The sequence below is a fragment of the Cyprinodon tularosa genome, unplaced genomic scaffold, assembly GCF_016077235.1.
Source record: "Cyprinodon tularosa strain WSP-4 unplaced genomic scaffold, ASM1607723v1 ctg1283, whole genome shotgun sequence".
Lineage (NCBI taxonomy): Eukaryota > Metazoa > Chordata > Actinopteri > Cyprinodontiformes > Cyprinodontidae > Cyprinodon > Cyprinodon tularosa.
Window position 1 is genome coordinate 16723 of NW_024038096.1, and position 69999 is coordinate 86721.

The 69999-nt window shown below is 44.4% G+C and overlaps 4 protein-coding genes and 1 long non-coding RNA gene across 5 annotated transcripts in view; 2 read left to right on the plus strand and 3 right to left on the minus strand.

The window, feature by feature from the left end:
• LOC119777859 (C-1-tetrahydrofolate synthase, cytoplasmic-like) overlaps positions 1-4302 on the plus strand; it is a gene marked incomplete at its 5' end in the record, with an annotated part of 12613 nt that extends 8311 nt beyond the window's left edge. Inside the window, 5 exons of the mRNA XM_038276867.1 lie at positions 519-655; positions 738-849; positions 928-1055; positions 3833-3897; positions 4054-4302. Coding sequence (XP_038132795.1) covers positions 519-655; positions 738-849; positions 928-1055; positions 3833-3886 — 431 coding nt within the window. The remainder of the gene's footprint in view (positions 1-518; positions 656-737; positions 850-927; positions 1056-3832; positions 3898-4053) is intronic.
• Positions 4303-11769: 7467 nt separating this feature from the next.
• On the minus strand, positions 11770-38049 carry zbtb25 (zinc finger and BTB domain containing 25). Its single transcript, XM_038276869.1, has 3 exons — positions 37981-38049; positions 27883-28062; positions 11770-14109 (listed from the first exon to the last, which is right to left on the minus strand). The coding sequence occupies exons 2-3, from the start codon at positions 28053-28055 to the stop codon at positions 12954-12956; spliced, it is 1329 nt and encodes a 442-aa protein (XP_038132797.1). The 5' UTR covers positions 28056-28062; positions 37981-38049; the 3' UTR covers positions 11770-12953.
• An 807-nt stretch (positions 38050-38856) lies between these two features.
• Positions 38857-57695, plus strand: zbtb1 (zinc finger and BTB domain containing 1). Its single transcript, XM_038276868.1, is given in 3 exon segments — positions 38857-39043; positions 54375-55206; positions 55208-57695. Coding segments are annotated over 2 exon segments (1971 nt in total). The 5' UTR covers positions 38857-39043; positions 54375-54378; the 3' UTR covers positions 56351-57695.
• On the minus strand, positions 49046-49462 carry LOC119777863. Its single transcript, XR_005279983.1, has 2 exons — positions 49249-49462; positions 49046-49142 (listed from the first exon to the last, which is right to left on the minus strand). It is a non-coding gene; the product is annotated as an uncharacterized LOC119777863 (long non-coding RNA).
• A 10888-nt stretch (positions 57696-68583) lies between the features above and the next one.
• On the minus strand, positions 68584-69586 carry LOC119777864 (putative transmembrane protein INAFM1). The gene has a single exon (XM_038276870.1). It carries the CDS (start codon positions 69509-69511, stop codon positions 69026-69028), a length of 486 nt encoding a protein of 161 aa, XP_038132798.1. The 5' UTR covers positions 69512-69586; the 3' UTR covers positions 68584-69025.
• Between the last annotated feature and the right edge of the window lie 413 nt (positions 69587-69999).

The following is a 69999-nucleotide window of genomic DNA, read 5'->3' on the forward strand; positions in this document are numbered from 1 at the left end:
AGATTCAGGTCAGAAACAGGCAGACAGACTTTCAGAAATAGTGGATTACACTCACCAATGGCTCTCACTAATCTGGCACTAGTGACTGGTCTTAGAGCAGGTTTTATATTCAGAAGTGCAGGTCGATCGGATGGAGGCTGACAATAACAGGAAGCAGGTGTGTCGAATGGTCAATCAGACCAACACTAGAGCCAAAATCATGACATTTGAATGATGCAGAACTTTAAAAAAAGAGAAAACCACAAGGAATCAATAGCAAAGCTTCATTTGACATATGACTTACAGGAAGTCATGTTCAACCCATCCTGTTTTACTTCCCCACTGGCCATAAATCTAAGGTTAGAGCCAATAAACAGAAGAAGCTTTTAGGAGATTTTTATATTTAGTCATTAACACACCTCAGACATTCTTTGTTGTATCTGTTGACCTCACAATGACCGCTAAGAGTTAGTATGCTTAGTTATCAGTCATTTCTCTCTCACAATGACATCACACCTTGACTTTTGGATTCTGTGCAGGTGTGTCAGTGGCAGGCAAACACGCTGTGGTCATCGGTCGCAGTAAAATCGTCGGAGCTCCCATGCATGACCTGCTGCTTTGGAACCATGCCACAGTGACCACCTGTCACTCAAAGACCCCAGACCTACCTGAGCAGGTGAGCTTACAGAGTCACATTTGGATCACAGAATGCCACGCGCCACTTGTTTATTAGTGGATGTTATGTCCCCCGTGTTCAGGTGGGGCGGGCCGACATCCTGGTGGTGGGAGCAGGCAGAGCAGAGATGGTGAGGGGGGAGTGGGTGAAGGAAGGAGCTTTGGTCATCGACTGTGGAATCAATCATGTTCCAGGTTGAGTGGATCCATCCAACAACTACTCAGTCAGCTCCCTGTGGGATGGATAGCAGCCTGACCTTTGAACTTTTCCAGATGAGAGCAAAGCCAGCGGCAAACGGGTGGTTGGTGACGTTCACTATGATTCAGCCAATCAGAGAGCAGGATTCATAACTCCAGTTCCTGGAGGGGTGGGGCCGATGACAGTGGCTATGTTAATGGAGGTAATTAAATCTTATCATCTTACTAGTTTATCAAATTTTATTTAGTAATTAAATAATAGAAATAAATTATTCATTTATTTAGTCTTTAAGTATTTTTGGCATACAGATAAACATACAAATCAAGAAAGTTACAGATAAACATCAGTTTCTATCCCTTTTGAATATATCAAGAAAACAACAACATAGAAACCAAAGTAAAAAGGAAACAAAAAACAAGAAAAAAGAAAAACAAAACCAAACTAAAGACAAACAAAGTGCCTATGGAGCATGGAGTGGAACAGGAATATCACATACAACATTTATCTGAAAGTACTGAAAGTTACCCTCTAATATGAGGTCATTTTACTCATCAGCTCCGTCCATCCTGATTTCCTTAGACTTAGACAAACTTTATTGCCATTTTCTATACAGAGTTTATACAAAACGAAAATTTGTTTGTACCGCTTTCACAAAATTTCCATTCCATAAAGTTCAGCAGGGATCAAATGTAAACAATGTGGAAGAAAAAAAAACATGGTGCCAAAAAACACATATGGGAAGTTCAGAGCATTAATATACATGGAGCCAATATGCTGTGTTTTGGTTTGGTGTTATCCGTGTGACGCAGAGTCAGAGGCGCTGCAGCCTCCACAGCACACAGTGAGACAGCTGCTCAGAACGCTCTCTATGGTGCTTCTGGAGAAGGTGGGGGGGAGGGAGGGGGGGCTGGGATGAAATGTCTTTAATGGAGGGAAGAGGAGCCCCCATGATCCTCTCTGCTTTTCTCAACTTCTTCCAGTCTGAGGCGCTGCAGCCTCCACAGCACACAGTGAGACAGCTGCTCAGAACGCTCTCTATGGTGCTGCTGGAGAAGGTGGGGAGGATGGGGGGGGGGCAGGTGGTTTCTCCTCATCCTCCGCAGGAAGTCCAAGCGTTTCTGGGCCCTTTGGACCAGTGAGGTGTTTTTTTCCAGTCCAGGTGAGGGTGTCTGTGATGAATGTGGTGCTGCTGACCACCTCTACAGCTGAGCTGTTGATGAGCAGTGGAGCGTGGTTAGGCCGCTTCTTCCTGGAGTCCACCATGATCTCCTTGGTCTTCTCCACCTTCAGGATCAGGCTGTTATCTCTGCTCCACCAGCTGCTCCACCTCCTCTCTGTAGTCCAGGTCGTTGTCGTCTCTGATGAGGCCCACCACCGTGGTGTCGTCTGCAAACTTCACCATGTGATCGGTGGTGAACCTGGGGACGCAGTCGTGCGTCATCAGGGTGAACAGCAGGGAGCTCAGGACGCAGCCCTGAGGGGAGGGGCTTAGACTGATGACATCAGAGGTCCGACCCAGACTGACTGATGGCTGTTGGTGAGGAAGTCTAGCAGCCAATAGCAGAGAGGGGTTTGCCCATCAGATGCTGTGGGATGATGGTGCTGAAAGCTGAACTGAAGTCCAGGAACAGCATCCATCGTGGGTGTTCTTCTCCTCCAGGTGTGCCAGGCAGAGAGCAGCAGAGATGGCGTCCTCGGTGGAGCGGTTCCGTCGGTAGGCGAACTGGAACGGGTGGAATGTTGGCGGCAGACTGGAGACGATGTGTTCTTTAACCAGCGTTTCTAAGCACTTCATCATGATGAGATCCTGGATCTTCTGGCTGTGGTTCTGCTTCGCTGGTCTGATGGAATTGTTCCAGTTGGCTCTCACTGTCTTCAGAGCCTCTCTGTCGCCACACTTGAAAGCTGAGTTTTGTGCTTTTAGTGATTTCTGAACTTCTCCATTTATCCAGGGTGGTTGGTTGGCCCGGGTTTGTGATGCTGATTTCCTCAATGCATTTGTTTATGAAGGCTGACACAGTCACTGCATACTCTATTTATCTTATAGTCAGAGCATTATCTTATAGTGGAGTTTCTCCATGGCCCACTTAGATGTCACTCTGACCTGCTTTGCTGTAAGTTGCTGATCAGCTGGGACCTGTATGCAGGAATTAGCATAACAAATGATTTGGTCAGGATGAAGGCGCAGCAGTTACCAAACTCCCTCTCTGAAGAGAGTTCGAGTTTTAGATTTTTTTGTTGTCCACTGAATGGATGTTGAAGAGCAGCATTGAGGGGATTGGCGGTTCATAAGGGTTCACTTTTAGCTTTGCTGTTAGCCCACCTCTGCTGCCGCGCTTTGACCACGGCTCGCGCTGCCCTTGCTTGTTCCTCCTGCAGTGGGTGATACTGGGCGACTCCACTGGATTGTGGACCTGTGGGCCATGTGCTCAAAGCGCTGCGGATCTACTTAAATTATTGACAGTATTTGTATTTACAAGTCGAGAAAAACTACTTGATGACTGTTGCTCCAGCAGGCGCTGTTAGTCATAAACTAACCTACTGGATCGATGCATAAGGATGCAGCTGCTGTTATCACAGTGCCCCCATCTTGTCCTCTTATGCCATATATATCATGTACTCATCATCCAAAAACGGCTCTCGGGGCAGCAGCTTCAGCAGAGACTCCCAGACTTCCCTCCATCCAGACTCCTCCTCCAACAGAAAGACATAGTCCCTCTATGGGGTCCGTGTCGTCCTCCTAGTGGTGTGTTCCTGGAACGCCTCACAGGAGGATATAGAGGTCTACAGATTCAGTTAAATACTCTTTAATCCACTCCAGTCAGTTGTCTAATCAAAAAGCAGAAATTGATGGTGCTGCAGTAAAAACATTTATTCAAACAACATAAACTTGTCCAGATTTACAGCCTTTAAATGATAATCATTTCTTCGCCTGTTAATATTTGATCCTGTTTTTCTGTATAACTGTGAACTTTTCAGAACACGGTGCAGAGCGCTCAGCGGTTCCTTCTCAGGAGTCAGTCTCACAGATGAAAGTCTGACAGGTAAATATGTTGACCTGACTTCATCTTCCAGAAAGCCTAAAAAATATTTACTTCACAAATTCTCTTTATTTTCATCAAACATTGATGAAAAGCAAAGATCCCCACAGATCAGCTTTGTTTGATATCAGTCACACCAGTCATGCTGTTCTTCTCCAGCCTAGACAGTGAAGTGAGGCTCCACCTTCAGACACTGTGGCTGATCCTCTGCACATCTTCAGCTGCTGGTTGAATCCAGTGTTTAGTACCTTCATCCTTTTTATCATCATCATCAGCTGACTGAAGCATTTCTATCTAAAAAGATTGAACTGATGGAACCAGGAAGTAAAGCAGAACATGTATGAGCTTCATATGAACTTATAATCAACATTTTAACTGCGAATAAAACGAACAACCCCTCTGAACTGAGATCCATGTGTCCCTCATTCTATCAGAGTATAACTGTGCAGATATTAATAGTCAGAATGTAACCTGCAATTAGTAAAGGTTTTACTTTCTGAACATTATACCTAAAATTGTCAGAACTTTGGACCCAGAAACGAGTGGATTCCAGCCGGATTATTTCCCACAGTTCCCACAGTTCCCACTGTCCAGACAGGTCCAGGAACCAAAGCCCAGGCTGCTGAACTGGCTGACAAGAAGAAGCAAGTGGACAAAATTAAGCAGGAGTTTCCAGAAGGTGAAGCCAAAGCCGGTGTCGATGAGGTACAAAGGAGTCACCGAAGGAAAATCCAAGTTGGGGTCAGGAGAGAGATCCGGGGTCGTAAACCGGCAGAATCCAGGTCCCAGTTCTTTGGGACCGGAATGATGGAGGCAGACTTAAAGCATGCTGGCACACTTGATCGGTCCTGCCAGGTGTTTCAAAGTCAGGTCAGCAGTTCCTTGAACACCCACCCCGGTATGTTATTGGTCCCTGGGGCCCACCGGGTTCACTCCCCTTAGAGATTTCCACATGAAGGGCCAGGCTGTATAAGGGCCAGAGCCGCCTCCCTCCCCCTCCAGAGGAGGCTGAGCTCCTCTGGAGTTATCGGGCCACTGATTCAAACCTTCTCTGACTCTGTGGAGGCATCAGCCCTCCTCTACGCTGTCGTCTGCTGGGCCCCTGGCAGCGCAGAGCGGGACACAAAGAGACTGAACTAACTGGCTGTTTCTGTCTCAGGCTCCAGTCTGGACTCAGTGGACTCAGTGGCTGAGAGGAGGGTGCTGTCCAAGCTTCCATCCATCATGGACAACACCTTCCAATTCAGGAATGAATGAATAGGAATTGATTTCAGACAACTTGACAAACAATAAATTAATCAACCAAATACACACAAAGAGACTAGTTAACATCAACCAAACCAAACGCCAATTTCCAAACTAACTTATTCAATCTGGACATAAATAGAAACAAAATTCTCCATCAGATAAACCATTCGGTATAAACAGGTAAATGATATTGATTAATGGTCTTAAAAGGTGAATGAGGAAGTAAAACTCATATCATTTATACCCCTCTCCCTCTCCCTCTAGTTCCACTTAAATTTACTTAAAGTAGAGTAACCTTCCTGTTAAACTTGTTTTTGTTTTCCGATATTCAGAAAAATATATATATATACATGTATACACAATTATATACATATATACACATGTATGTATGTAGATGTTATATATAAATATATACATCTACATACAAACATCTAAACAAACACATACATACCTAGACAAACACATCAGGCCAAACCCCACATTTACACCCTAGTACAGTGGTTCCCAAAGATTTTCTTCTGGGCCCCCCTTTGGATTACAATAAAATTTCCACGCCCCAACCCCCAAAAAAAATCAACTGGGCAGACACATCGTTCAACCAGATATAATAAATCTATACACATATTTTGTTTTCAAACTCCACTGAAGTTTATTTCACACTTCAGGTTGCAACAAAACAAACTATACACCATCTTTACAGCGGAACACTTTTGTGTAACTGTATTTTTTTCATAGTTCTATACTGTAGATCAGAAGCGGATTCTTTGCTGTCTGTGTTATTTTAAACATATTTCTTTTTTTTATTTGTAACAATATTTAACTTTGCTATCATCAATACATTAAAAAAGCCTCTTTGCCAAATGGAGTGAAAACATTGAACAGCTCCCTGAGAGTTTTTTATTTGTACTTTAATCCTCCCATCTTTTCAGTGGCTGTAGTGAGCCTGCTTGTTGCTGTAGATCTTCTCAAATCTGTGTTGCAGTGTCACAACTGTCCATTATGCTCAGTCAAGCAAGCGCTGTTTTTTTTGTTTTTGTTTTTTCTTCATTTATCCCTACCGCTTCCCGCACCCCCCCCTGCAATGGCATTGCGCCCCCTAAGGGGGCGCGCCCCACACTTTGGGAACCACTGCCCTAGTACATCAGCACTCATGATGCCCAAATAAACCCCAAGAGCGAAGACACAAAGGAGGGGCCAGCCTAAGAAATCCGACCCCCACCAAGGGAGGAGGAGAGACGGCCTCGAGGAAGTCCCCCAACCACCGCAATGCTGGAGCCCCTGGCAGCCGCGGGGACGAGACCGCAGGCTCCGCCGGCAGCCAGCCACCGGCAGCCAGCCACCCTGAAGTGAATCCAGCCATGGGCCCCAGGGATCCAAGGCCCCAGTGGCAACCCATTCCCCAGCAGGAGCCCCAGTCAGAACCGATGGTTGTTCCCGGGATTATTGGATGACCCAATTAGTGAACCTAAAATCCGGATAGTGGGAGGGGAGCGGTGACACCGCCACACCAACCCATCTCGTTCTTGCTTCAGGCCCGGCCCCCCACCCCGCACCCAGACTAGACCACCCCCAGCAAGAGCCCACATGCCTTGCACAGGCCACCTGACCAGGCCCCCCCACCCCCCTAACTAATTCACCCAGCTACTTCCTCCCCTCCATTTGCTACGCACCCTCGGTGCCCTTGACCCCCACCGCCCCGAACAATGCCCTACGTAGATGCGTGTTGTGAAAATGTTGTGGATGGAAGTGTCGTCTAAAATGCTAAATAAAATTGGGGTGGGGGACGTCATCAGAAGGTTGGACGGCAGTGTGATGGAGCAGGCAGAGGGAGGAATCCAGGGATGGGGAGCAAAGGACTGGGGTGCTTACTGCACTCCCAGGGAGCCAGCTCCCCCGCTGACTCCACTAGGCAGTCCCCCCCCCCGCTATCTTAGACACTATTGGCTTTGTTCAAAATGTGAGTAGTCCCACACATTCTCTTCTTCATACTTTGGATCTTGTGCTGACATACGGCATAGAATGAGAAGAAATAACAGTATTTCCTCAAAGCTCGCTCCTTGCTAGGAAACTGGAGAGAAAATATCGCTCCACAGGCCTGCGGAAATCCTACCTAGTCTGGAAAAATAGTTTACTGCTGTATAAGAGGACCCTTTGTAAAGCAAGAGCAGCATATTTCTCCTCATTAATAGAGGAGAATAAGAATAATCCTAGATTTCTTTTTAATACAGTTGCACAACTCACCCAGAGCCATAGCTTAGTCCATCCCACCTGCTCTTAGAAGTAATGATTTTAAGGGATTCTTTATAGATAAGATCATAAGCACTCGTCTATCTGTGACCGGTTTGTCTCTGGAGGGGGGGCAGCATCTGAGGTAGTCATGGAATCTGAACCGGGTTTAGACTGCTTTGATCCAGTTGAACTTTCAGAGTTAGCAAAACTATTGTCTTCATCTAAGCCTTCAACTTGTATGTTAGATCCAGTTCCAACCAGGTTATTTAAGGAGGTATTCCCTTTGATCTCCTCCTCCATTCTAGATGTGATTAATCTATCTCTGTTACGGGGATATGTACCTAAAGCTTTTAAGGTTGCTGGAATTAAACCTCTGCTTGTCATGATGGGTTCAGAAAAGCCCAATATGCAGAACACAAGGGAGTCTGATGAAAAGTTTAACAGAGTTTATTGAAGCACAAGCACATGAAATATAACACTGGGACTGGTTCAGGCCGGGAGGCAGGTTCACTGGAGTCTGTAACGATGACAGTTCAGTTAGCTCTGGGACTGAAGAGTTTGAGAGTTTCAGAAGAATACCTTGATGAGTCCAGGTTTAACTTTCAGAGAGGAACTGTTGGGTCCAGAGACTTTTAGTTCAGCAGAGTCCAATAACCGCTTCAGCGTCTTACTTCTGACTTGAGGGCAGACCTTGGTTTGAGATTCCAGCTCTTAGCCAAGAGCTGCAGGGGAATCCAGACAAGAGTCTTCAGGTTTGGCTCAGAGGGCAGGCTCGGCAGGTTAAGCTCATCCAGAGCTTCCAAGGGAAACAGGATTCTAAACTGGATCAACACTGCGGCGTTGAGGCAAGGTCTGAAGGCAGGTTATATACAGGAGGATCCTCTGATGACGAGATGCGCCTCAGGTGTGTTGGAGGCTCAGCTCAGGAGGATCCACGGCGCACTCTGCTGGAGACAGGTGGTACAGCTCCAGATCCCAACACTGCTTAAGAAACCGTCTCTTGACCCAGATGACTTGGTTAATTATAGACCTATATCCAATCTTCCTTTCTGATCTAAAATTCTTGAGAAAGTAGTTGCCAAACAAGTGTGCAATCACTTCCACCATAATGAACTTTTTGAAGAGTTTCAGTCTGGCTTTAGAGCTCATCATAGCACTGAAACAGCTCTGGTGAAAGTCACTAATGATATTCTCATGGCCTCAGATAATGGACTTGTATCTGTGCTCGTCCTGTTGGATCTCAGTGCTGCATTTGATCCAGTTGATCAGAATATTCTTTTAGAAAGACTTGAATATTTTGTTGGAGTTAAAGGAACAGCACCAAACTGGTTTAAATCTTATCTCTCTGATCAAATTCAGTTTGTTCATGTTAATGATAGATCTTCCTCATGCTCAAAGGTTACCTGTGGAGTACCACAGGGATCAGTGCTAGGACCAATTCTCTTTACTTTATACATGCTCCCAATCGGTAGAGTTATTAGACAGCATGGGATTAATTTCCACTGTTATGCTGATGATACCCAGCTATATCTGTCTATAATCCAGATGAAGCTAACCCATTACATAGATTACAGGCATGTCTGAAGACATAAAAACCTGGATGACTCTTAACTTTCTGCTTCTGAATGCAGACAAAACAGAAGTTATAGTCTTTTGACCAGAGTCTCTGAAAAAGAAGCTGATTAGTCAGTCACTTCATTTGGATGGGATTAAACTGATTTCAGATAATAAAGTAAAAAATCTTGGTGTTGTTTTTGATCAGGACCTGTCATTTAAATCCCAGATCAAAGAGGTTTCTAGAATTTCCTTCTTTCATCTGAGGAATATTGCAAAAATGAGCAATCTCCTGTCCAGGGGTGATGCTGAGAAACTATTCCATGCATTTGTTACTTCAAAGCTGGACTATTGTATTTCTTTACTATCAGGAAGTCCACAAACTGTAGTTAAAAGCCTTCAGCTGATCCAAAATGCTGCAGCCAGAGTTCTGATGAAAATGAAAAAGAGAGATCACATCTCTCCTATACTGGCTTCCAGAGGCGTGCACAGACATTTTGAGAGGCAGGTGCTCAGGAGGGGGGAGGGGAGGGCACTTTTTAGTGCATGTGGAACACTTAATTACAAAAAAATACACACGCATGTTGAATGAAATTTGACTTTTATTTGTAACATTCTCTAAACGTGAGTTTTTCAATTGAAAAAAGTCACACCACCAACAGAACAGACTAAAGCGTACTACTTTAAAGTAGTACGCTTGCTCTTTCTTCTTCTTTCTTCTGGTTCATCTCCTTGTTTTCCCTTACCCATCTGCTCTCCCTCATGCTGGTGGTCTCCCTCATCCTGGTCTTTTTCTGTCTCTGTGTCTTCCCTGAACTCTTCCTCATCTCCTGTCCTGGTATATGTTGATGGTATAGAGCTTCCCTGCTGTGACTGGCTACAATATAATAATAAAAACCATCATGAGAATAATAATAATAATAATAATAATAATAATAATAATAGCTTTAACAAATATGCCACATTAGTTTAAATAATGGGCTTTTAGGGCAACATGACTGGAAGTCTTGTCACATGGACATGACTTATGGTAGCCTTCAAAATAATAGCTATTTTAATACCTGCTGATTTTGTACAAACCACTTAAAAATAAAATGTGAACAGCTTTTAAGATTTTTCAATACGATTAACCCAAAGGAGCAGATCAATAGCATATAACTATTGCTCACAACAGTTAGTGATTCTGACCTTGACTCTGACCTGTCATCGTTTGGCTTTGCTGTCATCCAGGAGAGCAAAGAGCTGCTTCCCTGTGCTGCCTGCTGTAGCTCCTTTATTCGTTCTCTTTTCAGCCTCTCCTTTCTTGGCATTGTGCTGCAATTACTAAATCAATATACATTTAAGACAATAAAGAGACCAAAATGTGTTAATTCATGTTGCCTAACAAAACCTATACAACAGAAAACGTTTGTCTTAACACATAGATTTGCAATTGCAAACTACCGAAATTATTTGTAGCCTATGTGGTCTTCCTCACGTTATCTGTCATTGACTTGGACTACAGTGTAAAACTTTATCTAGCTTTATCTAGCAGACTAGCTTTATCTAGCCTAACTAGTTTATAAGGTGACCAGTCGGCAAAAATGTTTGTTTGGTGCTGCTGAATGAGACATTTTAATGCACAACAAACTGATTTTGCTTGATCTGTATATTACCTGGCTAATGGGGCACGGGAGAAGCAGCCTGTCAGCGACCGTTCCTGCTATCTGAAGACGCTTACTGAACTGCTATGAAGCTGCGCATCTGGCATGCCCTGCGGGCGACCGCGCGAGGTCATGTAACCAGCCTATCATATATACAAAGGATGAGAGATAGGCTGGTCGGGTGTGAGCAAGGAGGTGGCTCATTTCGGGGCATTCTTTCAGTCGTTTTTAATGGCTCAGGTTTTCAAAAGATCATTTCAAAACCAACCTCAGTAAAATCTTAATAATATTAATAATAAAAAAAAAAAGAGTTTCAAAAGGGCATTTTCGTTGATAAAGGGCAAACTTCCTAGTGCTTTAGCACCATCTAGTGTCTAAGTATGCACGCCCCTGCTGGCTTCTCTTCATTGACTTCCTGTTAAATCCAGAATAGAATTTAAAATCCTCCTTCTCACATATAAAGCCTTAAATGGCCAAGCTCCATCTGATATCAGAGATCTGATTGTTCCTTATGTTCCTAACAGAGCACTTCGCTCTCAATCTGCAGGTTTACTAGTGGTTCCTAGAATTTCTAAAAGTAGAATGGGAGGCAGATCTTTTAGTTCTCAGGCTCCTCTCCTGTGGAACCAACTACCAGTTTTAGTCCGTGAGGCAGACACCCTGTCTACTTTTAAGGCTAGGCTTAAAACTTTCCTTTTTGATAAAGCTTCTAGTTAGAGTGGCTCAGGTTATCCTGAGCTATCTCTATAGTTCTGCTGCTATAGGCTTAGACTGCTGGAGGACATAGGGACCGCTTTTTCATCATTCTGCTTCATTCTATCTCTATAGTTCTGCTGCTATAGGCTTAGAATGCTGGAGGACATAGGGACCCCTTTTTCATCATTCTGCTTCATTCTATCTCTATAGTTCTGCTGCTATAGGCTTAGAATGCTGGAGGACATAGGGACCCCTTTTTCATCATTCGTGGTAAGGATGATGAAATGGTGAGAATGTGGTCAGTCGCCGTCAGGTGTTGTGACACTGATGTTTGCTCATCCATACTAACCCATGAAACCTTTAATTCCAGTCCAACAATGACCTGTCCGGCACCTCCAAATGTTCCTTGGGGAATTTTGTAGTTTCCTTCTATAACAGATCAATTTACTAAATATTTTACTTATTGACCAGAAGCAGCTGAAATAAAAAGCTTCTATTTGATTGGTTGAAAGACATTTATTTACAAAAAAGTTTCATTAATGAAAAACAACACGTGTGAAAAAAAAAACATTTAGACACAAAACGTCCTGTGGTCATGAGAAAACGTGGTAAGAGAGTTGACTGTTCGATGAGCAGCGACCGGTGATGACTCTTGTCATGTGACCTCAGAAAACTTTAAGGAGCATCTGTGTGGTTTTCTGGAGTCACAGCTGAGCTGAAGGGACTGAATGATTTGCAGATCATTCATTAATTGAAGCAACTCTGGCTGGATTTGCTCTCTGATTTGAACTGATCTGAGCTGCTAATGTTCATCGATTGATGAGCCACATCTCCATGGAGACCAAACCGCAGGAGGACACAGCTGTTATGGCTCTTCAACAGAAGCCCACATCCAAGAAACCAAAGACAGGATTTTAAGAAAGAGAACAAATTTCAGTCAGTACACATTAGACAGATCTTGTTAAAAAGTAAGTACACCCTATAAATGCCAGATCAGTGAGGACAAAGGGCGTCCTGCACCTTTTGGACCGCAGACATTCCCTCCAGGTCCAATGTTTCTCCACCATTTTTTTTCAGGTCTTTAAGGCTCGAAGGCCTGATGGTCCCTATCAGCCTGTAGCTCAGTGGAAGGTGTGGACTTTGACTGGGCCAAAGAAAACAAAAAAAGGTTTGGATGGACTCTTTAAAACTCTGGGACAGATTTTAACTCCATGAGAAGTTTCCAGGACTGCTTCTGCATGTCATCATGAAATATAAATCTCTAAGGACGAATCAAGTCCACAATGACACCAGGAGAGGAGCAGATCACAAGATCCATTCCTAAGCGGGTGTCATTTCTTTTTACTATAAATGCACAATCCAGATCCACATGAAACCAACCGGCGGGACATCAAGGCACTACTGCATCTGCTGACACTGGACCTGCAGCTGACTGGGCTTAAGCCAGTGCTCCCAGTGCTAGGGTGGAAGAGGTTGATAATCTCCACAAAGATGGATGCCGACCAGAGAAACCAGAGAGGGACGAGAATGGAAGGTGATGCTCATCAATCACTGCTGCCTTTCTGAAGGATGAAGGCATCAACAGCTTCATCAATGCTGCACTATGATCACACCATTGAGTTACACATACACCTGCACAGGTACACAGAATCCAACCCAAGTCTCCAACCATGACATCATTGGGTGACATCACTCAATGGGAACACCGTCCACGCTCTCCTGGGACACCTCAGAGTCCAATGAGTAGCACGAGCTCCCGTTGTCCTGAGTGTCCCGATTGGTGTCCTCAGATAGTGCTGTAGAGGCCCCACCCCCTACGCCGGGCTCAGCAGCACCTTCAATGAAGTGGGCGGAGCCTTGGAAGAGCTGGCTGCAGAGGCGGTTGTAGCGGTGGAAGCGGCTGGGTTTGCCTGTGTGGGTGTACATGTGTTCCTGCAGCTGGCTCTTGTGGGAGAAGCGCAGGCTGCAGACTGCGCAGGCAATCTTCCGTTTCCGTGACTGCAGGATTGTGGGGGAAGGACTGGACCCTCCTCCTTCTCCACCCCGGCTGCGCCTCAGTTCTGCTGCCAGCTGAGTGGCGAGTGCCTGGCTCTGCCTTAGTGCCTCCTCCAAGCATCCTGCATCCAGCTGCTCCTGGGCCCCCACCAGCCCCTCCTCCACACCGGACTCCAGCTCTCCACCCTGCGGCAGCCTGTCCATTAGGCGGGCAGGGTCAAGGGCGTGGCTGAACAGGTGCTCTCTCAGGTCCTCAGGAGAGGAGCAGCGCTCCCCACAACGGGGACACTGAAGGACCAGGGGCTGGTCTTTGAACAGAGGACCCTGACGGGGGCTGCTGCCCTGTGTGGGGGACAAAGACCCCACCCCAGGCCCCTCCTCTACATCACCGTCCTCTTCCTCTACACGCTCCTGTTTGATGCGACTTGACATGTCCGAATCATCCCCTGAGGTCCCAGAACAGATTTTGCGTAGCGCTGATACTTGGTGGTCTGGAGGGGCCCCCTCTAGTCCAACAGCAAGAGACAGCTGGGAGTGGGCCCCCAGCCCATCTTCAGGGGCCCCCCGGGACACTGTAGTGGTTTTGGAAACTCCTGATGTATCTTTGGTGGCCAGCTGGGATGAGATCTGTATGCCATAAAGGTTGGACATACGGACCATGTCAGGGGCGCCATCAGGAAGTCCTTCACCTGGCTTCCGGCACAGCTGGTAGGCGTGAAGAAACTTGATCCCGTCCTGCAGCCGGGTCTGGTCCACGGGCTGTTTGGGACACATTCCAGTGTACATGATGTGCAGCAAGTAGCTGAAGACATCTGGTTGGATGTCAGTGGGCTGGATCTTTATACATTCACTGAGGAGACATAGAGACAGTAGTTTTCCATCAGAGAGCATCGTGGGGGTGGGGGAATGGGGTCCATAACAGCAGCTCAACACCCAACCAGACCCCATTAATTAGAACAGAATGAAGAGCTTCATTGACCAGTTCTTCTAGACCAGTAATTCTCCCACTGCCTGCATGTTTAAGACGTCTCTCTGTTGCTGCACACCTGATCCAGGTGATGACTTATTTTCTTCAGCAGCCTTTTAGAGCTGCAGATGCCTGATTAATTCAAGCCAGGAGATGTCTAAGATATGCAGGACACTGGTTCCTGAGGATCAAGGTTGAGGATCACTGGTCTAGAGAAAGACCAATGCCATGTTAATGAAACAGCAGAACAGGAATATATCTAGACATATTCTTACTTCAAGATATTGTTTGGATAAACCATAGAAGAAAAAAAGCTGTTAAAGGTCTGACTACTTCTTCTTCTTCTTCTCAATGCTGCTACTTCCATCCTAACCCCATCTTTTGTTTAGCGTTGGCGCCCTGACGCACAGTTTGGTTCAATTTCCAATAAACTGTTTGAGAAATTAAACTGTTTGTCCGTCTTAAATACTGGGTCTTATTGTTCTGAGGTCGACTGAATAATCTGGCCGAAAACATGGACCCATTGGCAGAATAACAGCATTCCTATGGCATAGAAAACTTTATTTCCCAGCTGGAATCAGGCATGTGGGAGATTCGAACACACTTGCAGAGTCAGGCTACTCCTGTTCCTACACTTCTGCCTATGACAGCTTCTGCTCCTACATCACCTGCTGTCAGACAGGTTACTCAGTAGCCGCATCTTTCACCTCCTGAACTGTTTAAGGGTGATTCTAATCAATGTGAGATTTATTTTGAGCTTCGGCCTTCTACATATGCTGCTGATAGGGCTTTCATTGCCTATGTAATTTCACTGTTAGCCAGCTAAGTGAACCTTTGGAGAACTTCTGACTGGGAGAACAATTCTAGTTTGGGTCAGTCTTACAGTGCTTTTTCTCAGGGACTAATCCGAGTTTTTTGATCAGTTCTTCCCAGTAGAGACGCTTTGAGGAGATGATGGGTGGTAAATCTGTGGCGGAGTATATTATAGATTTCCACCTGTTATCCTCAGAGAGTACCTGGAATGAGGATGCCCTCGAGGACATTTTTATTACTGGGCTAAACGAGAGGATAAAGAATTAACTTTCAACCCGTGACTGGCCTCAGACCCTGACACAGCTGGGGGACTTTGACACCCGGATAGATCTATGTCTCACAGAACGTTGCAGAGAACAAAGAGCTCTGACGTCAGTGAATCCTCGACCAGCTCCTCACCCCACTCCTTTTGGACCTTTGGCAGTTCCTGGTCCGGCCCAAACACCAGATCCCAAACCGATACAGCTGGGAAGCACACGCTTGTCCAAGGAGGAGAAGAACCAAAGTCTCTACTTCCACAGAGAGAGACACAGGGTGAGATCTTGTCCAGTAAAAAGGGTAGAGGAGGGGAGAACAAACCTTGAAGTTACAACAAGTTTGACCCGGGATTATGAAAAGTAGTGTGGATTCTCGTGGAAAGAGGGAGCTGGAGGCAGACGGCCACCAGGTTTACAACGGTAGCAATAGGGAACGGCCCGATGAACCGAGGTGCCAGCTTCCTGCTGTCCTCAACGATGAATATCAGGGAAGCCTGAAACTGCGCGGTACCACCCTTAAACAGTTCAGGGGGAGACAGACGGGCTGCTGACCTACAGGCCTGACAGCAGAGACCATAGAAACGGAAGCTGTCTGTCGTGGGAAAAAAGTATTCAACTATTCATCCTAGTTAAATAAAAGGAGATCAATGGATTTCACTCAGTCGGCACATTTATTCATACCTTTGCAAAGAGAGAACAGTTCATCATATGGCCCTTATGGCTCGGCATTCTGCATGAGCAGCGTTCATTCCTCCTTACTTACAACCATGGAAAAGTAGTCAGAGTCAAAAAAAATTACAGACACTTTGGTTAAACAGTAACATGTTATGAATAAACCTGAGAAAGAATCTGGTTTGTTATGGAAGAAGCTCTGTCTGGTCTACAAACACCATCCTGCAGAGAAATGTGTGGCCTTGAAAGTGAAACAGACTGAGTGAAAACTTTTATAGTGAGTAAATAGGATAAATTATTGTATAATAGAAGATAAATATAAATTTTCCTACAACAGGTAGGTGGACGTGTGGGAGTGGGGGTGGCCTGATTAAGCAAGTTTGTTAGGATTTCCCGCATGCAGAGAAATACATTTCTCATTGTCAGAAAGCCACCGTGTGTCTGCCGATGGGTCCATGTTTGGCCAGATTATTCTGTCAGGCTCAGAACAGAGGACATAGTTTTCAGATAAACAGTTTGATATCTCAAAGCAGCGTGCATTAAAAGTAATGGATCTGCAGAGAACAGGGAGGCTGTCTAAGACAGGAACTTAAAGTTCAGTCTGTGACCAGAGAACGAGCTTAGATGCTGCCTAGAGAGTCGCAGACGTTGAAGACTGAAGAACAGGTCTGAGATCAGAGCGAAGCAGACGACTGAAGGCAGGATATTCCAGAGGGCCACGCACCGCCAGGAATTTGGGGCCCCGTTAAAGACACTGATATTTGTCCCCTTTATAGCAGTTTTAAAGCAAGCCTTAAAACTGCTTAAAGATTCACCGAAGAGACTCACTTAGGAAAATGATCAGAATGTGAAAAAGTTAAATATAAAGTAACTTTAAACTTTACATTTCCATCCTATCAAAATAACAGCTTATTTAAAACAAACAGCACAGCTGTATCAATGAACACATGAATGGTGAAAATATATTCCTATCAGGTTTCACTATAACTTTATTAAAGGACAGATTATCTTTATGCTCTGAGAGATATTTTTTATTAATCTGGACGTGTAATGGCAATAAAACATGCATTTTTTATAGATGTCTTTTAATGGCTGTGATTTCAGGTTGCTACTAGTTACCAGACACTCAACTTGTTTGTTGGTGGTGGGGCTTAAAGAAAAGGCACTAGCGTCACCCAGTGTATGAGCGTCTTTTTCCCTTGAGGAGGTCCGCTCTCGAAGCCTATGAGAAATGCATAGACTGGGGGAAAATAGCCCCGCCTTCCCGCAGGCTGCAGCGGGATGTACTTGGAAAATTGTACCATAAAACCACATAGCGTTAATCTCACGTTAAAAAAATTATCGCCGTTAAAATGGCCTCGCGTTAACGCGATAATAACGCGATAATTTTGACAGCACTAATATATTTATAAAAAATGGTAAAAAGAGGGAAATTCCACAGACTGTACTGATGCTAACTGGCCTGTTTCTGAACATAATGTTGCTCATCTATCATTGGGAGAGGGAGGGGGGTGTTGGGGGTGAAGATGCAATATCTTGCTAAACATCCACTAGCATTTAGCTGATGGTAACTCTCTGATAACCTGTTAGTAAGGTAAATTATACCTTTACCAACACAACAGGCTCATTATATTCTGGATTAATCCCAGTTTAATTTTTCTCGATAACAAAAAAAAAACACAACATAATAATAATGAAAAACTTGCAATCATGTTCCGTTTAAGCAGCACCCAGCTGGTCTGCATCATTGATTCATAATTAATTATGTGACAATGCGTCACTACGACCGCACTAACTTCTGCAACATTTAATGTGCAATTTACTATTGATACCCTGTGCAATAACCTGTTTCTCTCTCTCTCCCTCTCTCTCTCTCTCTCTCTATATATATATATATATATATATATATATTAAATTAGGGCAACACCCTGTGCAATAACCTGTTTCTCTCTATATACACTATATTGCCAAAAGTATTTGCTCACCCATCCAAATTATTGGAATCAGGTGTTCCAATCACTTCCATGGCCACAGGTGTATAAATTCAAGCACCTAGGCATGCAGACTGTTTTTACAAACATTTGTGAAAGAATGGGTCGCTCTCAGGAGCTCAGTGAATTCCAGCGTGGAACTGTGATAGGATGCCACCTGTGCAACAAATCCAGTCGTGAAATTTCCTCGCTCCTAAATATTCCACAGTCAACTGTCAGCTGTATTATAAGAAAATGGAAGTGTTTGGGAACGACAGCAACTCAGCCACGAAGTGGTAGGCCACGTAAACTGACGGAGCGGGGTCAGCGGATGCTGACGCGCATAGTGCGAAGAGGTCGCCAACTTTCTGCAGAGTCAATCACTACAGACCTCCAAACTTCATGTGGCCTTCAGATTAGCTCAAGAACAGTGCGCAGAGAGCTTCATGGAATGGGTTTCCATGGTCGAGCAGCTGCATCCAAGCCATACATCACCAAGTGCAATGCAAAGCGTCGGATGCGGTGGTGTAAAGCACGCCGCCACTGGACTCTAGAGCAGTGGAGACGCGTTCTCTGGAGTGACGAATCGCGCTTCTCCATCTGGCAATCTGATGGACGGGTCTGGGTTTGGCGGTTGCCAGGAGAACGGTACTTGTCTGACTGCATTGTGCCAAGTGTAAAGTTTGTTGGAGGGGGGATTATGGTGTGGGGTTGTTTTTCAGGAGCTGGGCTTGGCCCCTTAGTTCCAGTGAAAGGAACTCTGAATGCTTCAGCATACCAAGACATTTTGGACAATTCCATGCTCCCAACTTTGTGGGAACAGTTTGGAGCTGGCCCCTTCCTCTTCCAACATGACTGTGCACCAGTGCACAAAGCAAGGTCCATAAAGACATGGATGACAGAGTCTGGTGTGGATGAACTTGACTGGCCTGCACAGAGTCCTGACCTCAACCCGATAGAACACCTTTGGGATGAATTAGAGCGGAGACTGAGAGCCAGGCCTTCTCGTCCAACATCAGTGTGCGACCTCACAAATGCGCTTCTGGAAGAATGGTCAAAAATTCCCATAAACACACTCCTAAACCTTGTGGACAGCCTTCCCAGAAGAGTTGAAGCTGTTCTAGCTGCAAAGGGTGGACCGACGTCATATTGAACCCTATGGATTAGGAACGGGATGTCACTTAAGCTCATATGTGAGTCAAGGCAGGTGAGCAAATACTTTTGGCAATATAGTGTATATATATATTAAATTAGGGCAACACCCTGTGCAATAACCTGTTTCTCTCTATATATATATATATTAAATTAGGGCAACACCCTGTGCAATAACCTGTTTCTCTCTCTATATATATATATTAAATTAGGGCAACACCCTGTGCAATAACCTGTTTCTCTCTATATATATATATATTAAATTAGGGCAACACCCTGTGCAATAACCTGTTTCTCTATATATATATATATATATTAAATTAGGGCAACACCCTGTGCAATAACCTGTTTCTCTCTCTATATATATATATATATATATTAAATTAGGGCAACACCCTGTGCAATAACCTGTTTCTCTCTCTCTCTATATATATATATATTAAATTAGGACAACACCCTGTGCAATAACCTGTTTCTCTCTATATATATATATATTAAATTAGGGCAACACCCTGTGCAATAACCTGTTTCTCTCTCTATATATATATATATATATATATATTAAATTAGGACAACACCCTGTGCAATAACCTGTTTCTCTCTATATATATTAGGGTTAGTGTTATGGGCAGTCGTGGGTGAGCGGTTAGGGTGTCCCAAAGGTTACCGGTTCGACTCCCGACCTGCCAGGTTGGTGGGGGGAGTAATTAACCAGCGCTCTCCCCATCCTCCTCCATGACTGAGGTACCCTGAGCATGGTACCGTCCCGCCACACTGCTCCCTTGGGCGCCATTGAGGGTGAGGCATAAATGCAATTTCATGGTGTGCAGTGTTCACTTGTGTGTGCTGTGTCACAATGACAATGGGAGTTTCACATTTCACATTAAATTAGGGCAATAACCTGTTTCTCTATATATATTAAATTAGGGCGACAGTGGCGTTTGATGTTGGAGTTTGCCCTGAAATTGAAGGGTTGAAGGTTCAAGCCCCAACTCCAACTTTCATTGTCGTTGTGTCCTTGGGCAAGACACTTCACCTGCATTGTCTACTGCTGGTGGTCAGAGGGTGGCGCCAGCATACGGCAGCCCCGCTGTCAGTGAGCCCCAGGGCAGCTGTGGCTACAATGTAGCTCACCACCATCAGTGTGTGAGTGTGTGCGTGAATGGGTGAAGGAATGTAGTGTAAAGTGCTTTGGTCAAGTTACCTGATTGAATAAAGGCGCTATATAAGTACCTGCCATTTACCATAAATATCCATCTAGTATTTAAATGTATCCATGTAAACATCCTGTGCAACAACCTTGTATAGTAATCCAACTATCAAAAAAATAAAAAGCTGTCATCTGTGGACGAACTATATATCTGTATATATATACTTCTTTTTGAGCTGATGGAACGAGTAAATTTCTCCACTGTTAGATAAATAAAGTCAATCAATCGATTCTCCTCATTTAGGAGGATTACCCATGTAGTTGCATCCAGCAGATAGCTATCTTATTTTAATTAACAGGTTATTAATCTATCATTAATTTGAACTATTCAGGTAGCAATCCTTACCTGAATAGTTCTGAATCACTGTGTTACGGTTTTCGATGCCTTTCTCCGTTCTTTCTCTTCCTCTTTTTGACTTTGGGGCGCATCGTTTTTCAGCAGCAGACGGTTTTCTGCACCGCTGTTTATACATTTTGTTGTTAATTTCATTCGTTATCACAATGTGATGTGCGCGTTAGGTTTGCTGAAACATGAGGGAAACCAGATTATTTATTTTACTGCTGGATTTTTATATTTCAAAAATAAAGTGGGACAAATCTTTTCTTCTTCTTTTGGAGCCCCCCTCAGTCAGGTCTTGTATCGCTTGGAAACATGCAAATAGAAACAGATGTGTGGGTTATTTGGTTCCATTGTTAGCCTGTAATACCTGAAACCTTTCTGATTCTGAAGGTCGGTCGTTAAGGAGGGATTGTTCACCTGGCTGAAGAGAGGAGGTGCTTCATTCCTCTGTGATGGGGTGGGGGGTTTGGTGATACCTGTAAGGGATCATCGCTACAACTGAATTGTAAGTTTTTGGAAGCTGGAATCTGGGCGCTCTTTTGTGTTGGGCCATGCGTCTGTGGAGAGTCTTGTCTATAAAGACTCAAACTCACTACGGATCCAGACATTTGAATTGAGAAAGCTTCCAGGAGGGGAAGCGAAACGTCTTTGAACCTTGGAAACCAAGTCCAATGGAATGTTTTTAAACTTTTATGGAATGACTCTGACCTGGATGACTGAGAACCTTCATCAGCACAAAACCAAGGAGGTTTCAAGAATTATTCCAGGTTCGGTAAACAGGCAGAATCCAGCAGGAGTCTGAAGACAGGTCAGACAAACAGACCAGAACGGGAAGAGGCAGGATCACAGGTCCAAAGGCAGAATGGGTCAGAATTGGGCAATCAGAACACACTTAGATTCGCTTGAAGACTCTCACCAAGCGCTCTAATAATTTGGTACTGATTAATGGAAGAAGGCAGGTAACCTAGAAGCTGGAGCAGGTGGAACAGACGAACGGTAATGAGAGAACTGGGTGGAGCTTGGCAGCTGAATGAAATGAGTAATAAAGCAAGTCATCAGTGCCAAGATCATGACACTGGTTCCTGTTTACACTTTGCCCAGCCAGAACAGTCAGCTGGGCATGAGGGGGAGGAGGTTTATCTGGATCTGTCTGCAGTTCCAGAGGATTACTATGACCTCAAGAAGGTCTTTAATAAGTGCAGAGGCACTGCATTGCCTCCGCATCAGCTATATGATTGCAGGATTGACTTATTGCCTGGAACTATGACCTCTACAGGGAGTTTATAGTCCTTATCGGCTCCTGAATCCCAGGCTATGCAGAAATACATTTCTGACACTCTGAAAGCAGGGATTATTCGCCCTCCTTCCTCTCCAGCAGATGCTTGTTTCTTTTTTGTGGGAAAGGAGGATGGCTTGCTCAGATCCAGCATTGATTATAGACGACTTAATGCAATAACAAGTAGGAATCATTAACCGATTCCCCTGATTAACTCTGCTTTTGACCAGATTCGGGGAGCTAAAATATTCACTAAATCGGATCTCTGCAACGAGTAGCATCTGGTTGAGAGAGAGAGATGAATGGAAGACAGCATTCAACCCTCCTGCAGATCATTATGTGTACCTGATTATGCCTTTTGGACTCTCCAACGCTCTAGTTGTCTTTCAACATCTTATTAGCCTTAAAGTATTCCCTTTGATCTCCTCCTCCATTTTAGATGTGATTAATCTATCTCTGTTACAGGGATATGTACCAAAGGCTTTTAAGGTTGCTGGAATTAAACCTCTGCTTAAGAAACCGTCTCTTGACCCAGATGACTTGGTCAATTATAGACCTATATCCAATCTTCCTTTCTGATCTAAAATTCTTGAGAAAGTAGTTGCCAAACAAGTGTGCGATCACTTCCACCATAATGAACTTTTTGAAGAGTTTCAGTCTGGCTTTAGAGCTCATCATAGCACTGAAACAGCTCTGGTGAAAGTCACTAATGATATTCTCATGGCCTCAGATAATGGACTTGTATCTGTGCTCGTCCTGTTGGATCTCAGTGCTGCATTTGATCCAGTTGATCATAATATTCTTTTAGAAAGACTTGAATATTTTGTTGGAATTAAAGGAACAGCACTAGACTGGTTTAAATCTGATCTATCTGATCGAATTCAGTTTGTTCACGTTAACGACAGATCTTCCTCATGAATGGAGGTTATTTTGTTTCAGAACTATTTGTGCATTGCAAGTGTGAAGTTGTAGAGAGAGTTAAATTGGATTTGAAGAATAAAAAAAAATCAGCACAATTTTTGTGAAACCTGTTCAAATTTTAATTACAAGTACAAAAATTCTGTTCCACAAGTTGCCAATCATAAACCTCTTATATTCTCAGTTTTGCTCCAAATAGCAAAACTATTTGTGCATTGTAACTTTGGTGTTTTGTAATTGTAGATTTTGATTTTAGACCTGTCACATTTAAAAAATAAGTGTCACACCTCTTCAAATTCTTGAGTACAAGTACACAAATTGTGTTCTGCAAGTTGCACATGAAAAATGTCTTCCATTCAGTTTTGCTACAGTTGATCTAAAAGAAAAAACAAATTCAAACATGTGTCATAAAATCTTCAAAAGAAATGTTTACATTTTTTTACCTTAACACATACAAATCAGTGAATACAACTACACAAATCTGCTGTTGTGAGTTAAATGATCTGTGACTTAAGGGTAGTACTCTTGACTGGACAGCAGGGGGCACTGTCAGCTCGGTCAGTGAAATAATTTTGACATTTATTAGCCTAACTGAATATGTTGGCTGGATATGTCAAATGCATTTCTTCTTAGTCAAAATGAACGTTTTAGATATTTGAAATGTATTTCTTAGTAGTACAAAGGACGTCATATTTCCCATTACTTCCACATACCTAAAATAACATTCTTCCTATCTAAAACATTCCCCTTAGAATGTAACTCTCTCTACACCTTCAAATTCACACTTACAATGCATAATAATTTTGAAACAAAGTGATCTTAATACTTCTGCTCCAGGGTTTCCTATGGAGTACCACAGGGATCAATAGGCCCCATTCTCTTTATTATATATATATGCTCCCAATCGGTGGAATTATTGGGATTAATTTCCACTGTTATGCTGATGATACCCAGCCCCCCCTCCCCACCTTCTCCAGAAGCTCCATAGAGAGCGTTCTGAGCAGCTGTCTCACTGTGTGGTGTGGAGGCTGCAGCGCCTCAGACTGGAAGAAGGTGAGAACAGCAGAGAGGATCATGGGGGCTCCTCTTCCCTCCATTAAAGACATTTCATCCCAGCGCTGCGTGTCCCGTGACATCATCAATGACCCCTCACCCCCCCACCATGGACTGTTCTCCCTGCTGCCCTCTGGGAAGAGGCTTCATAGCATTCAATGCAGGACCAGCATCAGAAACTAGTCCATGCATTTGTTACTTCAAGGCTGGACTATTGTAATTCTTTACTATCAGGAAGTCCACAAACTGTAGTTAAAAGCCTTCAGCTGATCCAAAATGCTGCAGCCAGAGTTCTGATGAAGACGAAAAAGAGATTGAAAGGAGAGCTCTCCTCGCAAAGCATCATGGGATTTGTTGTCACAGCGGCCCGACGTTGCCTACGGCTGTTCCTACTCGACGGTGGCAACAAAAAGGGCCTAGTATTTAGGGTCCCAGAGGTTCTGAGTTCAAGCCCCGCAGACTGCCACTCTGGGTCCCTGAGCAAGACCCTTAACCCCACACTGCTCCCCAGGCACTGCACAATGGAAGTCCACTGCTCCCCAAGGGGAGGGGTTAAATGCAGAGAGGGAATTTTGTTGTTCTGTAGTTGTGACAGTGGAATGTCAATAAAGTTGAATTCTATTCAATTCTAAATAACAAAGCCACCATGTCAGGAGGAGGAGTTACATGACCAACGGGGAGCGAAAACTAGTGATCTTCTGTCTGAACCGTCAGTTAACTGAGTTCACTCTATAGTCCACTATTTAGTCCCTGCTCTTATAGAGATTTAGGAGTTAGTATAGTGATTTAGGAGTTAGTATAGGGATTTAGTAGTTAGTATAGTGATTTAGTAGTTAGTATAGTGATTTAGGAGTTAGTATAGGGATTTAGGAGTTAGTATAGTGATTTAGGAGTTAGTATAGGGATTTAGGAGTTAGTATAGGGATTTAGGAGTTAGTATAGGGATTTAGGAGTTAGTATAGGGATTTAGGAGTTAGTATAGGGATTTAGGAGTTAGTATAGGGATGTACGAGTTAGTATAGGGATTTAAGAGTTAGTATAGGGATTTAGGAGTTAGTATAGGGATTTAGTAGTTAGTATAGTGATTTAGTAGTTAGTATAGTGATTTAGGAGTTAGTATAGGGATTTAGGAGTTAGTATAGTGACTTAGGAGTTAGTATAGTGATTTAGGAGTTAGTATAGGGATTTAGGAGTTAGTATAGGGATTTAGTAGTTAGTATAGTGATTTAGTAGTTAGTATAGTGATTTAGGAGTTAGTATAGGGATTTAGGAGTTAGTATAGTGACTTAGGAGTTAGTATAGTGATTTAGTAGTTAGTATAGGGATTTAGGAGTTAGTATAGTGATTTAGGAGTTAGTATAGGGATTTAGGAGTTAGTATAGTGATTTAGGAGTTAGTATAGGGATTTAGTAGTTAGTATAGTGATTTAGTAGTTAGTATAGTGATTTAGGAGTTAGTATAGGGATTTACGAGTTAGTATAGGGATTTAGGAGTTAGTACAGTGATTTAGGAGTTAGTATAGGGATTTAGTAGTTAGTATAGTGATTTAGTAGTTAGTATAGTGATTTAGGAGTTAGTATAGGGATTTAGGAGTTAGTATAGTGACTTAGGAGTTAGTATAGTGATTTAGTAGTTAGTATAGGGATTTAGGAGTTAGTATAGTGATTTAGGAGTTAGTATAGGGATTTAGTAGTTAGTATAGTGATTTAGTAGTTAGTATAGTGATTTAGGAGTTAGTATAGGGATTTAGGAGTTAGTATAGTGATTTAGGAGTTAGTATAGGGATTTAGGAGTTAGTATAGGGATTTAGGAGTTAGTATAGGGATTTAGGAGTTAGTATAGGGATTTAGGAGTTAGTACAGGGATTTAGGAGTTAGTATAGGGATTTAGGAGTTAGTATAGTGATTTAGGAGTTAGTATAGGGATTTAGGAGTTAGTATAGTGATTTAGGAGTTAGTATAGTGATTTAGGAGTTAGTATAGGGATTTAGGAGTTAGTATAGTGATTTAGGAGTTAGTATAGGGATTTAGGAGTTAGTATAGGGATTTAGGAGTTGGTATAGTGATTTAGGAGTTGGTATAGGGATTTAGGAGTTAGTATAGGGATTTAGGAGTTAGTATAGGGATTTAGGAGTTAGTATAGGGATTTAGGAGTTAGTATAGGGATTTAGGAGTTAGGGCAGAGGGTCAGACACAGCCAAGGTCACTAACATGCTTTCTCCTCCTGAAGAGGTTTTTGCATTAATCATTCACTCCAGTTCAGTTTCCAATAAGCGTTTTAACAAACGTTTGTCTGACTTTGGGTCCTTTGTTCTGACTTTGACACAGATTGAATTCTCTGTTTAAAAACCCTCATATTTCAATGTTCTATAAAACTATGATAGATAATAGAGACAAATTCTAAAAAAGTAACATGCAATTAACGGGTTGACTATTCTACAGAAATACTAGATGAACATTGGAGGCAGAATATCTATGATCCTAGATCTGGAAGAACCTTTAAATATTTTATATCTGGTGGATGTATATCTGAGGAAATAAGTGTGGGTGGAGATAAGCTGTATTAATTGGGGGAGTGTTAGCCTAGCGGTTAGAGCAGTGCGCTTGTTCTCTGAGAAGGTTTGATCCCCGCAGCCTCCATTCTGGGTCCCTGAGCAAGACCCTGAGCACAGAGGGAATTTCTCCATTGTGGGACAATAAAGGGATTTACAAACATTACATAATTAAAGTTTTGTTTTTAAAGCAGAAACATGAAAACTGTTTGATGAAAGAAGGTTTAACCTCCTGCAGTAAAACAATCGACCAACAAAAATACTACAAGTTGACATTTGTAGGAAGTTGCTGAGCAGCAAAGATGAAAGTGGATCCCAGCAGATCACATAGATTTATTTGGTGCAACTTAATGCGATTCGATCCTATTTGACTGTTCTGTACATTTGATGTGTTTTCATCACAGATTACTTATATAAAAACATGAATCTTAACAAAGTGAGTTTTAGATCAAAAGGCATTTTTAAAAATCCATCTCTGGACATTTTAAAGCCACTTTGTGGTATTGGATTATTAAACTTTGTCTCCTTAAAAATGTTTATTTAAACACCTAAGATTTAAAATTACAAATGCAGATTAAAATCCCAGATAAAAGATGTTTAGTAAAAACTGATGCAAATGTACAACTGTACACTAAAACTTAAAGGTTACAGTTCGTTTATCTCGTGTAACGTTATAACAAACAGTAAATAAATAAATATCACACAGATTTAGAGGGTTGGATAAAACCTAGAAACTATAAATAAACTACTCAAAAAATGAAAGGAACACTTTGTAATCAGAGTAAAGCATCAAGTGAATTAAACTTGTGTGATATTGATTGGTCAGGTCAGTAGCGGGGGGGGGGTTAATCAGTTTTAGCTGCTTTGGTGTGAATGAAATGAACAACAGGTGAACTAGAGGGGCAACAACGAGACGACCATCCAAACAGGAATGGTTTTACGGGTGGAGGCTGCTGACATTTTCCCCTCCATCTTTTCTGTCTCTTTTTCACCAGTTTAGCATTTGGCTAGGGTCACTGTCACTATTGTTAGCATGAGGCGCTACCTGGACCCTACAGAGGTTGACAGGCAGTCCAGCTCCTCCAGGATGGAACATCAATACCTGCCATTGCCTGAAGGTTTGCTGTGTCTCCCAGGAGACAGGAAGTTACTCCAGGAGAGCTGGACAGGGCCGTAGAAGGTGTGCATATAAACTTATAGTTGAAAACAAGTTCAGTGTTAAACATTTTTTTTTTTTATTTTTTATCTAATTTTTCCTTCTAATTTTTCAGGTTATTATCTTCACCATCATCCTACACAGCAACTTGTGAAATAAAGTGTGTAAAAAGTGAGTTGGCCTCATGCTCTGCTTCTTCTCAGTTTCTAGAAAGTGGGAGCTAAACTTTCAAACATGCCAGATGTTCCTCCAGCTGTGTTCTTCTAGAGATCATCTCAGCTGTGTTACCTGGACTGGTGGATGAAGATCATCTTGAAGTAGTTGGAGAAGGCAGCCAGCACGGCTCTGTGGGCTTTAAAGTAGACGTTTCCGATGGCGACGGTGCAATCGCACAGGAAGCCGAACTCTCTCTGCACGTTGAGCTGCTGCAGCAGGAAGAGGCTGTGAGACGACACCTCCATGACCCGCCTGGAACACAATGGGAAAGAAGGCGGGACTTCAGCGTGGAGCAGCAGCACTGAACCCTAAACCCTAAACCCATCCATCATACATCCATCCATCATCCGTCCATCATACATCCATCATACATCCATCATCACCTCCATGACCCGCCTGGAACACAATGGGAAAGAAGGCGGGACTTCAGCGTGGAGCAGCAGCATTGAACCCTAAACCCTAAACCCATCCATCCATCCATCATCCATCCATCCGTCATCCATCATACATCCATCATCACCTCCATGACCCGCCTGGAACACAATGGGAAAGAAGGCGGGACTTCAGCGTGGAGCAGCAGCACTGAACCCTAAACCCTAAACCCATCCATCCATCCATCATCCATCCATCATACATCCATCATACATCCATCATCTTTCCATCATCCATCCATCATCCATCCATCATACATCTATCTTTCCGTCATCCATCCATCATCCATCCGTCCATCATCCATCCATCATCCATCCATCCATCTATCCATCATCCATCCATCCATCATCCATCCATCCATCCATCCATCCATCCATCATCCATCCATCATCCATCCATCATCCATCCATCATCCATCCATCATCCATCCATCCATCCATCCATCCGTCATTCAATTCAATTCAATTCAGTTTATTTCTATAGCTCCAATTCACATCATGTCATCTCAGGTCACTTTCCAGTTCAACCAGATCATCCAGTCAGATTGATTCAAAGTTTTCTATCTAAGGAAAACCAGCTGATTGCATCGACTCATTGACTCTTCAGCAATCCCCCACACTAAGCATGCTTGTAGCGACAGTGGAGAGGAAAAACTCCCTTTTAACAGGAAGAAACCTCCAGCAGAACCAGGCTCAGTGTGAGCGGCCATCTGCCGAGGCCGACTGGGGTTCAAGGAGACAAAAGCAGAGATACAAAAAGCAGCTGTAAAAGGCGGCCCCGTCCAGGAAACACACAGCCAGGCAGACGAGCTCCAAGGCAGCTCCCATGCCAGAGGACGAAGAGAGCACATCCACTCAGTCACGGTCAGAGAAACAGGATCACACTGGAAAACAGGCCGATCTCCAACATCTATAAACAAGGGTGTTGATAGAAGCAGCACAGCTGATGTTTCTTTCCAGGATGACGTCACAGCCAAACAGGAACAGACGAGGCAAAGCTACTCTGAGGAAAAGCAGAGAGAGCAGAAGGTTAGAGATTGAACTAACAGATTCTGCAGAATAGGAGAACAGAGAGAGAATGAAGCAGAATGATGAAATGGGGGTCCCTATGTCCTCCAAAAGTCTAAGCCTATAGCAGCATAACTATAGAGATAGCTCAGGATAACCTGAGCCACCCTAACTATAAGCTTTATCAAAAAGGAAAGTTTTAAGCCTAGCCTTAAAAGTAGACAGGGTGTCTGCCTCACGGACTAAAACTGGTAGTTGGTTCCACAGGAGAGGAGCCTGATAACTAAAAGATCTGCCTCCCATTCTACTTTTAGAAATTCTAGGAACCACTAGTAAACCTGCAGATTGAGAGCGAAGTGCTCTGTTAGGAACATAAGGAACAATCAGATCTCTGATATAAGATGGAGCTTGGCCATTTAAGGCTTTATATGTGAGAAGGAGGATTTTAAATTCTATTCTTGATTTAACAGGAAGCCAATGAAGAGAAGCCAGGATAGGCGAGATATGATCTCTCTTTTTAATTTTCATTAGAACTCTGGCTGCAGCATTTTGGATCAGCTGAAGGCTTTTAACTACAGTTTGTGGACTTCCTGATAGTAAAGAATTACAATAGTCCAGCCTTGAAGTAACAAATGCATGGACTAGTTTCTCAGCATCACCCCTGGACAGGATATTTCTAATTTTTGCAATGTTCCTCAGATGAAAGAAGGAAATTCTAGAAACCTCTTTGATATGGGATTTAAATGACAGGTCCTGATCAAAAATAACACCAAGATTTTTTACTTTATTATCTGAAATCAGTTTAATCCCATCCAAATGAAGTGACTGGCTAATCAGTTTCTTTTTCAGAGACTCTGGTCCAAAGACTATAACTTCTGTTTTGTCTGCATTCAGAAGCAGAAAGTTAAGAGTCATCCAGGTTTTTATGTCTTCAAGACATGCCTGTAATCTATGTAATGGGTTAGCTTCATCTGGATTTATAGACAGATATAGCTGGGTATCATCAGCATAACAGTGGAAATTAATCCCATGCTGTCTAATAATTCTACCAATTGGGAGCATGTATAAAGTAAAGAGAATTGGTCCTAGCACTGATCCCTGTGGTGCTCCACAGGTAACCTTTGAGCGTGTTGAAGATCTATCATTAACATGAACAAACTGAATTCGATCAGATAGATAAGATTTAAACCAGTCTAGTGCTGTTCCTTTAATTCCAACAAAATATTCAAGTCTTTCTAAAAGAATATTATGGTCAACTGTATCAAATGCAGCACTGAGATCCAACAGGACGAGCACAGATACAAGTCCATTATCTGAGGCCATGAGAATATCATTAGTGACTTTCACCAGAGCTGTTTCAGTGCTATGATGAGCTCTAAAGCCAGACTGAAACTCTTCAAAAAGTTCATTATGGTGGAAGTGATCGCAAACTTGTTTGGCAACTACTTTCTCAAGAATTTTGGATAAGAAAGGAAGATTGGATATAGGTCTATAATTGACCAAGTCATCTGGGTCAAGAGACGGTTTCTTAAGCAGAGGTTTAATTACAGCAACCTTAAAAGCTTTAGGTACATATCCCTGTAACAGAGATAGATTAATCACATCTAGAATGGAGGAGGAGATCAAAGGGAATACCTCCTTAAATAACCTGGTTGGAACTGGATCTAACATACAAGTTGAAGGCTTAGATGAAGACAATAATTTTGCTAATTCAGAGAGTTCAACTGGATCAAAGCAGTCTAAACCCGGTTCAGATTCCATGACTACCTCAGGTACAATCGCCGATAGAGGAGTGCTTATGATCTTATTTTTAATAAGATCAATCTTATTTATGAAGAATCCCATAAAATCATTGCTGCTAAGAGCAGGTGGAATGGACGGTTCAACAGAGCTATGGCTCTGGGTGAGTTTGGCAACTGTATTAAAAAGAAATCTAGGATTATTCTTATTCTCCTCTATTAATGAGGAGAAGTATGCTGCTCTTGCTTTACAAAGGGTCCTCTTATACAGCAGTAAACCATTTTTCCAGACTAGGAAGGACTCTCGCAGGCCTGTGGAGCGATATTTTCTCTCCAGTTTCCTAGCATTTTGCTTCAAAGTACGCAGCTCTGCATTAAACCAAGGAGCAAGCTTTCTATTTTTAACGGTTTTCATTTTCAAAGGAGCTGCGTTGTCTAAGGCAATACGCAGAGAACTAGCAACCCCATCAACAAAATCATCAACCTGTGAAGGGGAATAAGCTAAGCTTTTGCACTCTGCAGCACTGCTCAGTGACACAGAGCAGAGAGAAAGTGAAGCAGATTCTTTAAAATTTATAACTGCACTATCTGATAAAGATCTACTAAAATGTAACCTTCTTTTGGGGGAGGAGAACTCTGTTAAAGTAATCCTGAAGGTTATTAGAAAGTGGTCAGAGAGGACAGGGTTGTGAGGAAATACTGTTATTTCTTCACATTCTATGCCGTATGTCAGCACAAGATCCAAAGTATGAAGATGAGAATGCGTGGGACTATTCACATTTTGAACAAAGCCAATAGTGTCTAAGATAGCATTAAAGGCTGCTCTTAAGCTATCGCCTTCAATGTCAGCATGGATGTTAAAATCTCCCACTATGATGACCCTGTCAGTATTTAATACAAAATCAGAAAGGAACTCTGAAAACTCATCTAAAAATTCAGAGTAAGGACCTGGTGGACGATACAAAGTTACAAAAAGAAGAGGTTTTCTTGCCTTGAAATTTGGATCAGGGAAATTAAGGGTTAAATGTTCAAAAGAGTTGTAGGTATTAATTGTTTTGGGAGTAATCAGTAAGTCAGACTGGAAGATTGTTGCTACTCCTCCTCCTCGCCCAGAACTTCTGGGGATGTGAAAATTTAAATAGCTTGAAGGAGTTGCCTCATTTATGCTCACATAATCCTCTTGCTGCAGCCAGGTTTCTGTAAGGCAACACAAGTCAATGTGATTATCACAAATCAAGTCATTAACTAGTAGACTTTCATCCATCCATCCATCCATCCATCCATTGATCCATCCATCAATCCATCCATCATCCATCTTTCCATCATCCACCCATCCATCATCCATCCATCCATCCATCCATCCATTGATCCATCCATCCATCCATCCATCCATCAATCCAACCATCATCCATCCATCCATCCATCATCATCATCATTCTATCCATTGATCCATCCATCCATGGATTACCCATCCATCTTTCCATCATCCATCCATCCATCCATCATCCATCCATCCATGGATCATCCATCCATCCATTGATCCATCCATCCATCCATCCATCATCCATCCATCCATTCATTAATCCATGGATCATCCATCCATGCATCTTTCCATCATCCATCCATCCATCCATCCATCATCCTTCCATCCATCCATCCATCCATCATCCATCCATCCATCCATCATCCATCCATCCTGCCATCCATGGATCATCCATCCATCCATTCATCCATCCATGGATCATCCATCCATGCATCTTTCCATCCATCCATCCATCCATCCATCCATCATTCATCCATCCATCCATCATCCATCCGTCCATCCATCATCCATCTATCTTTCCATCATCCATCCATCATCCATCCATCCATCCATCCATCCATCCATCATCCATCCGTCCATCCATCATCCATCTATCTTTCCATCATCCATCCATCATTCATCCATCCATCCATCATCCATCCGTCCATCCATCATCCATCTATCTTTCCATCATCCATCCATCATCCATCCATCCATCCATCCATCATCCTTCCATCCATCCATCCATCCATCATCCATCCATCCATCCATCCATCCATCCATCCATCCATCATCCATCCATCCATCCTGCCATCCATGGATCATCCATCCATCCATCATCCTTCCATCCATCCATCCATCCATCCATCATCCTTCCATCCATCCATCCATCCATCCATCATTCATCCATCCATCTATTCATCCATCCATCCATGCATCTTTCCATCATCCATCCATCTTTCCATCATCCATCCATCATCCATCATCCATCCATCCATCATCCATCCATCCATCCATCCATGGATCATCCATCCATGGATCATCCATCCATCCATTGATCCATCCATCCATTCATCCATCCATCCATGCATCTTTCCATCATCCATCCATCTTTCTATCATCATTCCATCATCCATCCATCCATCCATCATCACCTCCATGACCTGCCTGGAACACAACGGCAAAGAAGGCGGGACTTCAGCGTGGAGCAGCAGCACTGAACCCTAAACCCCTAAACCATCCATCATCCATCCATCCATCATCCATCCATCCCTCCATCTTTCCATCATGCATCCATCTATCCATCATCCATCCATCCATCATCCATCCATCCAGCATCCATCCATCCATCATCCATCCATCCAGCATCCATCCATCAATCCAACCATCATCCATCCATCCATCCATCCATCATCATCATCATTCTATCCATTGATCCATCCATCCATCATCCATCCATCCATCCATTTATCTTTCCATCCATCATCATCATCATCATTTTATCCATTGATCCATCCATCCATCATCCATCCATCATCATCATTCTATCCATCCATCATCCATCCATCTATCTTTCCATCCATCCATCCATCCATCCATCCATTGATCCATCCACCCATCCATCCATCCATCCATCCATCATCCATCCATCTATCTTTCCATCCATCCATCCATTGATCCATCCATCCATCATCCATCCATCCATCCATCATCCATCCATCCATCATCCATCCATCCATCCATTGATCCATCCATCCATCCATCATCCATCCATCCATGATCATTCTATCCATTGATCCATCCATCCATCCATCATCCATCCATCCATCCATCCATCATCCATCCATCCATCATCCATCCATCCATCCATCCATCATCCATCCATCCATCCATCCATCATCCATCCATCCATCATCCATCCATCCATCCATTGATCCATCCATCCATCCATCATCCATCCATCCATGATCATTCTATCCATCATCCATCCATCCATCATCCATCCATCCATCCATTGATCCATCCATCCATCCATCATCCATCTATCCATCCATCCATCCATCCATCCATCATCCATCCATTCATCCATCCATCCATTGATCCATCCATCCATCCATCCATCATCCATCCATTCATCCATCCATCCATCCATTGATCCATCCATCCATCCATCATCCATCCATTCATCCATCCATCCATCCATCCATCCATTGATCCATCCATCATCCATCCATCATCCATCCATCCATCATCCATCCATTCATCCATCCATCCATCATCCAACTATCCATCCATCCATTGATCCATCCATCCATCCATCATCCATCCATCCATTCATCCATCCATCCATCCATTGATCCATCCATCCATCATCCATCAATCCATCATCCATCCATTCATCCATCCATCCATCCATCCATTGATCCATCCATCCATCCATCATCCATCCATCCATCCATCCATCATGATTCTATCCATTGATCCATCCATTCATCCATCCATCCATCCATTCATCCATCCATCCATCCATCCATCCATCCATCCATCCATTGATCCATCCATCCATCCATCCATCATCCATCCATCTATCTTTCCATCCATCATCCATCCATCCATCCATCATGATTCTATCCATTGATCCATCCATTCATCCATCCATCCATTCATCCATCCATTGATCCATCCATCCATCATCCATCATCCATCCATCCATCCATCATCCATCATCCATCATCCATCCATCCATCCATCATGATTCTATCCATTGATCCATCCATTCATCCATCCATCCATCCATTCATCCATCCATCCATCCATCCATCCATTGATCCATCCATCCATCCATCCATCATCCATCCATCCATTCATCATCCATCCATCTATCTTTCCATCCATCATTCATCCATCCATCCATCATCCATCCGTCCATCCATCATCCATCTATCTTTCCATCATCCATCCATCATCCATCCATCCATCCATCCATGGATCATCCATCCATCCATTGATCCATCCATCCATTCATCCATCCATCCATGCATCTTTCCATCATCCATCCATCATCCATCCATCCATACATCCATCCATCCATGGATCATCCATCCATCCATTGATCCATCCATCCATGCATCTTTCCATCATCCATCCATCTTTCTATCATCATTCCATCATCCATCTATCCATCCGTCATCCATCCATCCATCCATCATCACCTCCATCCAGCATCCATCCATCCATCATCCATCCATCCAGCATCCATCCATCAATCCAACCATCATCCATCCATCCATCCATCCATCCATCCATCATCATCATCATTCTATCCATTGATCCATCCATCCATCATCCATCCATTTATCTTTCCATCCATCATCATCATCATTCTATCCATTGATCCATCCATCCATCCATCATCCATCCATCATCATCATCATTCTATCCATTGATCCATCCATCCATCCATCCATCCATCCATCCATCATCCATCCATCTATCTTTCCATCCATCCATCCATCCATCCATCCATTGATCCATCCACCCATCCATCCATCATCCATCCATCTATCTTTCCATCCATCCATCCATTGATCCATCCATCCATCCATCCATCCATCCATCATCCATCCATCCATGATCATTCTATCCATTGATCCATCCATCCATCATCCATCCATCCATCATCCATCCATCCATCATCCATCCATCCATCCATTGATCCATCCATCCATCATCCATCCATCCATCCATCCATCATCCATCCATCCATCATCCATCCATCCATCCATTGATCCATCATCCATCCATCCATCCATCCATCCATCATCCATCCATCCATCATCCATCCATCCATCCATCCATCCATTGATCCATCATCCATCCATCCATCCATCCATTGATCCATCATCCATCCATCCATCCATCCATTGATCCATCATCCATCCATCCATCCATCCATTGATCCATCATCCATCCATCCATCCATCCATCCATCATCCATCCATCCATCATCCATCCATCCATCCATTGATCCATCCATCCATCATCCATCCATCCATCATCCATCCATCCATGATCATTCTATCCATTGATCCATCCATCCATCCATCCATTGATCCATCCATCCATCATCCATCCATCCATCATCCATCCATCCATCCATTGATCCATCCATCCATCCATCATCCATCTATCCATCCATCCATCCATCCATCATCCATCCATTCATCCATCCATCCATCCATTGATCCATCCATCCATCATCCATCTATCCATCCATCCGTCATCCATCCATTCATCCATCCATCCATCCATTGATCCATCCATCCATCCATCATCCATCCATCCATCATCCATCCATTCATCCATCCATCCATCCATTGATCCATCCATCCATCCATCCATCATCCATCCATTCATCCATCCATCCATCCATCCATCCATCCACCATTTATCCATCATCCATCCATCCATCATCCATCCATCATCCATCCATCATCATTCTATCCATCCATCCATCCATCCACCATTTATCCATCATCCATCCATCCATCCATCATCCATCCATCCATCCATCCATCATCCATCCATCATCCATCCATCATCCATCCATCATCATTCTATCCATCCATCCATCCATCCATCCATCCATCCATCCATCCATTCCTTTTCTAGTAACTCTCCACAATGTTCAGAGAATCTTTGTTTGTTGTTTATGCAGGATGTGTTTATTTCAATGATGATCTACGCCCCATGATTGAGGAACAACTAGTATTCTTAGCTCTTCATCCATCCCGGTAGTTAGACCAACCAACCCGTTAATACATTTATTTTTATTTTTCCAAACACACTGAAATTTTAGTCAGATCCTTGCTGACCTTTGACCCCACAACAATCTTTCTAAATTAGTCTTAGAGCTTAACTTTTGTTTGGGTCTCCAGAGGAACCCATCATCCCCGCAGCATTAGCGCGCCTGCCATGATCAATGCGTCAGAACATGGGGACGTTTCAGTCTAATTTTGAAGGGCTAATAAGCAGAACCTCCATTTACATTTATTATTCAAAGCAGAGTTCAGCAAAGTCTTAGAATTCACTGTTATTATTTGTCCGTAGTCCAGCAGCAGATGACTAACTGAGAGAAAAATAATTGAACTCTTATTTTGAAAAGTATAGGGGCTTTATTTTGAAGTTATAATGCAGAGATGAGCAGCATTTTAATCATATAATCAGTTCTATTCATAGCTTTGATCATGTGAAGGGGCCAGAAGAGACTCTGCTCAGGGCCCCAATCATCCTTGGGCCTCCTCTGTTTCCAGCATCTGTTACCATGGTGACAAAGTCGCGTTAAAACATCGCCCCCCCCACCCCCCACGCGCCCCGTGCAACCTGATCAGCTGGACATGTGACCTCTGACTGAAGGTCACCTGCAGGATCTGAATGCGCGCGCTGAGGCGGAGGAGGGATGATGATTGAGGGTGGTCATCATAAACGGTGCGCGTACACGTTGCGGCGCGCCGCGGGCTGCAGCCTCCTCCATCCATCCACCTCTTCTCCACACACACCCTCCACACAGACACCCACGTCCCCATCAGAGACACCGCGCAAATACAGGCGCGCAAGCACGCGCTCCGCGCCCCGCACACGCGCTCGATCGGTGCAAGTCGCGCACGCGCCTGCTTAATCAGCCTCTTACCGCAGAAACGAGCAGAATTGTCTCCTGGAGCCGATTTGCTGCTGCGGACGAGATCTCGCGAAGAGCCGCGTCACGTCTCGCGAGAAAACGGGTCAAAGATTCCGCTGATGACAAGAAAGGGTTGAATGAAGGAGTGAATTCGGATCTTTATTGAATGTTGATTCTTGAAAAATGTTCAGAAGAAATAACATAACCCAACTTTCATCTAAATAATCGATATGTACAAATGGACATTTCTAATTTATCAAACATTCAGATTAAAGGAAAATAACCAAAAACGAATAATCCCAAGGGATAAATAAAGTTCAATCTAAGTCTAAAAACTAGACTAAGAATTGTATTAAATACTCTAAAAATCATTAAAGCATTGATTCGTTTTGGGTTAAAATTGGATAAATTAAATATTTCTACCGTGAAATTCTTCAAACTTGGAATATTTGGGAATATATAGATCCTAACCTTCTAATAATCCCAGTTTTTCTGTGTATCAAATCACTGATGCTATAAAATGTTGTTTTCTCCCCAGCAGCAGCGGCATCAATTATTTAAACATACTAATGTCACATTATTCACATAAATATAGAGAAATACATTAAAGCAGTTTAAGGTTTTACACAATTTATTTGCCTTCAGTTTGATTACCGACAGTTTATCAAAGCTGTTTTTAATATCTGATAGAAATCAGAGAATCTTTCCTTAAAACTGCTGATTCACAATCCAACCAAAGCTAAACTTTATGGAGGTTAAACCATCCAGAGGAAAGCAGGGATGTGACCGGATGTGTTTTATTTTGACGGTCACTGCTCTGACCGGATGTGTTTTATTTTGACGGCGACAGATCTGACCGGGTGTGTTTTATTTTGACAGTCTCTGGTAACGCTGCTGCGCTCAGTGCGGAAGTTGTGTCATCCAGCAGGAGGAGAGGAAGGAGAGGCGCCGCTTCGTCTCAACTTTGCGTCTGAACGCCGCAGCAGCAGCAGCAGCCGCCCGGAGAGGAAGAAGCTCCGGCTCCTCAGGAACATCCGCCTCCCGCCGTCAGGAGCAGCTCCGCCGCTAATTCGAGGTGATTTTCCGCTTTCTTGGCCGTTTCTCGGAGCCGCTAACAGTAACTCTCTGCGGCCTGCTGCTGAGTGCGGTGGCAGTGCGGGGGTGGCGGGTGTTTGCGGGAAAGATGTGGTTCTGCTGCGGCGCCGTTTAGGCAGGTCTGGTCCGGTGGGGCTTTTCAAAGTAAGAGTCAATCAATCAATCAATCTTTATTTCAGACACAAAAGAGGTCCATAGTAAAAACAAAAGAAAGAAAAAGAAAACAAAAAGAAGCATGACAGTCACTTAGCCATAAATAAGTGATGACGCCAATGTTTCCACAATCTTGAGAAAAATCTCACTGTACTAAAAACAGGGTTTACTAAAATTGCTATTATATTATTGTATGACACGAATAATCTACACATACATTTATACATGAGATTCCTGAGCGCAGCTGCACATGTGGGAACAGCGTTATGTGCAAACATGTGGCTAGCACTGCTCCATCTAGGCACTTTGAGTAGGAGCCTCAGGCCATCATTGTATGCCACATAAAGTTTGTGCAGGCTACTTTTTTTATATCTTCGCCATAGATGGGCTGTGTAAAATGAAGTGCAAAAAACTTTAAAAAGAGCTACTTTCACAGAGGATGAACACATACCAAACTTTCTGATCAAAGTATTAGCCTGTGCATACATCATGCAATACTGCCTACAAATGTCACGATCATCAGATAGGTCATCAGTTATGTAATGTCCCAGATATTTAATTTCATTGCATATATTGAGGACAATGCCAGATAAAGAGAAGTCAGGGGTTATCAGATGCTTATCTGCTCTACTTCTAACAATCATGACATTGCTTTTCTTAGCGTTATATTTGACATCAAAATCACATCCATATTGGGAACAGACCCTTAGTAATTGTTGAAGGCCCGCACTATATGGGCATAAGATTACCAAATCATCCGCATACATTATGTGATTGATTATGCGGTCACCAACTACACAGCCTGTTTTACAACAATTCAGGCGCTTTGATAGTTCATCCACGTAGATGTTAAAAAGGTAAGGGGACAATATACTTCCCTGCCTTACTCCATTACCAACATTAAACGAGTCAGACAATGAGTTACCCCATTTGACATACATTAGTCGATGACCATACCAATAGACCATTATTCTAATTAGATATTTGGGTACACCTCTGCTTTCTAACTTGCAGAACAATTTTTGATGATTCACGCGATCAAATGCTTTAGAAGCATCAATAAAACACATAAATACTGTGGTGTTGTGCAAAGTCCTTTCGGCTGAGATTAAAAGATCAAAAGCAGAAGAACCTTCCTGATGATTGATACTAGATGAACCTCCATCTTTAAAATCCTGATAAAAAACTTTCCATCAGCAAAACAACAGATGAAGAACAGCTGCAGGATGTCCTGCTGGAACTGATCCAGTTTCAACATGGAGGATTCAGCTGCAAAATAAACCCTCAGCCAGTCAGCAGGGACTCGGTCCAACATGATCAGCTGGAGTTTCCTAGTCCTCAATGAACCTCAGGTCCAACTCTAAATACACATCTATCCTTCTTGTAGGTTCTTACTGTCCTTATTGAAGCTTTAGTTTGACGCTCATCAGACTCCCTTGTATCCAAAAAATAAATCCACGAGTCCACTTCTTGACTTCAACGGTTTACTTGAAAACTTAACGCAACATTACAGAAAACATAAAATACATCCATGAAATTAAGTCCTTTTAAAGTCCAACGGAGCCTGGGAAGGGTGAGGTCAAAAAACTATTGCGCTCCAATCTCCATCTGATTCCCACTGCATTCCTCACCTGGCATGAAGATAAACCACTCCCCATCGTGGGTTTTTAAATATCACAATAAAAGTCATATCTTTCTCACAATATCAATTAACTGAACATATAAAATAACATTTTTTAATCCTTTTAAATCCCTTAGAATCATTAAATCAAAAACAATATTTATCTTACTTATGAATCCGCATATTTCTAAATAAAATAGAAAATAAATATTCTAACTCAAATAAACTGCATTTAGGCTCCTACACTTCTTTTTCTATGGCTCTGTTCGAAAACCTAGGACGTGTCCTCCAAGGACGCGGTCTACCTAGACTGGATCCTCCAAGGACGCGGTCTACCTAGACTGGATCCTCCAAGGACGCGGTCTACCTAGACTGGATCCTCCAAGGACGCGGTCTACCTAGACTGGATCCTCCAAGGACGCGGTCTACCTAGACTGGATCCTCCAAGGACGCGGTCTAGACTGGATCCTCCAAGGACGCGGTCTACCTAGACTGGATCCTTCGAAGTCCTTGAAAATAAGGAGACCGGAAGAGTTTAGGCTGTGAATTCGACCAGGTCTACCCTTCAGCGGGTTTTACCGCCGTATGCTCTGTTGCTTAGCAACCGTAAACATTGACACACAAAGCAGGGAAAGAATGAATACAGAAGTTTTCAAAACCGTTTATTTATTTCTTTTTTATTGTGAAGTGAACAAAGACTACACTCACAAGAATCCAGAGTGGAATAAATGTTCCAACCAGCGGGAGCAGGAACAAATCAAATCAAATGTAATGATAGAAACCTTAGTCAGTTAAATAACCTGCTGCTGTCATTCTGCACATCTCTGATGTTGCTGCTATTTTCAAATATCCATTACTGTAAAAATGTCCATAGCTGCATATTGGTTATTTATTCTCCAGATTTATATTGTTTAAACACTTTACAGTATTTTATTGTTTATATTTTAACTCTTCCCTATTATGTTATTCTTATACATTTTTCTAAGGTCCTCATCTGTGTGACCATTTTCAATAATCTTTCTGCTGCTGTAAATTTGCCCATTGTGGGACAATAAAGGGATTTTCTATTCTATTCTATAAAAGGGTTAGAAATATATAAGTAAATCTAAACAATGTATTTATAAAAAATATATCTGCAAAATCTCTAATATTCAACAACAAAAAATACGAAGTTAAGCATATTGTGCAAAATAGCAATAAAAAGATAAAATCCTATCAGATTTATAGTCCCCACCCTGCAGATCTATTAGAATCTGTCCTTAAATTCCAGCCAAACCCATTTACACAGTAACAGATAAAAACCTTTAGATAAACCAAACATTACCGCCACATATCTGGCTCTATAACCATTAAAACAACTATTTTCATTCATTTCAGAGGAACTATTCACTGACTGGATTATATTAAACTGAACTTCCAATATTCACCACTGGTTGGTGCCAAGTAACCTTTCCTCTGATCACAGCTTGCTTGGTCTCGCAATGAATCCTGGGATATCCAAGAATACCGAGGATACATCAGACCCGTCCTTCAAATCGGGCAAAAAGAAGGACGCATTTTAAGGCCGCATAACGAGGATTCTTGGAATCCGACCAGACCTCGGCGCCGCGCTATGACGTAATCGGCCTTCGAATCCGGTCTTCTAAGGATGCGTCCTAGGTTTTCGAACAGAGCCTACGTCTGCTTCTGTCTCCTTGAACCCCAGTGGGCCTCAGCAGATGGCCGCTCACACTGAGCCTGGTTCTGCTGGAGGTTTCTTCCTGTTCAAAGGGAGTTTTTCCTCTCCACTGTCGCTCCAAGCATGCTTAGTGTGAGGGATTGCTGAAGAGTCAATGAGTCAATGCAATCAGCTGGTTTTCCTTGGATAGAAACTTTGAATCAATCTGACTGGATGATCTGGTTGATCTGGATCTATAAACTGACCTGAGATGACATGATGTGAATTGGAGCTATAGAAATAGACTGGATAGAATTTACATTTAAATGTTCATTATGTGCAGAGAAATGAATGTGACTAAGGGCGGGTGCACATGCTACGGCTGGATGGAGCCTCATGGAGCATCCTGCTTAGTGTCGTAGATGGAGGTAGGAGGGGCCATCAGCCGCTAACGACCATCGCCAGATCAGGATCAGCCTCCATGAGGCGATGGCGAGCGCATACTTCTGGTGAAGTAGAGTCGATTTTCCTCAAAACGTAGCTGTGTTTAAATCCAGCTGCCATGTCCTAAGATTCATCTGCCGATGATGTCATAGCGCGGCGCTAAGGTCTGTTCTGATTGGAAGACTCTTCGTTATGCGGCCGACTAATGCGTCTTTCTTTTTGCCGGTTTTGAAGGACAGGTCTGCTGCATCCTCCGTAGCCTTGGATATCCCAGAATTCATTGGGAATCCACGTGTGTTGGCTGCTCCGTGATCAGAGGAAAAAGGGAAATGGCGCCAAACAGTGGTGAATATTGGAAGTTCAGTTTAATATAATCCAGTCAGTGAATAGTTCCGTCTGAAATGAATGAAAATAGTTGTTTTAATGGTTATAGAGTCAGATATGTGGCGGTAATGTTTGATTTATCTAAAGGTTTTTATCTGTTACTGATTAAATGGGTTTGGCTGGAATTTAAGGACAGATTCTAATAGATCTGCAGGGTGGGGACTATAAATCTGATATCTGAGACGACCGTACTGCTGCTGAAGCTCCTCAGAAATGTTATTAACACCCAGAACAGCAGAGAGACGTTCAGCAGCCATTCTTTGAATGATTTGAGTGTCAACTGTTATGGTTGCTAGGCAACAGATCATACGGGTGGTGAAAGCTGGAGAAGGGTGGACCTGTTTGAACCCACAGACCGGGTCCCTGGAGGATCCAGTCCAGGTAGACCGGGTCCCTGGAGGATCCAGTCCAGGTAGACCGGGTCCCTGGAGGATCCAGCCTCTGGAATCCAACACAGTGATAGGTGTGTGTGATCAGGGCCGTCCGTCTGCAGGGCCGTCTGTCTGCAGGGTGAGGGCCGTCTGTCTGCAGGGCCGTCTGTCTGCAGGGTGAGGGCCGTCTGTCTGCAGGGCCGTCTGTCTGCAGGGTGAGGGCCGTCTGTCTGCAGGGCCGTCTGTCTGCAGGGTGAGGGCCGTCTGTCTGCAGGGCCGTCTGTCTGCAGGGTGAGGGCCGTCTGTCTGCAGGGCCGTCTGTCTGCAGGGTGAGGGTCGTCTGTCTGCAGGGCCGTCTGTCTGCAGGGTGAGGGCCGTCTGTCTGCAGGGTCGTCTGTCTGCAGGGCCGTCTGTCTGCAGGGCCGCCTGTCTGCAGGGCCGTCTGTCTGCAGGGCGGTCTGTCTGCAGGGCCGTCTGTCTGCAGGGTCGTCTGTCTGCAGGGCCGTCTGTCTGCAGGGTGAGGGCCGTCTGTCTGCAGGGTCGTCTGTCTGCAGGGTGAGGGCCGTCTGTCTGCAGGGTCGTCTGTCTGCAGGGTCGTCTGTCTGCAGGGTGAGGGTCGTCTGTCTGCAGGGTCGTCTGTCTGCAGGGCCGTCTGTCTGCAGGGTGAGGGCCGTCTGTCTGCAGGGTCGTCTGTCTGCAGGGCCGTCTGTCTGCAGGGCCGTCTGTCTGCAGGGCCGTCTGTCTGCAGGGCCGTCTGTCTGCAGGGTCGTCTGTCTGCAGGGTCGTCTGTCTGCAGGGTGAGGGCCGTCTGTCTGCAGGGTGAGGGCCGTCTGTCTGCAGGGTCGTCTGTCTGCAGGGTGAGGGCCGTCTGTCTGCAGGGTCGTCTGTCTGCAGGGTGAGGGCCGTCTGTCTGCAGGGTCGTCTGTCTGCAGGGTGAGGGTCGTCTGTCTGCAGGGTGAGGGTCGTCTGTCTGCAGGGTCGTCTGTCTGCAGGGTGAGGGTCGTCTGTCTGCAGGGTGAGGGCCGTCTGTCTGCAGGGTCGTCTGTCTGCAGGGCCGTCTGTCTGCAGGGCCGTCTGTCTGCAGGGCCGTCTGTCTGCAGGGTCGTCTGTCTGCAGGGCCGTCTGTCTGCAGGGTTGTCTGTCTGCAGGGTCGTCTGTCTGCAGGGTCGTCTGTCTGCAGGGTCGTCTGTCTGCAGGGTGAGGGCCGTCTGTCTGCAGGGTGAGGGCCGTCTGTCTGCAGGGTCGTCTGTCTGCAGGGTCGTCTGTCTGCAGGGTCGTCTGTCTGCAGGGTCGTCTGTCTGCAGGGTGAGGGCCGTCTGTCTGCAGGGCCGTCTGTCTGCAGGGTCGTCTGTCTGCAGGGTCGTCTGTCTGCAGGGTCGTCTGTCTGCAGGGTGAGGGTCGTCTGTCTGCAGGGCCGTCTGTCTGCAGGGTCGTCTGTCTGCAGGGTCGTCTGTCTGCAGGGTCGTCTGTCTGCAGGGTCGTCTGTCTGCAGGGCCGTCTGTCTGCAGGGCCGTCTGTCTGGGAGGGAGGGAGGGAGGGAGGGCAGACATCCAAGTCTCCCAGAAGTTCCGGGCGTCTCCCTAATATTGATAGTTGTTCCTTGATGCCCGCGAGTCGGATCAATTATCCCAGATTTTAGACCATGGGAGGGGTTTCTATTCGAGCGAGCAGCAAATATAATAATTTGTGCATCAATTGCAGATTAGAAATACAGCAATTGCTGAGACAAAGAAAGAGGGGGGTGTGGGGAGGAGGTTGCTGTGAAACCTGTGCAGCGTTTCTGTCCAAAGCGATGCTCTGATCAACCAGCGTTCCAGGCAACTGGTTGATCAGAGAGCTGATTGGATCGATAAGTTCCTCTGGTTCCTCTCTGGCAGTCGCCTAGTTACCACTCAAAGCAGTGCATCCTGGGAAACGGCGGAGGGTCAATCCTCGAGGAAAAAAACAAAATATAGGACTAATTTTACAGCAGAATATAAAGTTTATCCACGTCTAGTGGAGGGGAGGAACAGGGGCGGATCTAGTCCAAATGAACCAGGGGGCCAGGAGGGGGCCAGCGTGTTTTCATGGGGGCCCAGAAAAGCATGAAATAAAAAACAGGGCAAGAGATTCAGATATATTAATAGAGCTGCATGAAGGGAAATTTCTATTCAATTAGGTTTGAAAAAAAATCTATTTCTTATGAGGTCAATATACATTTATAATTTAGGAATTTTATATATTTTTGATTTAATTTAAGTTAAAACTACAGTTTTCTATCAAATTTAGATTAGAATAAAACAAATGTTAAATTCATCTGTAAAAATTGGAGCATTTTTTTTCTATTTGTTTTGAAGAAAAAACATTTATCAGATGAAAACTAGGATCCTATCTGAAGCTATAACCTTATTGTTTTTTTAACAATTAGTAAAACAGTTTGCAAAGAAAAAGAATGAAGCAGATCCAAAGGACCCGTCAGTAACCATGTCTGTTCCAGCGCAGCATCATTAGAATTTATTTTATTTTAAGTATGGGGGGGGCATGGGATGGGGGGGGGGGGGGTGTTATGGGATTGTGTGGGGGGGGGGGGGTATGGGATGTCTGGAAGAGAGAAAGGGGGGCGGGGTACTGGCCGCCAGAGGATCTGCCCGTTCCTCAGCTTCCGCTTTTATTCTGAAAGTCCCGCTTCCGTAACATCCGTGTAGGCTAACAGCTAGCAGCTAACAGTTAGCCACCGCGTAGCGCTGATCTCCATTTTCGCTCCGGAGCTCTGCCGGCATCTTCCCGCTGCCCGCCCGGAGCACAGGCCGTCCTGCCCCCGCCCCGCGTGGAGCGGCCAGCCGGTAAGCGCGTGTCTGATTCCACGGTGGTTCCGCCGCCATGAACCGGTGTGACAGATCAACTGGGGACGAGATTAACTGGTTAGAATCTATGCGCACCGCAGATGTTACTGAAGCTTAGGTGGCTGTGTTGATGCCTGGCGAAAATATATTCCTAACGTAACAAAACTGTTCGCCAAAAAAAATCAACCGACATATCTAATGAATTAATTTCTGTTTTGTTTTGTTTTTTCAGATTAGAACGATGTGGTAAAGAACTTGTATCCTCAGGAAAGCAGATAGTGCAAAGAATCCCACACAGAGAACAGCGTCGTTCACAAGTGTAAAGAAAAAATACAAATAAAAGTCTGTCTCACACTGGAGTGTCATTTCTCCTGTTGAACGATAAGTTATAAATGAAAACCTGTAGCTTGGACAATAAAGTCTGCCCACTTTATAAATTCCTGAATGTAAAAATAAATCCATTAATGAGGCCTGTCTGAAAATAAAAAGTTCAAAAAAAGAAAAAAATGAGGCCTGTCATTCAGAAGGCACGTGGGTAAGCAGCACATTTTAAAGAAAAACTGACTGCAAACAGAACAACTGGGCTTCTCCTCCTTCCAACTATTCCCACTTTATTTTTTGAATATTGACAAAAAGTTATTTTCTTAGATTCCATGCTCTCATCTTTCCTTTATTCTCCTGTCTGGACACAAATACAAGTCTCTACTACGGTGTTGTTTTTTTTAGTGGATCCAAAAACTTTGTTCCGTATGATGAACTGTATCAGGTCAAACACCTTTATTTTTACTGCTATTGTGTTCAGTCTGTTCATAATATCCAGTTATGAGACCATAACGGGCTGCTGCTGAGCTGGTTTCACTGCCCCATGTGTAAAAATGGGTAAAATGTATTTATTTAGGCGCTTTGCAGCTAATAGAATCTGAATCACCTGTTGATGCGGAAACTTTTCTTTTTTCTGTTTTCACAGTAGAATTTAAATCCCAGAGTTCGCAGCTACCGCTATGGTGTGGCTATGAGTCACCATGACTGCTTTATGTTTCATCTTGTAGAAAAATGCAGATTTCCTTAAATGAAGAACTAGATTAATTTGTGACGGGGTCCACAGCACAGCTGTTTGGAGAGAGTAGTTGGCTGCGTGGTTGCCCGATCAAAATGCCGCAAACGTAAACAAACGGGTCAGAATAAAGGTTATAATTTATCCTGGATAATGTGAAATATTATGAGTAATTTAGGTTTGGGGATCAAATAAACGCATCGTGAGGATCTGAAAGCGTCAGAATCCGAGTGTCACAGATTAAGTTGTGATCCAGCGGATCTGGAGGAATATGGGCTGTAAAACGCTCCATCTCCTGGGATGTTTGGATGTTATCTTATCCTCAGTTAGGGTTGTAGCAGGCTAATTTAAATTTTTAACTATTATTGTTGATTATTTTTCTTACCGCAATTACGAACCTGTCATGATGTGTGACCATGTTAATGCAGTCAGCTGTCATCTTATTACCTTCTGTTGTTTTCAGGACGCCACATTATTTGGTTTGCATGCAGAACAACTTTAAATCATCACGTTTTTCAAGTTACTGGCAATAGAGTATTGCTTTGTCTACTTTTTACTATTGGTCTAAATTGTTTGCTTCACTGGTACAATTAGAATGACAAAAAGCAACTCAGCACAAAACGTTGATTGTGAGGAAATGTTTGTCATTTCAGAGTTAGGAGATAATATTATCTTGCCCATCTGTGGAAAATCTGTTAAAATAAAAGGAGGGCACAACAGTTCATGTGGGATCGAACCCGCGGCCGATGTTGCTTAAATTTGCAAGGTGTCTGTTTACCTGCTGAGCTATTGATATGAACGCTCCATCTGACCCCACCTGCGATAATGAACCTGTTCTGTGTGTCTGTTCTGCCTGTTGAAGATCAGCTCTAGATCAACTGGTGACAGTTAATGTTTCAGAGTCCGCTGTTCGCTTAAAACATGTTTGAATTCCAGAATATCAGATATTATTACTATTTTTTCCTTCTTTACTTAGAACAGAATGGGGCCTCCCCGTTAAGAGACAGTTAGACAGTAGGTTATGCTATGCTATTAAAAGAAAAAATAATAACCAGATCTTTTTTTTTTTCGATCAGATATCTACCGTAAAATCTCCCTGTTTTATTTATTCATAGTTTGGCAGCAGTTAGCCTGGATGCTGTGCTGCTTCTTTTAATGCTTTAGTTCAGCAGGTTCTGCATTTGTTCGCCCCGATGCCCAAAATATCACATATATTCACACAATATATAAACTGAATTCAGAGATTTCACTCTTCCCCGCAGCAGTTATGTTATTTTGCTTTGTTCCTGCAACACATCTTAAACTTTAAAGACATTTATAACTCCTCTGGGAACGAGTTGGGCTGTAAGTAATTAGTTTCCCTCCATATAAACAGTCGGCGCTTTTCAGAAAAAAAAGAGGAAATTTTTTATTTTCGCTCGTTTTAATTTACAAGACATACAGGACGACAAAAAAAATGGAAGAATTACACCGTTAGTTGTTCCCATTGACCTTTTATTGCTCTGGCTGTTTTTCCTTCTCATACAGCTTTCTGTGGTTTTTCTACTCGGTTCTTTCTCTCATCGCTGAGGCTCTGAAACAAGCAGATAAACAACAGCAGGACAAGTTCCTCAAATCTGTGTGCGGGTTTGGAGAAATCCCTAAAACATGCTAGATGCTTTCTTAATGCAATTAAATACCTTTGTGATGGTGACTTCTTAAAATCTCAACGTATTTCGTATCGATCAGCTAACAAAATAATTTGTAGTTCTTGGAGTCTACATGCAGTTTACTTCCTGTTTGAGGCAAGGGGTCCTGAAAAGCCCCGCCCACAGACACATCTGCAAAAATCAGCGGTTTTCCAGCTGCCGTCACCAGTTGATCTCCTCCCCAGTTGATCTGTCACACCGGTCTTTGGCTCAAATAAGGTTCCGGAGGCAGAAAGACTGAACTTTTCTGGTCGGTGGGAAAAAGATGAAACATTTTCCTTAAAGTTTAATCGGATTCTGAGTTTTTCTGATTAATATTCGCTTCTTTAAACCTTCATCATGACGTCTAAGCAGCAGCGAGGAGCTTTAATAGTTTTAATGTTTCAGTTTTAAGCTTCATGGTTTGGGTCAGAGTGGATCAACTGGATCAGAATCAGAACCTCTTCAGAACCACCGGTCCACCTCCACTCAGGGGGTCAGAGTCCAAACTTTTGGAGAACTTCTTCTAAAGATGTTTTCTCTCCATGTAGGCCCGACCAGAACATGACTAGAGCCCGACCAGAACATGGCTAGAGCCCGACCAGAACATGGCTAGAGCCCGACCAGAACATGGCTAGAGCCCGACCAGAACATGGCTAGAGCCCGACCAGAACATGACTAGAGCCCGACCAGAACATGGCTAGAGCCCGACCAGAACATGACTAGAGCCAGACCAGAACATGACTAGAGCCCGACCAGAACATGACTAGAGCCAGACCAGAACATGGCTAGAGCCCGACCAGAACATGGCTAGAGCCCGACCAGAACATGACTAGAGCCAGACCAGAACATGGCTAGAGCCCGACCAGAACATGACTAGAGCCAGACCAGAACATGACTAGAGCCCGACCAGAACATGACTAGAGCCAGACCAGAACATGACTAGAGCCCGACCAGAACATGACTAGAGCCCGACCAGAACATGACTAGAGCCCGACCAGAACATGGCTAGAGCCCGACCAGAACATGGCTAGAGCCCGACCAGAACATGGCTAGAGCCCGACCAGAACATGGCTAGAGCCCGACCAGAACATGACTAGAGCCAGACCAGAACATGGCTAGAGCCCGACCAGAACATGACTAGAGCCAGACCAGAACATGACTAGAGCCCGACCAGAACATGGCTAGAGCCCGACCAGAACATGACTAGAGCCAGACCAGAACATGACTAGAGCCCGACCAGAACATGACTAGAGCCAGACCAGAACATGACTAGAGCCAGACCAGAACATGACTAGAGCCCGACCAGAACATGACTAGAACCCAACTAGAACATGACTAGAGCCCGACCAGAACATGACTAGAGCCCGACCAGAACATGGCTAGAGCCCGACCAGAACATGGCTAGAGCCCGACCAGAACATGACTAGAGCCCGACCAGAACATGACAAGAGCCCGACTAGAACATGACTAGAGCCCGACTAGAACATGACTAGAACCCAACTAGAACATGACCAGAGCCCGAATAGAACCCGACTAGAGCCCGAATAGAACATGACTGGAGCCTGGCTAGAACATGGCTAGAGCCCGACCAGAGCCCGAATAGAACCTGACCAGAGCCCGAATAAAACCCGACCAGAGCCCGAATAGAACATGACTAGAGTCTGACTAAAACCCGGCAAGAACCCGACCAGAACATGACTAGAACCCGGCTAGAACACGACTAGAGCCCGAATAGAACATGACTAGAGCCCGACTAGAACCCGGCTAGAACACGACTAGAGCCCGAATAGAACCCGGCTAGAACACGACTAGAGCCTGACTAGAACCCGGCTAGAACCCGACCAGAACATGACTAGAGCCCGAATAGAACATGACTAGAACCTGAATAGAACACGACTAGAGCCCGAATAGAACACGACTAGAACCCGGCTAGAACATGACTAGAGCCTGACTAGAACCCGACTAGAACCTGACCAGAACATGACTAGAGCCCGGCTAGAACCCAACTAGAACGTGACTAGAACATGACTAGAGCCCGACCAGAACATGACTAGAACCCAACTAGAACCCGACCAGAGCCCGAATAGAACCCGACCAGAGCCCGACTAGAACCCGACCAGAGCCCGACTAGAACCCGACCAGAGCCCGAATAGAACATGACTAAAGCCTGAATAGAACATGACTAGAGCCCGACTAGAACCCGGCTAGAACATGACTAGAGCCCGAATATAACCCGACTAGAACCTGACCAGAACATGACTAGAACCCGACTACAACGTGACTAGAGCCTGACTAGAACATGACTAGAATCCAAGTAGAACCCGACCAGAGCCCGAATAGAATATGACTAGAGCCCGAATAGAACATGAATAGAGCCTGACTAGAACCCGGCTAGAACATGACTAGAGCCCGAATAGAACCCGACTAGAACCTGACCAAAACATGACTAGAGCCCGACTAGAACCTGACTAGAACATGACTAGAGCCCAAATAGAACCCGGCTAGAACAGGACTAGAGCCCGACCAGAACATGACTAGAACCTGACCAGAACATGACTAGAGCCCGACTAGAACCCGACTAGAACATGACTAGAGCCCGACTAGAACCTGACCAGAACATGACTAGAGCCCGACTAGAACCCAGCTAGAACATGACTAGAGCCCGATCAGAACATGACTAGAACGTGACTAGAACCCGACTAGAACCTGACCAGAACATGACTAGAGCCCGACTAGAACCCAGCTAGAACATGACTAGAGCCCGATCAGAACATGACTAGAACGTGACTAGAACCTGACCAGAACATGACTAGAGCCCGACTAGAACATGACTAGAGCCCGAATAGAACCCGACTAGAACATGACTAGAACCTGACTAGAACCCGACTAGAACATGACTAGAGCCCGACTAGAACATGACTAGAGCTCGACTAGAACCCGACCAGAACATGACTAGAGCCCATCTAGAACATGACTAGAGCCCGACTAGAACCCGACTAGAACAGGACTAGAGCCCAACTAGAACAGGACTAGAGCCCGACTAGAACAGGACTAGAGCCCGACTAGAACATGACTAGAGCCCGACTAGAACATGACTAGAGCCCGACTAGAACATGACTAGAGCCCGAATAGAACGTGACTAGAACCCGACTAGAACGTGACTAGAGCCTGACTAGAACATGACTAGAGCCCGACTAGAACCTGACCAGAACATGACTAGAGCCCGACTAGAACCCAGCTAGAACATGACTAGAGCCCGAATAGAACCCGACTAGAACCTGACCAAAACATGACTAGAGCCCGACTAGAACCTGACTAGAACATGACTAGAGCCCAAATAGAACCCGGCTAGAACAGGACTAGAGCCCGACCAGAACATGACTAGAACCTGACCAGAACATGACTAGAGCCCGACTAGAACCCGACTAGAACATGACTAGAGCCCGACTAGAACCTGACCAGAACATGACTAGAGCCCGACTAGAACCCAGCTAGAACATGACTAGAGCCCGATCAGAACATGACTAGAACGTGACTAGAACCCGACTAGAACCTGACCAGAACATGACTAGAGCCCGACTAGAACCCAGCTAGAACATGACTAGAGCCCGATCAGAACATGACTAGAACGTGACTAGAACCTGACCAGAACATGACTAGAGCCCGACTAGAACATGACTAGAGCCCGAATAGAACCCGACTAGAACATGACTAGAACCTGACTAGAACCCGACTAGAACATGACTAGAGCCCGACTAGAACCCGACTAGAACATGACTAGAGCTCGACTAGAACCCGACCAGAACATGACTAGAGCCCATCTAGAACATGACTAGAGCCCGACTAGAACCCGACTAGAACAGGACTAGAGCCCAACTAGAACAGGACTAGAGCCCGACTAGAACAGGACTAGAGCCCGACTAGAACATGACTAGAGCCCGACTAGAACATGACTAGAGCCCGACTAGAACATGACTAGAGCCCGAATAGAACGTGACTAGAACCCGACTAGAACGTGACTAGAGCCTGACTAGAACATGACTAGAGCCCGACTAGAACCTGACCAGAACATGACTAGAGCCCGACTAGAACCCAGCTAGAACATGAATAGAGCCCGATCAGAACATGACTAGAACGTGACTAGAACCCGACTAGAACCTGACCAGAACATGACTAGAGCCCGACTAGAACATGACTGGAGCCTGACTAGAACCCGACTAGAACATGACTAGAGCCTGACTAGAACCCGACTAGAACATGACTAGAGCCCGACTAGAACTCAACCAGAACATGACTAGAGCCCGAATAGAACATGACTAGAACCCGACTAGAGCCCGACTAGAACATGACTAGAGCCCGGCTAGAACATGACTAGAACCCGACTAGAACCTGACTAGAACCCGACTAGAACATGACTAGAGCCTGACTAGAACCCGACTAGAACATGACTAGAGCCCGACTAGAACCCAACCAGAACATGACTAGAGCCCGAATAGAACATGACTAGAACCCGACTAGAGCCTCACTAGAACATGACTAGAGCCCGGCTAGAACATGACTAGAACCCGACTAGAACCTGACTAGAACCCGACTAGAACTCGACCAGAGCCCGGCTAGAACATGACTAGAACCTGACCAGAACATGACTAGAGCCCGACTAGAACATGACTAGAGCCCGAATAGAACCCGACTAGAACATGACTAGAGCCTGACTAGAACCCGGCTAGAACATGACTAGAGCCCGACCAGAACGTGACTAGAACCCGACTAGAGCCCGACCAGAACGTGACTAGAACCTGACTAGAACCCGACTAGAACTCGACCAGAGCCCGGCTAGAACATGACTAGAGCCCGGCTAGAACCCGACTAGAACCTGACCAGAACATGACTAGAGCCCGAATAGAACCTGACCAGAACGTGACTAGAACCCGACGTGAGGATTGGAGATGGCTCCGCCCACCTGCCTCATCTGGTCCTCAGGTTCTGAGATGTTCAGAGATCAGATGAGCCGGATGGTTTCTGGCCCAGTTGGAGCCCCGCCCCCCCCGGCAGCACGCCGTCCTCTGATTGATGCTGAGTCATCGTAGCGCTGCGAAGGTGTTAACCGTGTGTGTGTGTGTGTGTGTCGTCTGCAGGGCGATGGCGCGGCCCAGCCACAGCGATCACGTCCTCCAGCAGCTCAACAACCAGCGGGAGTGGGGCTTCCTGTGCGACTGCCTCATCGCCATCGGGGACATCTACTTCAGGGCCCACAAGGCCGTGCTGGCAGCCTGCAGCTCCTACTTCAGGATGATGTTCATCCGCGACCAGCAGGGGGCGGGGCAACTGGACCTCAGCAACATGCAGATCAGCGCCGAGTGCTTCGACCTGATCCTGCAGCTCATGTATCTGGGCCGCATCGTGGTCGGCAGCTACGAGTTCGAGGAGCTCAAGTCTTCCATGTCCTACCTGCAGATGTACTACATCCCCGACTCTCTGGAGGACCTCAGGGACATCCGCAGCTCCAACCTCACCCCCTCCTCTTCCTCCTCCTCATCCTCCTCATCCTCCGCCAGCCTCTCTGGGGGGAAGATGATGTTCGGGGTTCGGATGTACGAGCAGCAGAGGCCCACGCCGCCAGAGGCAGTCCCTGCAGCAGCCAGCAGACCCGTGGCGGCAGAGGAGGCGGTCGGCGCTCCTTTGGTCGGGGCTCCGACCACTGCAGACGGAGCCTCTGAGCAGCCGTGCGACCTGAGGAAGAGGCCCGGCGGCAGGAGTTCTACCTTCAAAGACCGGCCCAGGTTCGGCCGCACCTACACCTGCGACGACTGCGGCTTCGTCTTCAGCTGCGAGAAGCTTCTGATCGAGCACATCCTGACCTGCACCAACAGGAAGGCGTATCATCCGCCCAGAGGCAGCACCGATGGCGACGCCAGCTCCAGCAAAGCCGAGAGCTCCGCCTCCGAGAGCGCCGAAGACCACAGAGTAGTCTGCAAAGGGGGAGGACGACTGGGCCAACGGCCACGCCGACCCCGAGCTCCCCGCCGGGTCGGAGGCGGCGGCGACTGACGGCGAGCCCGGCTCCACCAGGGGCATCAAAACAGAACCAGAAGGAAGCCCGTTCCCTGACGGCGAGATGGTCCAGGTGGGCGAGCAGGGGGCCAGACATCGGAGTGCCGCCACCCGCAAAGACCCTCTCCGGGAGCGCATGGCGCCGATCCACGGCTCGGAGAACCGCAGCGAGTCGGCCGAGGTTCATCTGCCGAGCAGCAGCGATGCCGGGATCCCGTCGAAGCTGAGGAAGGTCAAAGATGAGAAGCAGGAGGCAGACTCCGCCCCCTGCGAACTCTGCGGTGCCCTCCTCAGCGAGGAGGACCGCTCCGCCCACTACCTGTCCAGCCACATGGGCCACATCTGCGCCTGCGGCCGCTGCGGCCAAGTGCTGATCAAAGGTCGGCAGCTGCAGGAACACGCCGAGCGCTGCGGCGAGTCCCACGGCGGCGAGTCCGACTCCCACGGCGAGGACGAGGCCTCGCTGCTGGGGGAGCCCCAGGGGATGGAGGAGGGTCTGATGGACGCCGCCGACCTGGCCTGCCCTCACTGCGGCCTGCTGTTCCAGAACGAGAGCCTGGCGCTGGAGCACGCGCTGTCCTGCCACGAACAGGACCTGTTCCGGCCGGCGGCGCTGGAGGACGGCGGCGAGCCGGACCACCGCCGCAAACACTTCTGCAGCATCTGCGGCAAAGGCTTCTACCAACGCTGCCACCTGCGGGAGCACTACACCGTCCACACCAAGGAGAAACAGTTCACCTGCCAGACCTGCGGGAAGCAGTTCCTGAGGGAGCGCCAGCTACGGCTGCACACCGACATGCACCGCGGCATGGCGCGATACGTCTGCCCCGTCTGCGACCAGGGCACCTTCCTCAAGCACGACCACGTGCGTCACATGATCTCCCACCTGTCGGCCGGGGAGACCATCTGCCAGGTGTGCTTCCAGATCTTCCCGGGCGGCGAGCAGCTGGAGAAGCACATGGACGTCCACCTGTACATCTGCGGCGTCTGCGGCGAGAAGTTCCGGCTCCGCAAAGACATGAGGAGCCATTACAACTCCAGGCACACCAAGAGACTCTAGAGGTTCTGCTGGGTCCTAAAGCCATACAGTTAAGAACCAACCTGTCACCATAGAAACGCCTCGGCTGCAGGGATCCATCCCGCTTTAGTCCGGGTAGAACCGGGTCAGAACAGGGATCGGATCGGAACCTAGACGGGTTCTAAGATCTCTCAGCCAGAACGGTTCTGATTGCTCCACCTGTGATGTCACTTCCTGTTCCAGAATACTAAAGGCTGTTTGGGTGTCGGGTCTGGATCCTGCAGGTCCGTTTCTCTGGTTCTGGTTCTCCTTCTCCAGTCTGTGCCTTTGCTATAGTCTAAAAACACTAGAGCCAAGCAGAACCCGTCCCAGCACCCAACCGGTTCTGCTCCTTTGGATCGGTCCGGACCATTTCATTCCTCCACCATCAGAACCAGAAACAGGCGGTTCCTTTGGCCCAGAGTTTCAGGTCCAACAGAGGTGGGACCCGATTGGACCGGTTCTGGGCATCAGAATCCGGGTTCTTTGAGGGGCCGACCCGTTCCCAGGGTCCGAATCGCTCATCAGATGCAGAGACCAAGCAGAACCAGCTGGTTCCGGTTCTGCAGAGGAGGTCCCGGGGGCCCGGTTCTGAACTTCCATCAGCAGATTATGTTCCTAAAAAGTTCTGGTTCTGACCCGCATTACCTTAAATGACCCCCCCTTCAGGGAAATAAGTTTCTTTGATTTTATGATGAAAAAAAGTTCAGATCCATTTCCAGGTTCTGGTTCCGAACAGAACCGACCCCAGTGCCCCGCCCATCAGAGCAGAGCTGATTTAGCTGTTGGACCGGTACCGACCCTAATCATTCCTGCATCAGAACCATTAGATGAATAACGGAACCATTTTCTCCTGGTTCCATTCAGGTCAGATTGGACCTAAATGGCTGTCGGTACCATCAGGTGAGCTGGGTCTGCCTGTTCTGGTTCTGAAGGGGAGTTCAATGAACCCGGGTTAGAACCTGGAGCGGTTAGTGGGGTTCTGAAAACTTGTTTTTCATTTCTGGATCATCAGAACCTCCAGAGAAATTCATTTCAGCTTTAAATCAAACTAGTTTCCAGAACCAGTTTGCCAGTTTCTGTTCTCCAGTAGAAACCGGTCCAATCTGCTTCCAGAACCTTTGTGGTTCTGTCTGCTGATCAAAGCCCAGCTTTGGTTCTGAAGGCTTTGAGCTGCTCCTCATCATACTGGCCTCAAAGGTTCTGTTCATCAGTCGGTTAATGAATGGGAAGGTTTCTGCTTGTGGATCGGACCTGGTTCTGGTTCTGGTTGATCCATTTCAGTCTTTCTGCTAAATGTGTTTATTATTGAATGTTTATTTAAAATAAATCAGATATTTGATGAGAATCTGTGTTTCTGTGTCTACAACGAATCTATGAAGGAAATCTGCAACAGAACCTTTGACTGGTTCTAGGTTCTCAGATCTATGTTGGTTCTGCTGCTGCTGGAAAGCAGCATTCTATGTTTCACAGATCTATGCCTCGCTGGGATCCAGACATTAGCATTTAGCCTGTTAGCATCACTATGCTGATAATGGAGGATGAAACGCCACAAAATCAAAGAGGTATCTGACGGTCCGTAGTTATTGATAGAAACCTCATCAATAACTGATTATTGATAGAAACCTCATTAATTGATTATTGATAGAAACCTCATCAATAACTGATTATTGATAGAAACCTCATTAATATCTGATTATTGATAGAAACCTCATTAATATCTGATTATTGATAGAAACCTCATCAATAACTGATTATTGATAGAAACCTCATTAATATCTGATTATTGATAGAAACCTCATCAATAACTGATTATTGATAGAAACCTCATTAATATCTGATTATTGATAGAAACCTCATCAATAACTGATTATTGATAGAAACCTCATTAATATCTGATTATTGATAGAAACCTCATTAATATCTGATTATTGATAGAAACCTCATTAATAACTGATTATTGATAGAAACCTCATCAATAACTGATTATTGATAGAAACCTCATTAATAACTGATTATTGATAGAAACCTCATTAATATCTGATTATTGATAGAAACCTCATCAATAACTGATTATTGATAGAAACCTCATTAATAACTGATTATTGATAGAAACCTCATTAATATCTGATTATTGATAGAAACCTCATTAATATCTGATTATTGATAGAAACCTCATTAATAACTGATTATTGATAGAAACCTCATCAATAACTGATTATTGATAGAAACCTCATTAATAACTGATTATTGATAGAAACCTCATTAATATCTGATTATTGATAGAAACCTCATTAATAACTGATTATTGATAGAAACCTCATCAATAACTGATTATTGATAGAAACCTCATTAATATCTGATTATTGATAGAAACCTCATTAATAACTGATTATTGATAGAAACCTCATTAATAACTGATTATTGATAGAAACCTCATTAATAACTGATTATTGATAGAAACCTCATCAATAACTGATTATTGATAGAAACCTCATTAATAACTGATTATTGATAGAAACCTCATCAATAACTGATTATTGATAGAAACCTCATTAATATCTGATTATTGATAGAAACCTCATTAATATCTGATTATTGATATAAACCTCATTAATAACTGATTATTGATAGAAACCTCATTAATAACTGATTATTGATAGAAACCTCATTAATATCTGATTATTGATATAAACCTCATTAATATCTGATTATTGATATAAACCTCATTAATAACTGATTATTGATAGAAACCTCATCGATATCTGATTATTGATATAAACCCCATCGATATCTGATTATTGATCCTGTTATTGATAGAAACCTCATTAATAACTGATTATTGTTAGAAACCTCATTAATAACTGATTATTGATAGAAACCTCATTAATAACTGATTATTGTTAGAAACCTCATTGATAACTGATTATTGCTAGAAACCTCATTAATAACTGATTATTGATAGTAACCTCATTAATAACTGATTATTGATAGAAACCTCATCAATAACTGATTATTGATAGAAACCTCATCAATAACTGATTATTGATAGAAACCTCATCGATAACTGATTATTGCTAGAAACCTCATCGATATCTGATTGATAGAAACCTCATTAATAACTGATTATTGATAGAAACCTCATCGATAACTGATTATTGATAGAAACCTCATCGATAACTGATTATTAATAGAAACCTCATCGATAACTGATTATTAATAGAAACCTCATTGATATCTGATTATTGATAGAAACATCATCGATAACCGATTATTGATAGAAACCTCATCGATAACTGATTATTAATAGAAACCTCATCGATAACTGATTATTGCTAGAAACCTCATCGATATCTGATTGATAGAAACCTCATCGATATCTGATTGATAGAAACCTCATTAATAACTGATTATTGATAGAAACCTCATCGATAACTGATTATTGATAGAAACCTCATCGATAACTGATTATTGATAGAAACCTCATTGATATCTGATTATTGATAGAAACATCATCGATAACCGATTATTGATAGAAACCTCATTGATAACTGATTATTGATAGAAACATCATCGATATCTGATTATTGATAGAAACCTCATCGATATCTGATTATTGATAGAAACATCATCGATAACTGATTATTGATAGAAACCTCATCGATATCTGATTATTGATAGAATCCTAGAATTTCTCTCCAGGATGGAGTCACGGCCAAACAGGAACAGACCAGATGAAGCTACTATGAGAAAAAGCAGAGAGAGCAGAACGTTAGAGATTGAACTAACAGATTCTGCAGAGTGGGAGAATAGAGATAGAATGAAGCAGAATGATGAAAAAGGGGTCCCTATGTCCTCCAGCAGTCTAAGCCTATAGCAGCAGAACTATAGAGATAGATCAGGATAACCTGAGCCACTCTAACTAGAAGCTTTATCAAAAAGGAAAGTTTTAAGCCTAGCCTTAAAAGTAGACAGGGTGTCTGCCTCACGGACTAAAACTGGTAGTTGGTTCCACAGGAGAGGAGCCTGAGAACTAAAAGATCTGCCTCCCATTCTACTTTTAGAAATTCTAGGAACCACTAGTAAACCTGCAGATTGAGAGCGAAGTGCTCTGTTAGGAACATAAGGAACAATCAGATCTCTGATATCAGATGGAAAGGTTAGGGTTCAGCAGCTATGACCAAGTCATCTGGGTCAAGAGACGGTTTCTTAAGCAGAGGTTTAATTCCAGCACCCTTAAAAGCCTTTGGTACATATCCCTGTAACAGAGATAGATTAATCACATCTAGAATGGAGGAGGAGATCAAAGGGAATACCTCCTTAAATAACCTGGTTGGAACTGGATCTAACATCCAAGTTGAAGGCTTAGATGAAGACAATAGTTTTGCTAACTCTGAAAGTTCAACTGGATTAAAGCATCTAAACCCGGTTCAGATTCCATGACTACCTCAGAATAGTTTACAAGAAAATCCTTTTTAACTCCCTGGTAGCTGGACTGAGCAGTTTAAGGAGGTCGAAAACAACCTAAGTAGCAGCCGACGATCCTGGTTCCAGAAGATGTGAGGCTGAATGACTGTATTCTGAAATCCAACAGGATGATCAGAGGAGCCGTTTACAGACAGACTTCCTGTTTCTACGTGAGGTCATCAGAGGATGAAGCAGCAAACCAACAGGTTTAATTTAGGAGATGATGGATTATCCTGTTTGATGGGATTAAACATAAACCTCATTACACTGATGGGCCGTCGAGCTGATCAGGACACAACCCTAAAAACAGAAATCAGCAAAAAGTCCCAACATTAGAGATCGACTTTAAGCTGCTGCTGGGCAGAACTCTGTAGAATCTGAAGCTTTGGATCAAACTGTGATCCTTAAATGATGTTCATCTAGAATCAAACCTGTGAAAATGAAGAACCGCAGATGTTAAAGATCCTGACTCCTCTATCATGGAGGCGGGCTTAGAGGTTCAGGTTCCTTCTCTTTTCTTCAAACTCCCAGATGTTTGGAGCATCAAATCCTCTGATTCAGTCTTCATTTGGTGCTTTGGTTCCAATGAAAAGGCTCATTTAAGAACCCAACAGAGTCATGGATGAACATCAATGTCCGAAGCAATGTTCCTTCCAGGACTTTAGAAAACGTAATAAATCTGTTCAACTTTGGCAGAAAAACAACATAAAATAAAAGGTTTATTTAGAAGGAACTCAGTGACACCAAGTTCTGAGGGTTCTGGTCAGTTAAAGAGAATTTTGCAAGAAAAACTTTACATTTTACCTAAAAATGAATCAAGAAAACATTTATGCAAAAATCCAATAAAAACAATAATGTTTGACTGGTGGTGGGAAAAAAACATCCATTAATCCATTTTCCATTTACTGATTTCTAAGATCCGAGTTTCCATCATTCAGGCTCAGAGCTGCGAGGCCTTCAGGGGTCTGAGGGGGAGGAGTGTTTATCCTATTAAACAAATATATGGATAAAAATAATCCTTTTCATAAGAATATAGACTTTCAGGCTTTATTGACAATTGATAAGACTCTTGAATTCACAGGACTTGAGGAACGGACTACCTAAATTCTGAATTCTGAATGATTTGCCTTATTCATTAGGGCCCCCTTATTATAGTCTGGTTGGGAGCTGTGTATTTATTCTGTGTGTGCGCATGCGTGCGTGTGTGTGTGTGTTGGGGGGGGCAAGCATTATGGCACTTAATAATCTTTGCTGCACTTTAAGTGGGTTGGAGGGGGGGCTGGGGGGGTCAAGCACTGGTGTCACTTTTACCTCTTGTGCACTTTACTTGGAACTTGCTGCTACTAAGTATTGTACCCCAAACATAATTTCGTTGCCTTTTTTTGACAATGACAATAAATTCTTGAAACTTGAAAACTTGACAACATTTTTGTCAGGGTTGAGGTTGAGGACCCAAATGCTGAGGTGATTTCTTGGTGGTTTAATGGTAACACAGACAATAGAGGTAAAATCCAACTTCAAATGTACACAAACCAGAACCATGGAGACATCAGGGAAAAACGAGCACTGGGAGCCAAAGAGAGACGAGGTGAGAAGACAACAGCGACGACAGGACCAGCAACAACAAGGAACCAACAAGGAGCGACAGCAGAGGGAGAGTATATGCAGCTGACTGAAACAAAGGCAAGGTTAACGAGCAGATAAGAAGCAGGTGTGAGAGGAGACAACGAAGAAGCCAAGGGGAAAGGAAAACACAAGAGGGCAACAACAGAAAAACCTGATTACTAAAATAAATCTAGAAACACAAAGTAGGAAATAAACCAATGAGACACACAGATCAAAGTTGAACAGAAAGTAAGACTGTGACAATTTTATCATTTCGATTAACTGCTCTGACAACCTTTACAGCCTTTCTGTAGAGTTTAGCTCAGTGAAGGAACTTTTCTCCAACCAAACAGGGCAGAACATTTAACTACTAGGCTGCTATGATTGTTTTGTTTCTATTTGCAAAGGATAATAAGATAATAAGATGTTGACTAAGTGAAAAACCATCTATCTCCTGGATTAAAAAGTTAAATAACTTCAGATCTTCTGCTTTTATAAGATTCTGATCATTTGTAGTCAAACCTGGTTGATTTATTTAGTGTTGATCAAAGTTCATGATAATGTGGATGTTTTAAAACACAGAGAGCAGAACATCGCATCATCCGCCAGCTTAGAAGTCCAATGTTTCTATGGAACCAGAGCCAAACTGTCATGGGGACTCTGGTGGGTCAGGACCAGACATAAAATGGGATTTATTGTGAGCATGCTCTCTAGTTTGAGTGTATTTCACATGTTGCTGAGCAGAACTCTTCCATAAATGGACCCTTTTGTCGTCCCAACACGTCACTGTCTGAGTCATGAGGTGTACGCTGCTTGTTGGCCTGCAGCACCTTCTGTTCTCCAAACCGCAGCAGCAGAGTTTCTGGAGATCATTTGGAGGAACCGTTTCAACAGCTGAGAGGATGCGGCGGAACTTAAGCTCCACTCAGATTAGATTGAAAGCTTAGGTTCTCAAAGGAACCTGATTTGCCCACTAGAACTGACCAATCAGAGCAGAGTCTGGAGAGATCCTTCTACTGGCAGAGAGGATCCACCTTTAACTCAAAGACTGTAGGAGATAGAAATCAGACCCAACATGGATGGATGATAAATTCAATTAAGTTTATTTCTATAGCACCAGGAGAACTCTGTTAAAGTAATCCTGAAGGTTATTAAAAAGTGGTCAGAGAGGAAATGGTTGGGAGGAAATACTGCATATATGTCAACACAAGGTCCAAAGTATGAAGATGAGAATGTGTGGAACTACCGTAATCACATTTTTAGCAAAGTCAATGGCATCCAAGATAGCATTAAATGCTTTACTTAAGCCATTGCCTTCAATGTCAGCGTGGATGTTAAAATCTCCCAAATACCAAATCAGAAAGGAACTCTGAAAACTCATCTAAAAATTCAGAGTAAGGACCTGGTGGACGATACAAAGTTACTAAAAGAAGAGGTTTTCTTGCCTTGAAATTTGGATCAGGGAAATTAAGGGTTAAATGATCAAAGAGTTGTAGGTATTAATTGTTTTGGGAGTAATCAGTAAGTCAGACTGGAAGATTGTTGCTACTCCTCCTCCTCGCCCAGAACTTCTGGGGATGTGAAAATTTAAATAGCTTGAAGGAGTTGCCTCATTTATGCTCACATAATCCTCTTGCTACAGCCAGGTTTCTGTAAGGCAACACAAGTCAATGTGATTATCACAAATCAAGTCATTAACTAGTAGACTTTTAGAGGAAAGAGATCTTATGTTAAACAGACCACATTTAATTGTTTTAACTTATTCCCCAATTGGAGTTATTTTTATTTTTATTAGATTATCATGATTTACTCCTTTGGGAATCGGTTTTAATTCATTTGATTTTGGTCGTGCAAAAGACACTGACTGGATGGAGTAAAGAGTGGGTAACAGTAGAGAAGCTGCAGAGAGGTCTGTTAAACTAGGACTCTGCTTCCTGAACCCCGGAATAGACCTTACCAGGGAGGCTACCAACATGTGGAGAGAACACTCTGGATTTAGCCTCTAACATCTAATTCCTGCATATAGGGCTCCAGCTGATCAGGGCTAAACTTACAGTGAAGCAGGTCAGAGTTTGGTCTGAGGGAGCCATGGAGAAACTCCAGGACTGTTTTGAATGCTCTGACTGGAACATCTTCAAGGCTGCAGCAACATATGATAACTTATTAAATATTGATGAGTCTGCCATGACTGTGTCAGCCTACATCAACAGATGCATTGAGGACGTCAGCATCAAAAGGAACATCACCACCCGTGCCGACCAACCACCCTGGATAAATGGAGAGGTTCAGAAATCGCTAATAGCAACGAACTCAGCTTTCAAGTCTGGTCATAAAGAGGCTCTGAGGACAGCACATGGCAACTTAAACCGTTCCATCAGATCACGAAGCAGAACCACAGCCAGAAGATCCAGGATCTTTTCCATGATGACAGCAACATCAGGAGGATGTGGAAAGGCATTCGGATGATCACAGACTGCAACACACCCTCCCCCCCGGTAGATGCAGCAAACACTGACTTCCTAAACGAAGTGAACAACTTCTTTAGAAGGTTTGAGGCACTAAACAGCCTCCAGCAGTGAAAGCTGTTCCACACCAGGGGGAGGAGCCACTAAACCTGGACGTAGCTGAAGGGAGGAAAACTCTGAGGAGAGTCAACCCAAGGAAGGCCCCATGGCCTGATAACACACCTGGGCAGGTGTATAAGGAGTGGTCAGATCAGCTGGCTGGTGTCCTCACAGACATCTTTAACACCTGGCTGGACCAATCCATAGTGCCAGCATGCTTCCAGTCTGCCTCCATTATTCCCAAAGAGGCCTCAGGTCGCCTCCCTCAATGATTAGCGGCCCGTCGCTCTGACTCCCATCATGATGAAGTGCTTCCAAAGGCTGGTTAAAGAACACATCGTCTCCAGTCTGCCGCCAACATTCCACCCGTTCCAGTTCGCCTACCGACGGAACCGCTCCACTGAGGACGCCATCTCTGCTGCTCTCCACCTGAGCCTGGCACACCTGTAGGAGAAGAACACCCACGATGGATGCTGTTCCTGGACTTCAGTTCAGCTTTCAGCACCATCATCCCACAGCATCTGATGGGCAAACTGGAACAGCTGGGCTTCAATACACCCATCTGCTATTTTAGATCTAGATGTTGGATCCATTCATGACAGTTCTGGTTCTAAAGATCGCTTTCATTCTCTAAGTCACGTGCTGAACCAACTTTTCTACCCAGGAATTTGTCTTTTGGGGCGTTGTGGTTAAAATTTCCTATTTAAAGGTTTTAAGTTTTGACTTCAGAGTACGAATAGGACGCAGCATTTTTCAACTAGATTCAGAAAACCAGATCCAAATTAAAAAACAAGACCTGCTCAGACAAGACTTCTACAAAATAAACAGATGGAAACTTGTTGATTTGAAAAAATGTCCTCCTCTTGAATTTGATTAAAATCGACCTTCAGGAAACTATTAACTGATAGCAGAGGGAGAAGGCTCAAACGGTTAGTTGATCATCTGGCATATTTAATCAGTCCAGAGATCAGATGTGGACGCTCTGCCCTCCCTTTCAGACCTTATGCAACAAATGAGTTCATTCATCCTTAAAACCACGTGAGGACGACTCATTGCATTAAATTTCTCTCCACACAACATTAAATCACAGAAGCTCTTTTTCACTTCAGTTTTGAGGCGCTAGAACTTCAGAAACACAACTTGTGACAGATCTAAAATTATTTTTACTCCTCTGTGGAATAAAGGCACAAACAAGATTTTAAATAATGTTTGTAAATAAATATCATAAATAAGTAAAAGACTTATAGAATGATGTTCAGCCTGAAGGGAAAAATCCAGAGAAATCAGTTTATTTCCCCCTAAAATAACCAAGGTCCATTCATTGCTCTCTGAAACTAAAGATAGGCTCCACTTAAAGGTTCATTTTACTCTGAAATGATCTTTAAAACCAGAATTAATCTGGGGAATGGGAACTCTGCCTGAAGCTTAACATCTTTTTATTTTCTTCTTTTCTAAAGGAAAACTAAGAAAAGGCTGAAGGGACGGTTTTCTCTGTCTGCCGGAACCAGCTAGAACCAGGCTGGTAGAACCAGTTAGAACCAGCCCTGAACCAGGCTGGTAGAACCAGTTAGAACCAGCCCTGAACCAGGCTGGTAGAACCAGTCAGAACCAGGCTGGTAGAACCAGTTAGAACCAGCCCTGAACCAGGCTGGTAGAACCAGTTAGAACCAGGCTGGTAGAACCAGTTAGAACCAGCCCTGAACCAGGCTGGTAGAACCAGTCAGAACCAGGCTGGTAGAACCAGTTAGAACCAGGCTGGTAGAACCAGTCAGAACCAGGCTGGTAGAGCCAGTTAGAACCAGGCTGGTAGAACCAGTTAGAACCAGCCCTGAACCAGGCTGGTAGAACCAGTTAGAACCAGGCTGGTAGAACCAGTTAGAACCAGCCCTGAACCAGGCTGGTAGAACCAGCTAGAACCAGGCTGGTAGAACCAGTTAGAACCAGCCCTGAACCAGGCTGGTAGAACCAGTCAGAACCAGGCTGGTAGAACCAGTTAGAACCAGGCTGGTAGAACCAGTCAGAACCAGGCTGGTAGAACCAGTTAGAACCAGGCTGGTAGAACCAGTTAGAACCAGCCCTGAACCAGGCTGGTAGAACCAGTTAGAACCAGGCTGGTAGAACCAGTTAGAACCAGCCCTGAACCAGGCTGGTAGAACCAGCTAGAACCAGGCTGGTAGAACCAGTTAGAACCAGCCCTGAACCAGGCTGGTAGAACCAGTCAGAACCAGGTTGGTAGAACCAGTTAGAACCAGGCTGGTAGAACCAGGCTGGTAGAACCAGTTAGAACCAGGCTGGTAGAACCAGCCCTGAACCAGGCTGGTAGAACCAGATAGAACCAGGCTGGTAGAACCAGATAGAACCAGGCTGGTAGAACCAGTTAGAACCAGGCTGGTAGAACCAGGCTGGTAGAACCAGTTAGAACCAGGCTGGAAGAACCAGCTAGAACCAGGCTGGTAGAACCAGTTAGAACCAGCCCTGAACCAGGCTGATAGAACCAGCTAGAACCAGGCTGGTAGAACCAGTTAGAACCAGCCCTGAACCAGGCTGGTAGAACCAGTCAGAACCAGGCTGGTAGAACCAGCTAGAACCAGGCTGGTAGAACCAGTCAGAACCAGGCTGGTAGAACCAGCTAGAACCAGGCTGGTAGAACCAGTTAGAACCAGGCTGGTAGAACCAGATAGAACCAGCCCTGAACCAGGCTGGTAGAACCAGTTAGAACCAGGCTGGTAGAACCAGCTAGAACCAGGCTGGTAGAACCAGTTAGAACCAGGCTGGTAGAACCAGCTAGAACCAGGCTGGTACAACCAGATAGAACCAGGCTGGTAGAACCAGATAGAACCAGGCTGGTAGAACCAGTTAGAACCAGGCTGGTAGAACCAGGCTGGTAGAACAAATCCATTTCTCTCCACTGGAACTAGAGATTTTACTAAAGAAATAAAGAAAAAAAAGGAGAATGTGATTAAAAGACAGATATGGCAGGCCATTTTAACATTTATTAAAGCACTCTCCTCTTCATTGTTCCATTTGTAGATCACTAAAATATATAAAAGATACAGCATGGGAGCTGGCTTTTGTTTCTAGATGTTGGAGCTTGGCCTGTTTTCCAGTGTAGTCCTGTTTCTCTGACTGTGACTAACTGGATGTGCTCTCTTCATCCTCTGACATGGGAGCTGGCTCGGAGCTCGTCTGCCTGGCTGTGTGTTTCCTGGACGGGGCCGCCTGTGGAGCTGGTTGCCTTTTGTATCTATGCTTCTTTTTCTATGTCTGCTTCTGTCTCCTTGAACCCCAGTGGGCCTCAGCAGATGGCCGCTCACACTGAGCCTGGTTCTGCTGGAGGTTTCTTCCTGTTCAAAGGGAGTTTTTCCTCTCCACTGTCGCTACAAGCATGCTTAGTGTGAGGGATTGCTGAAGAGTCAATGAGTCGATGCAATCAGCTGGTTTTCCTTAGATAGAAAACTTTGAATCAATCTGACTGGATGATCTGGATCTATAAAGTGACCTGAGATGACATGATGTGAATTGGAGCTATAGAAATAGACTGAATAGAATCTTTTTACATCTAAATGATTACAAGAATTATGAGTAAAAACACGAAAGATTTCAAGGAAAGTAGTTTATAGTCATTTTATTTTATTTTAAAAAATGTAATAAGGTCAAATATTCAAAATGCAGATTTATTATAAAATAAAATATTAGAAAAAACAAAGAACTGCAGATAAACGAGATAAACAAAGAAAACAGGAAGCTTCAATTTTAGAACAACCAGGAAGAATTTCAATTTCTCATCATTTTTGTTTTTGTCTTAAACTTTTTATAATAATAAATGTTTATCTACATTCTGCAGATAGAAAATCATAGTTAGAACCTTCAGAGGAGATAGAGCCTCCAGTCCATCTCTGAGGACACACCAGGTTCTGTTCAGGTTCTGCTCAGGTTCTGTTCGGGTTCTGTCCAGGTTCTGTCCGGGTTCTGTCCAGGTTCTGTTCAGGTTCTTCAGAACTTTCTGGGTCGTCCATCCAACCTTCCTTTGCTAGAAATCAGTCTATTGATAATTTCTCGGATCCGGTTCTGGTTCCGGACCCACAGCCAGCCGTCCGGTTCCGGTCCGGTGGGTCGGCAGGTTGGACGGATCCTCCTGGGTGACAGCGGCCGCTTCTGGGCTGCTTCTGGCGGCCTGAGGGGAACCTCCTCCGGTGGTAAAGTTCCCAAAATCCCTTGGAGCGGAACCGCCTCCATGGATCCAACAGTCGGGAGTTCCTCCACATTTCCTCCGCTTCTCCTCTGCGCTCCAGCTGCGGCTTGGAGGCGCTCCGGGACCGGAGGTGGGCTTCCAGAAGACTCCGTAGTAAAGAACCAGGAGGACGGAGACCAGGCAGACCGCCAGCATGTAGCCCAGAACCGTCGCCATGCGGAGCCACCTCCTGCTGGTTCCTCCCTGCAGCTGCCTCCTCTGCTCCGCGGGGGAAGGAGCCGCTTTACGGCGACCTGCGGCTCCGAACCCGGAGCTCCAGCTGCTCTGGTCCCGCATGCTGAGCTTCTGGACCTCCAGCAGAACTCCAGCAGCTTTATACTCACTACCGACCGGAAACCCACCTTGGCCCTTCAAAATAAAAGCGTTGCAGCTGGCTGCTCCTCAGAGTGGACAGATGGTCCAGAGGGAACCTTAGAACATCTGCAGGTAGAACATCTGCAGGTAGAACATCTGCAGGTAGATCATCTGCAGGTAGATCATCTGCAGGTAGATCATCTGCAGGTAGAACATCTGCAGGTAGAACATCTGCAGGTTAAACATCTGCAGGTAGAACATCTGCAGGTAGAACATCTGCAGGTAGATCATCTGCAGGTAGAACATCTGCAGGTAGATCATCTGCAGGTAGATCATCTGCAGGTAGAACATCTGCAGGTAGATCATCTGCAGGTAGAACATCTGCAGGTAGAACATCTGCAGGTAGATCATCTGCAGGTAGATCATCTGCAGGTAGAACACTGCGGAAGGAAATCATTTTCCCGGTTTGA

What these genes read in the sequence shown, in the direction of transcription:
- zbtb25 (XM_038276869.1), bottom strand. Translation starts at nt 28,055, where the DNA reads ATGGAGGTGTCGTCTCACAGCCTCTTCCTGCTGCAGCAGCTCAACGTG. An exon ending in ATCTTCATCCACCAGTCCAG is followed by an intron (nt 14,110 to 27,882) that starts GTAACACAGCTG and finishes ATGTCTCCTCAG; the next exon opens with TGAATGTATAAAGATCCAGC.
- LOC119777864 (XM_038276870.1), bottom strand. Translation starts at nt 69,511, where the DNA reads ATGCGGGACCAGAGCAGCTGGAGCTCCGGGTTCGGAGCCGCAGGTCGC.